Consider the following 60,948-nt stretch of genomic DNA (forward strand, 5'->3'; position numbering starts at 1 on the left):
TGCTCAACACATTCTAGTCGTGATTTTGTCATTCCTAACACAAGTCTTTTCACATTGCCAAAACAACTGACCTGAAAATTAAGGGAAATTGTCTTTAAACCATGTTGACATTGTCCTGGGTCTCTTACGTTGCTGCATCTGAAACTTCCAATGCCTAGTGCCATTTGATCTTACATCAATGTTTAGCCTTAGTGCCAAACCTATGAAAATCATTGATGGATAATCCATAGACCACAAAGTATACTTTGCATACCATACTTGAACCCTGATGACAGAACAAGGCTTTATCTGTAAGCCACCAACCCCACAGTTAAGTGATTCCTTTATAAAAAATGAAAAATGATCTATCTTAGCCCATAATTCTTACTAGAGGAATGAGAGGGGATTCGAGTATTTCACTAAGCCATTTCTTTAGCTGTTGGATCAATTATAGCTGTGCCAGGGTAGGAATATCACCTCCAGAGCAGCAAGCACTAGATCAACTCATACAATACAATTCTTTGTACACTGAATTGGGCTAAACTCAAAAATTTGAGCTTAAGTCCTTTTGCATAAAATGATTGGTCTGTTACTGTGCTTAATGCAGACTGCTGTCCAAAAAGGCTTTGGAGCTGTTCTGACACAATAATAGAAATAGTTTTTTCAGAAGACATTGATCTTTCAAAAGAAAACAAAAAGCCCCAAACCAGATGGATTTTAATAGATAAACAAGGAATGAAGATTGAGAAGACTAAAGGGAGATTTATTTAGTGAATGCTTCCAACTTATCTTTGAGATGCCATACAGTAGCAGCAATTCATGACAAATCAGTCAACTTGTATTTCCTGGGGGGGGGGGGGGGAGGGGGAGGAGGGGAGGAAGAGAAGGGGGAGTAGCCCTTAAGTAAATAATTAAGCAACTGAAGTACTAGGTTTTCAAAATCCAGGTTGTTTGAAAGGCTAGAAGTCTCTGCAGCAGTTTATTTGCTAATGTTTGCAAAACTAAAGACCAAAAATTAAAATAAAGCAAGGGTCGTGTATTTACTATGGTAGCACGCATCAGCAGGGTGTGAATTCTATTGCACACCAGCGTGTCACACCAACTGACCCATGCAGACTCTTCTGGCATGCATGAAAAGTTCCCTAGTGCATGTTAACATAGTTCTTCTTGAAAAGGTACTATGGTAAAGTGCACCATTAAACTTTTTGTGCACGTCAGCAGGGTCCACACAGGCCAGTTAGTGTGTGACACATTGGTGAGTATTAGATGTATACACGATTACACCATGTAGACAAACCCTAATATTGCTAAAAACCTTGCAGACTCTTTCAATCCTTGCAAACTGTATAGAATATATAGATACCAGTTAATTTCATACAAGCTGAATAAGTAGTAAAATGAGATTTTCCCTGAAATCCATCTATGACTAAACTCCTATGGAGGACATTGTTTCATAAACAAATGTTTATAGTACAAATCGTTGACATCATTTGTATTGTTTTGTTAAATACCAGGTTTGTTAAATATTGTCTAGAAACAAACCCACAAGTAGTGCCAGTTCAAACTGTCATTATCTTTTTACTATTATAAACAGTTTTCTTTGGTTAAAATGAAGGGGGGATTTTTTGGGCAACTTAGTTTTGTATTGGAAAATCAGGCCATGTGCTGGCATGGTTTTTATTTTAATTTTTCAAATGAATTTAATGGGTTTGAAAAATACTTCTGTGGATTAATTTAGGCTACTGAAGTCCTTTGCGCATCCATTAAACAGATACAACAGCAATGCACATTTCCCCATAGTGCTTTTGCCAATGCACCTCAAACTCTGACATATTCACAACACTTCTAAGAGTCCTTCAATACTTGGCCTCTTTGTTGATAAAGAGTAAGGCCAAAAACAACAGTAATAGAGTCAGAGTTGGTGAGATATGGAATCTAGTAATTGAAGTGGCAATTTGAAATGGGTTATTTATTTTACTATTAAAAAACCCCCACCAGAAGTAATAAGGCATGTGCCTATCATGACTCTGCCCCTTTGTGTTCTTTCTGTTTCCTCCCTTGGCCCCTCAGATTTTTTTGTGTCTGATTATTTTGTACACTCTTTGAGGCAGTGTATACTATACTCTCTTCCTATAAGTTTAATAAATAGTAACTCTCAGTGCAAACAACAATGGTGATTTTTGTGACATAGACACCTGCCTTCTAGTGCTCAGACTAATGAAACCAAGTCATTTAACATAGGCCATTGTACAGTAGGTGACAATTTTCAAATGTTCTCACTATCAACCTGGGTCAAATTTAAATCAGTGACCTACAGATGAAATGTTATTTACCATCACTGTCACCTAGCATCAGGAACATGCCAAAGCTAAGGTTGAATGTATGGCCTTACCTTCATATGCATAATATATACATTGTAATATGGTCCTCAATTACACGTGGTTTCCCATTTAATAGAATATAATATCACAGTATTTTAGAAAAATTGTATAAGGTGCATCTTTCATGGTGCACAGGGAATGAGACAAAGCATTTCATTCTCTGTAGAGTGCCCTAAGTGCTATAGAAAGCCCTAAGATCGATAATGTGTTGTCATATTCCTGTACCGTCTATTCCATTCTAAACCATTATATAAGCTTGCAAAAGCAGTATTGTACTGTATGCAATTTCTAAATATTTATATTTCTAGGGCCTGGTCTACACTGCTGCCAGTGGTCAATGGGAGTTACGTAAGCTACATAATGTAGCTTGCATATCTCCCGTTAATTTACTTACGTTGCCATACTGCTGTGTCTCCACTGCACTGCATCGATGGGAGACACCCTGCGGTCGATGAAGCTTTACTCCTTTCGGAAGGGCGGAGAAGCGGGTGTATTAATGGCGTTGACCAAAGAGCACTTCCAGGATTGATTGAACGGGTCTCCACAGCCCGCTCAATCTATCCCGCTGCATTGATCCCTGCAGGCCCAGCAGCATAGACATACCCTAAGTCTGTTTTTTGTATGAATAGAGAAAATGCAGGAAACATGTTCACATGAATCTGGGTTATCTTATGTTTTAGCCAACTCCAAATCATACTTCAAAAGCAATAGACGCCCAAAAGATATTGTTTGTCTAACTTTATGAATAATTCTCAGACATCTAAACTACACAGCGTTCAAGATTTTCTGTATATGTATCAATACAGCAAAAGAAACAAGGCTTTTTCATGCTTCCAAATCAGTTGATGTTCTCTACCCAAATGTCTACAATGTTTACATAACACTTTGAAATGTAGCGCTTTGCCAGTTCAAGAAATGGTACACTTCTACACAATGTTATTTTTACCTGACAATACATGGGTCACCACTCTGGCTCAGTTACCCATGATACTGTACATGGAATTTACAGACCAGATTAACTCCTGTCTAGAAAGTACCCACCTAAAAAAACTGGAAACTAAAGGGTTGCCAGCTTGCTGTTTTCCTTGGCATCACTCCCTGTGGAATAGTGATGTGCCCTCTCCGGTGCAGGAAACAGAGGAGGGTCTCCTTTTCCTCCTATGCTCACATTTTATAAGAGCAATAATGTCTCAGCTAAACTTTTCCCGATTACTAATGATTGGCTGGGCTAAGAACCCCATGCCCTGTCCTCAAATTCTGGGCACAGGCCTCAGCTACTGTAAATCAGTGCAGTGCTGTTGACTTCAGTTACTGATGACCCAGCCCAAGGTTTGTAACTGCCTGGAAATACTTTCCTTATCAGCTCTACTTGCTTAATTTCATTTATAGCAGAATTTCCCCAGCATAAGGGGGCTGGCCAGACTAACTCAGAGGATGGGATCAGTAAAGGTGGAGAAAGCTGCAGCACCCCAGATCCACTTGGGTATGCGCTGCAAACATGTTGCTCATCTACTGGAAAAGTTGCATGCTGCTGTAATGAGAGTTGTGGCATAAAGGTCACTCACTCCCTTTCCTTCCCTGATTTTCTTGGTGCCTAGCTCTTTAAGGGGAAAATGGACTTTAGTCCCACCTGTGACAGGATCACATCACCTCTTTAGATGGGTAGTAATGAAGTCATCATGTGCTTAATTCAGGGCAGGCCTGTGGCTATAAAGGCAGATGAGGCAGATGCCTGGAGTAGGCCCTGAGAAAAGGAGTTTTAATAGGAGCTGGTAATATGTTAGCTGGGAGTGCTAGTTATGCCAGAAGCATGGAGAGCCACAGCTAGCTGGAGTAAAGCAGCTGTCAGTGAGTGCTGCAGGGAATAAAGGGACATGTTTGAACTGAACCTAGTTCCAGGATGGAGGGCTGGGAATTTTGGTTTGAAGGAGAGAGAACTGTGGATTCAGTGGCTAGCTAGCCAAAGCTGGTGTAGAGTACTAAGGTGTGTAACAATAAATAAAGTGGACCCCAGAAGGGGAGTATTTAATTACCATTGGATTGTGATAGTGAGTTAGTTGAGGAGCCCCCAGGAGAGAAGGGAAACAGAGGCAGGGTGTTACAGAGCCATGTGAGCCTGCAAGGGACACTTAAGAGGCAACGGCCCTGTAATAGGGTCACGAGTAAGGCTGGTTACAGGAGCCACTCACATATACAAGGTGGCAGACTCCTTCTCTTTTCTGCTCCCATAGTAATTAACTCAGGCTTGGGTGGCATCAATGAATTCCTCCAATTCCCTGCCTCATGTAGTCTTCCCTTGAATGGGGAGGGGGATTACAGTAAACAGAGAGGGGAGAGATGAGTCAGCAAAATCACAGAGAAGAGCAAAAAGTTGACCAGAAGGAAAGCAACAGAAAGAACTGATAAGAAAAAAGGACATGTAACAGCAAGTGTCTGGGTTTGGAGGCCCTCATCTCACAATCCATTCCAAGGAGGGGCTCTAACAAAAATCCCACCAAAATTATTACAAATACAGTAAAGACATTTTTTTCCTAACTAATAGCTATACAAACCAGAATCTCGGGTCTGAAAGTCAAGCTGAGTTCTTTGTGGGCCAGAGATCATGATTATCATGAGTAAGAATTCTGTAATCAGAACTTAGTGAACAATTCTGCTGATGAAATGCAAGTCAGAAGAGACAATTTCATTCTTCCATAGCTGTATGGGTTCTGAAGGGTTTATGAGACTAAAAAAATTTTTAAAATGTGTTTGTCAGAAGTATAAGCAGATATTAGGAATATCTTGTTTGGGCCTCTTTGCACTAGTGAAATTCCATTAGTGAAAGATTACTCAACCCATTTGCTTCCTTTATATGTTGTTAAAGTGGTGGCATTTTTTTTTTAAACAAACTCTGTTTCCTGATACACAATGTACTATAAAGAAGCTTAATTCCATATACCCTTTCAAAAGTAACTAGAGGAATTATCCAGACAACTTCCAGTATAATTGATGGGAGCTGTGTGGCTAGCTCACCTAGTCAGCTTCTAAAACCTCAACCTCTTTCTATAGCCATGTCCTACAACCACTTGCAATGTTTTGGTCAGCAACAAAAGTAAAGTATATGGGGCTGGTATTTTGATTCTTGAGCTAGGACAAACCTACATTTCCTGTGGAGAAAAAATAAAGAGTGCTGATTTTACTGTTACTATGTAAATTAATTTTATTCAAAATGGATTAAAAAACACTAACAAGGCTTGCCTAACTACATGAGGTAGTACATGTAGCAAAACAAAGGATAGAAAATAATACTAAAATATGAAGAATATTAAGAAGTTTACAAATTAGAAAGAGAAATAATAAATTCATTAGCAGAAACAAAAATACCAAAAATAAAGTTTAACAGCTTTTCAGTCTTAAAGCACAATACACTTTTCATAGAAAGAAAAATAGTATCCCCCTTATATTTTCTTCATATACCATAATATGGTAAAATTAATGCACAAGACTATTCACCATAAATGAACTTAAAGGAAATGGTGAAGCGATAAATGAGTTAATATTCATTAGGCTCCGTACCGCTGTGCGTCCCGGCCTGCAGGAATATCCGCCAGATTGTGAGGAGTAAGAGGGACTGGCCTTGCTATCATTTTCTTAACACAATCTCTGCACTGTTGACTGTTCACTCTCAAAACTATGCATAGTATACAGATACTGTGTACAGTTTAATGTCTCAAATCTGCAATCACTTAGGCATGTGGTTAACTTTAGTCCCATGAGGAAGCCCACTGAAGGCAATGAAACTATCACATGCTTAAACTAAAGCTCATGCAAGTTTGCAGAATTGGGAATTTTATCCTTTCGCCTTACTCCACCTCTCAATGTGAAAACGAATCTTTAGTGTCTGGTTATTTGAACTGAATGAGTTAGCAACATCCAATAACAGTTTATCAAATTTAATTTAGAAAATAAAGGAATTGTAAATGGACCAGTCTTTAAAAAAAGAATGTTTCTTTTAAAAATACATTTTAATGTGCCCCAAGGACATCCATTTCAAATTTTTTTTAAAAAATTGATATTTTTCTAATTGGTATAAGTGTAAAACTCTTCAGCTCTTCTTTTGGGTTTGCCTTGTTAATGGTAGAGTAAATCAAAGTGTTACACTTCTGACTTACAGGAAAGATTTATTGTGTGAATTTATTGGGATGGCTTTTTTTAATGTAAATTGGATATAAAATCTCTGGTGTATCCATGGTAGAGTTTTACAGTTACTGTTAGTGGCATACATAAAGCACCATACAATAATGTATTCAGATAAAAATGTAGAACATTTATGAGATTTGAATTAACTGTAGAGGAAAAACTGCTAAGAAAATATAGCAATATTTAACACAGGATTCAAAAAATTGTTTTATCATTATAGTTTTTCAAATGCATTTTCTCCCATGTTTAATTTTACAGATTTTTCTCCATTAAGATTTACATGCAGCTGAAAGTCTTTCAGTGGAAAACAGTTGATATCTTCTGTACAGTAATGTTACAGCTTTATACAAACTAGGAAGTATACTAAGTGATCTTTATTATCCTCTTCCAAGTGCTCTGGTTTCATTTTATTTTGTTTTTTTACACTTTAGTATCAGGACTCAGACGACGGCAAATATTCTGAAAGCCTTGCCTCCTGGAGGATTCTGTAAACTGCAAAACAAAACAAAATCCCTAAGGCCATTTATAAGACCACTACACTCCAAAGCACTCTGACGAAAGCCCTCTGAGTCACGAGCTCTCATTGACTCGGCTCTCAGGGTCTGATCCTGCAAATTATTTTGTGCAGGAGGAATGTTGGCACCTGTGCCACTGATGCAGTAGCAGATTCAGGCCATATTTTGCTATATGACATATTGCAAGTAGGTTTTAGAGAATCCTAATTAAGTATCTACTTCTGTTCTTAGTGAAGTCAATGGCAAAATTCCTATATAGTTCTGCCATTCATTTCAAGGGGAGCATGACTGGGTTAATTTATCAGAACAGTAGAACTTTCTGCCAGAAATGAAGTAATCTATAATAATAGTCCTACCACTGGTGTTCTTAACTTCAAAAGAAATGCTTCTCAAAACAAATTCACCTAAATATAGTATTCACTGTAAGCCTTGAATGTGTATGATTTCTATTCAGTTATTACGGAACCTGAGGGTACAACTTATGAAATTAATGCTGTTTTGTAACACTAGCAAGCAATAGCAGAACTGCTTAGTTTTGCTGTTCTCTTACCCGCACAACTGAACAGTGTTACGGTTCTGTGGAACAAACTGCAGGAAACAGTCCCCTGAGTCAGATGGCACACTGAAGCTATCATCCGGTCTTCTTTCCATTTGAAACTGGGATATCTGTGTAACTACTATACATGCTTTGAAACATTTGTTTTTATAGTTTATAAATGCCTCAGCTGTGGATATGGATTAGCAACCCAGGTTCTTCTACGTTGTTAAAGATCTGCTGCATCTTTTACATGGGTCACACAACTACTATCTAATTAATTACTTTACTAATCTGTGAAAAGGCTGCAAGTGCCCACATAGTATTTTTTTTCCGCACAAACAAAGTCCAGGCAACTAATCAGATATAAGTGGGGCAAAATTTTTCAGACAGATAAAATGTAAAGTGAACTTTTGGTTGATCCAAAAATTGTCACTAATGTAACACAAATTCACAGAATAGTTTTGGGCAAGGTTATTTGGGGGAAAACTTAGGTGCATTCACAGAATGGGGAGGGTGGCAGTGCCCACCTTATAACCCTGTGGTTAGGGTACTTAGCTTGTCTATGGGAGATTTGAGTTCAATTCCCCGCTCCAGTGGGGATGAGGGATTTGAAATTGGGTCTCCCAGGAGTGCTATAACCACTGGGCTATGGAAGATTCAGGGGTGGGAAAGCTGTCTCAATCTCACCTTGTAAAGCTGTTCCACTATGTATAAATAATTAGTGCTTGAAGCACGGACACTAATTTGGACTTCCCAACCCTTAACACCAAGCTACACAATCATTCTCACTTTTTCCTCTTTTGCCCAATATGTAGTAATTCTTGTGTAAGGCATGATCTGGCACAGTGATTGCAGCTCCAGAGTTCACAGTGGGAATTAGCTTCATGATTGTGAATGGGATGTACCAAGAATATTGTAAAGTCAAAATTTTGTTCCGCTAGACCCTGGAAAAATATTTCAGAGCTTGAACTTTGCAGGCACATGTCACCACAGAAGGTACTATATAATGGTAAATGATTTTAAAAGACTCAGGTGTATAGCTGTGTGTTTTAGGACATTATTTTACATGGTAATCTGTTGCCTGTATCATTTGTAGATTATGCTCATTATACAAAGATATGCAAAAAATTAATGGCATTCATATAATCTACCCTCCTTAAAAATTAAGGTTTGTGCCATATAAACAGCAAGCAAGTACTGGGCCTTTCCAAACCCCACTTACCTAGACTGAATGAATCACTAATCTAAAAAATGCAAAAGGGAGCAAAGGCAATTTGGTCAGCAAATACTGCATTATTTGCAACAGGATCAATAAACAAGAGAGTTGTTTTGATTTATAAGAGGCTTTTTAGAGTTATGATTTATGAGCTTAGAGGAGACAAGCAGTTCTGGTACCGCAGCTTCTCCAGTCATTGTAACTCTTACACAATCCTGTAAATCACCCATGTTAGCCTATTTATTTAGCTTTCAAGCACATGCATGCACCCCCCCTTACCTCACCACACACAGAGACATAATGCAAGAATCTGAAAATGATGGCATGCATAAATATATGAAGGGTAAACAATGGTCTTTTAAACTGAGCTTTGTACCTTTCTGAAAATATTCCATTTTGAAAGGAGGCGATGTACACCTTCCTTTTGTCTACTGGCATAACATCAACATAGCCTCCTTGATTGCGAACTACTCCAGCATGTACTGCTGCCCGGCAGATGCTAGACACCTGAAAAAAAGAGTAGAAGAATCTTTGTTTGCAAGTAGAACAGTCTTTATTTGCATTAATTTCTATTATGTTTTTCATTAATTTAGATTTTAAAAATAATAATAAAGAGCATAACCAAGGCTCTAGGCACCATAACATAATTAGTCCTACAATATATGCAATTAAATTAATCCTCAGCAACATGGAAATACATTCCACAGAAACTCAGCTGGTTGGTCAGTAAGTTACCTATACTTCCATCAACTAGGAAGCAAGCCCCATTAACTTTCTCCAAAGAACAGGGTATCTTTTGCAGCATGTCTAGAAAAATCTCCAAATTCAGGATATTTAAGACCAAGGTGTGTGGGGGAGGGGAGAACAAGTTCCAGAGTCCTGCAACCCTTTCAAGGATGTCTTGTTAGCCTCCCTCTCACTTTTATAATGAGGGGGATCCAACTTAAGTGCCCATTCTGACTGCAGCTGTGGTAGCATAGCCATTCATATAGTCCCTTCCCAGTAAGAATTAATGGTTGTGCCATATAAACAGCAAGAAAAGCGGTCAGTCAGGTCAGGGCGTTAAAGTCCATACACTTCACCAAAGACCACTGGACAGCCAGTTTCCTATCAAGATGCCCCATTCAAAAAGCACCAGCTTCAGTCTCCATTGTAATAGTCTAATCTTGAGAGGTAACAAAAGCCTGAATAGCAGTGGGAAGGTCTGCATCCAAAAGAAAGGTTGCAAACTCCTAACCAGATGCTGATGGTAAAAAGCTGACTAGGTTACTGCGGATATATGATCGTCAAACAGCAACTGGGGGTATACAATCAATTACAAACACTATTAACTAACGGCAGCCATACTCCTTCCATCAAAGTGGGATGATATTTCCCTCTACCATCTTCTCTGGCTGCTTTCCCCAAACCACTATCATCACCTCAGTCCTGTCTGGGTTGAGCTTCAGTTCACTCTCATGCCTGCCCCAATCTCTGCTAGACCTTGGCTGACATGCTGAACTGGTTCATCTGACTCAGAGGAAATAGAGACACACAGCTGGGTGTCATCTGCATACTGAAAACTCTGAACCAGATGCCTCATTGCTAACCTTCCTACCAGCCCCATAAACACACTGAAATGGAGAGGAGTCAGAATGGCACTCTGCACCTGAGAACCCTTTGGGAAGAGGAGCAATTGCCATGACTACATGTTGAGAACTCTGAGACAAAAGGAACAATGCCATTGAAGAGCAACTCCATTTGCTCCCAGAAGATCAGCAGGTGAGTTAATATCACTTCATGATCAATGGTATAGAAGGCCGTTGAATGATCTGAAGACATCTGCATGGAAATCCTGGTGTTTTGCCAATAACATTTTGCAGGAGGAAGCAGCAGCCATCGCATGGGTTTCCCTTCACCAGTCTTTCATTTTGTTTTAATGTCCCACAGTGATATGAAATAAGATAAAACTGAAGGACTAGATATGTTAAACTAAGAATTAAATGTATACATTTAGACCCATGCTCCCAAAAGAAGCCAGTAAATATGCACCCACAAAATCCTGTATTTGTCTCTAAACAGCATTTGCACAGATTTATAGCAGTCTAGGAAGATTTATTTCTCCATGCCAGTTAGAGAAATATAATTGACTGGCTTGAGTATTCTTAAATTTTTACTCACCAGTTTGCTGTTACCCCTATCTTGAGCTTCTAATTCCCCATACTGCTTTATAACAGAACTTGCTCATAATATTCATCTCTGGCTGGACCTGAACTACCCGATCGATTTTATGTTTGTCCTCTCACTGCAAAGAAAGTTCTGATAGTACATTCCTAAAAACCTTGAGTCATCTGGGGCCCATCCTGCAAACCTTACATAGGCAGAGTTCTCAGTGAAGTCAGTGGAAGTTCTTTCTCAATTACACCTACAAAACTGGGCCTTAATGCGCTCTAATGAAACTGCCCTATTCTGATGATTTACATATTTATTTTAAATAAATTGAATAAAAGAGTAGTAAATTACCAATTCTCTTACTGAGTAATCTCTTTTACTTAAACTTTTAATAACTTAATACTATTTTCAGTGAACTGCAGATAGAGTGAAACTCCATTTATACTGTAGAAGATAAGTCCTTATTTGTTTCAATGCACAGCACTGTACCTGGAATTGCAAATTGCACAGGGAATCTGTAAAAAAGTTGTTTTGTGGAGAAAAAAAAAGTCTTCACTGTAAGAGGATTCCACTGAATCAACATAAAAAACTTAACCAGTATAAGTATCAATATTGGTCATGCAGACCACTATTTAAATAAGGCTTGCATTACCTTCCAGCTATAATTGGAATAACATATATCACTAACTGTAATTATTTTGTAATCTAAAGGCTATGTAAAAATACAGGAATTTAAAATAGCAATTATTTTCCAACTCCTATTCCAATCATTGAAGTTGCCACTTTCACTGTTGTATAGTCAGTCCATTAATGTCACAATATTTCTGAGAATATAACTTTGACACAGTTTATACAAAGGCCTTTTTAAGCTTTCCACCTCCGAACGATTGGCTGCAGCTCTTAAATAAGCCAGTGGGGATTCAGTTTATATAACTCAGGACCTTTCTTTCCTTCCTCCCACTGTTGCCCTTAGCAGCCTCAAGACTGCTGGATTCTTAACCTGACAGTCAGTGATCAAGATACTAATTTAAATTATTAGGACTATTATGACTTCTAAATATTAATATTATGGTAGTGCCCAAAGACCCCTGTGAGGATTGGGGTCCCATTGTGCTGAGTGCTGTACAAACACAGAAGGGAGACAATCCTTGCACTGAAGTATTTACCATCTAAAGATAGAAATGAAGGGTAGGGGATGAGAATGCAACGTACCAGCAAATGAGTAAGGTGAAGAATTAGCCCAGCTGGTTACATGTATTATAGGGGGTTTGTTTGCTTATTTATTTTTAATTGGCATTAGAAGAAGTGAGGAAGGAAGCAGGAAGAGGAAAGGCCATAGTTTGTCACCTCTCTAATCATGACCAGCAGGCTGGATTTTGTCGGCATCATGGCAGAGATGAGTGCTCCAGAAGGATTTGAAGAAAGATTATGGCTGCTTGGATTTTATCAGGGTGTTTTTCCCTAAGTCAAGGGGACAGTGTAGGAGAAAGCATGGAGGTGTTTAAGGCAGAAGCAGGCTACTGGATGGTAAAGGTTAGAAGCATTGGAGGAGCTGACATCACAACAGGTTACTAGATCAGCAAAGTGGAATGGGCATATGTTATGTGAGGTGTTTAGACAAGTATACACAAGAAGCTTATATTTGATAGAGTGGGAAGAGAAAGCCAGTGGAAGACTCAAAAGAGGGATTGATGAGGTCAGAATAATGAGCCAAGAAGATTGTTTTAGCAGCAGCATTCTGAATAGATTTGAGGGATGCAAATTTGCGATAGCCAAGGCCAGAAAATAGTAGGTTGCAGTAGTGAAGACATGGGATGAGGATTTGGAGGAGGAGATAGGTCACCATTATGTTCTGGCCCTGCTCTGTGGGCTGATGCCAGGGATGAGGGCATGGCACAAATGTATAAAGTTTTCTAAAGGAAGCATCATCTGGTTTTGGGTGTTAACTGGACCTTCAGTCTTAGTTCTTAACTAATTTTTGTATTGAAGTAATTTATTTGAAAGAGTCAAAATAGGAGGATGTTTCCTATTTTGAAGTGTTAGACCATCTAGCATCTTGTCCAACCTTTCTTGGGTAAACATCTGGGGTCAATTCCTGACCGTACTGAAGTCAATGGCAACATTCACATTGATTTCAGTGTGGCCAGAATTTCAACCCACAAGTTTATTTTCTGTTTCTAAATATTACTTAGCAAGTCATTTTATTAGCAGCCTACACAGCATACCTCTCCCTGGAAATCTCCATCAGTAGCTTTGGGCTGTTGCTTTAATTCAGGTGTTATCTCAACCCAAAATATATATATAAGGCAACCTAATACATTGTTTAAGGGTAATAAACATTTCATACAGCATTACATGACCCTGTTTTATTGGTGTGTTGTGAACCTTCTGGTATGCGTCAGTATTTAACGGGTCATAGAATCTGAATACCAAGCTGCTTAATCATTTTCCTTTTTTTGCTACTCAGCAAAATATCCGATATCTGTCACAGCGCAGCATTAATTTTCAAAGACATTTTAACCACAAGCCTCCTTTGCACAAATAGCATTTGTTCCCAATGTTGTTCATAACGGATAGAATTGATAATAGCTCTGCTTTTCTCTCTGTACTTTACCTTATTCCACAGCAGAATTCAACGGACAATTTTTTCAAAGATATTAGGAAAAGGATTTCCACGTACCTAGTTGAAGCAAAGGGATTTATAATTTTGAGCCAAATCCTCAGCTAGTGTAAACCGGCATCTCTCCATTAACTTCTGTAGTCAATGGAACTGTGCTGGTTTACATCAGCTGAAGATCTGGGCCATTTTTTAAAAAAAGCCATTGCTGAATGTATTTCTGATTTCCTGCCATCTGGATACATTTGTGATTGACTCATAAATATTACCACAGGATTCTTTATCAATAAGAGATTGTTCTCAGGGCAGTGGTAGGTGTTATTTGATGCTCTGAATCAGGGACTAATAGCAGTGGCAAAAGCCTGTCACTATACAAGTAGGTGCTGCACGAGCATCTACACAAAGCTCTGACAATTCACCTCAGTCCTGATCTGATTCAGTTTCCTGCTAATCTTACACCTTTCGCAAACACCAGGGTCACCTTTCAAAACTGTTTTTTGAAGTGTAAATACTGTTAAAAAGTTCTGTGACATAAAGCATAATACTGAAATGCCAGAAATAAGGCTTCAAGCCTTAGATAGCTGGAATAGGGGAAGCTGAAAGCATAAACTTCGCGCTTATGACAAAACATGGCCATGTGGATAGTTTGCACTGCTAGGCCAGCAGGGATCTGGAGCATTGTGGAAGTAGTGTGCGTAGGCTCCTAGTGGAGTGAGTGCTTTGTGCAGTCTGTTGTGAGAATATGTGTGGCATATACTACAGTTATATATTATTTATATCGTGATAGTGCCCAGAGTCTCTATCGCACTTCATTGTGCTAGCACTGTACATACACAGAGTAAGAATCACTCCCTGCCTCAAAGCACTCACAATCTACTTTAAGATAAGACAAAACTAGCGGGTGCAACAAACAAGTGGAGGGTACAGGCAAAAGGAGGATGAGTAACCGTTACAGAAACACGCATGTGATTACATGCATTAGCTATGTGCACAAGTACTTGGTTCTGAGTTAATCTGTTGGAAAAGTTGACAAATGCTGGAAATGGAATGAAAAGAAACTAGCAAAAATGTTGTGGGGCACCGTGAAGGGCTCAGTCATCCCTGCTTAGCTGCAGGGGGAATGGGAGCAGAACCACATTTTCTAAATCAATTTCAGAATAAAACACTTTGCTCAGCCTGCTTTGTAGCAATATTGTCAATCTTCTAGCCTAGCTAGTGGGGAGCGGGGGGAAGTCAACTACAGCTGCACGAATGCTGCAAAAATGGGTTTGCAAATATCTCTAAATAAAAAAGGCAAATTTGTTTCAATGATATTGCTAGACTTTTATTTCCTTTGCACAGTTGACATATTTTTCTAAGTAACATGGCTGCAAATATTTCTGCGAGAGACGGATGAATGATGAGAAAGTAAATTGTTTAAAAGCAGAACTCTTAGGAGGCTAATTAGAGGCTATCTGGACCTACTTCTGAGCAAAGCACGCAGTATTTGGCCTTTTGAGGTCAATGGGACTTTTTGCTTGAATAAAGTGAGTAGAAATTAGCATTTATCCTCTCACAGGAAAATCTGTTCGAACTCACCTTGACCTCAGGAAGTGACTTCAGACTGCTACCAAGGAGCTGAAAGTAATTCCTTCCCCAAAAGGCACATACTTTTCCATTTCCCCTGTCGACATACATACTAACAAACATACACATGAGTAACTCAGTGAGACTCCCTGAACTGAAGGGACTACTCACATATGTAAAGTTACTCATGTGCCCAAGTACTTGCAAGATGGAAGCCTAAGTCATTTACTAAGTATTACTTCCTTCTCATAATAATGATTAGTACTTGACACTTATAGCGCTTTTCACCCATGGATTTCAGTGCTTTAAAGTGTTTGAGTATCATCACCTCAGCCAGCTACTTGTCATCACCTACTGAGGACTGATTAAATACACAGGCTAATACTGCTTACTGGGAAAACAGTGAACTGCTCCCTCTGCAGCTGAACCTTTGCTGGTCCCTGGACAGATGATGGAAGAACACAGTCCAAAAGACTCATCCTTCCTACTGCTGCCTGCTCCAAAACTAGGTTTATCTCCTCTGTTGTAAAAATTCTACACAGGTTAAAAACAGCATGCAGTCTGTATCTGAAGTCCCCCACATATTATACAAAAATGACACAGCTCCGAGCAGCACCACTGCTCTGCTACAACAACTAGAAATTAGAGAGAAAGAGAGAGAGCCATTGTTTTTCCAACTAATAGATGGACGTTTTGGAAATGGGTTTGATTTGCTAGAAAGTCTAAAACTAGGAAAGACTGTTGCCTTATACCATAACTGGTAAAAATGAGTCTGAGTGTAATCCAAGTGAATAACTGCACATATTGGACTAGATAGATAAAAAAAAAACCTTGTCAAAGTCAATTGGCCTATAACTTGGTCTACCTTGTTGTTTTCTTTCAACTTTTCCTAATCATAGAAGTGTAGGACTGGAAGGAACCTCAACAGGTCATCTAGTCCAGTCCCCTATATCCAAGGCAGTATTAAGCAATAACTAGACCATTCCTGACAGGTGTTTGTCTAATCTGTTCTTTAAAATCGCCAATGATAGAGATTCCAAAACCTCCCTAGCTAATTTGTTTAGGTGCTTAATACTCTGACTGTTAAGAAGTTTTTCATAATATCCAACCTAACCTTCTATGTCCCTACTCAGTCTTCTCTTCTCCAGACTAAACAAACCCCATTTTTTCAATATTTCCTCATAGATCATATTTTCTAGATATTTAATAAGTTTTGTTGCTGTTCACTGGACTTTCTCCAATTTTTCCACATCTTTCCTGAAATGTGGTGCCCAGAACTGGACACAATACTCCAACTGAGGCCTTCTCAACAAAGAGTAAAATGGAAGAATTACTTCTTGTGTCTTGTTTACAACACTCTTGCTAATACATCCCAGAATGATGTTTGCTGTTTTTGCAACCATGTTACACTGTTGTCTCATATTTAGTTTGTGATCCACTATAACCCCAGATCCCTTTCCACAGTACTCCCTCCTAGGCAGTCATTTCCAATTTTGTGTGCGCGCAATTGATTGTTCCTTCCTAAGTAGCATACTTTGGATTTGTTCTTATCCTATTTACTTCAGATAATTTCTCCAGTTTGTCTAGATCATTTTGAATGTTAAGCCCATCCATCAAAGTACTTGCAACCTCTCCCAGCTTGGTATTGTCTGCAAACTTTATAAATGTACTCTCTATGCCATTATCTAATAATTTATGAAGATATTGAACAGACCCAGACTCAGGACCAACCCCTGCAGGACCCCACTCGATATGCCCTTCCAGCTTGACTGTGATCCACTGATAACTACTCTCTGGGAATGGTTTTCCAACCACTTATGCACTCACCTTATAGTAGTTCCATCTAGGCTATATTTCCCTAGTTTGTTTATGAGAAAGTCATGCAGAACAGTATAAAAAGCCTTACTAAAGTCAAGATATACTACATCTACCACTTCCCCCTACTCACAATGCTTGTTACCCTGTCAAAGAAAGCTATTAGGTTGGTTTCACATGGTTTATTCCTGCCAAATCCATGTTGACTGTTATTTATTTATCTTCTAGGTGTTTGCAAATTGATTGCTTGATTATTTGCTCCATTATCTTTCTGGGTACTGAACTTAAGTTGACTGGTCTATAATTTTTCGGGTTGTCCTTGTTCTCATTTTTATAGATTGGCACCACATTTGCCGTCTTCCAGTCCTCTGGAACCTCTTCAGTCATGAGTTTTCAAAGATAATCACTAATGGCTCAGATAACTCCTCAGTCAGTTCCTTGGGTATTCTAAACCCATCTAACTTGTCTAAGTAATTTTTAAACTTGTTCTTTCCTTATTTTAGCCTCAGATCACTGGCATTCAGTAGGGTAGACATCTAATCACTACTAAACCTTTTGGTGAAACTGAAGCACTTCGTCCATTTCTACATTTTCTGTTATTGTCTTTCCCACTTTGTTGAGTAATGGGCCTACCCTGTGCTTCTTGCTTCTAATATATTTGTAGAATGTTTTCTTTTTACCGTTTATGTCTCTAGCTAGTTTAATCTGATTTTGTGCCTTACCCTTTCTAATTTTGCATCTATATGCGTGTGTTTTTTTTATATTCATGCTTTGTAATTTGATCTAGTTTCCACTTTTTGTAGAAATTCAAATTCTTTTTAAATGACATTCACATGCTGGTGGCCCTCCATGCTTCAAAATCTCTGTCCAGTATCCTGTGCCCATATATCCCCTCATGGAAGGGGACGGTTCCATGAAGAACTCCCCATCAAGATTTCCTTGAAGAGATCACCCTGCATTGTCCAATCAGTAGAGTGGGGTTTGCCCCAATAGTAATGCCACCCCAAAACCCAGTTGATTTTGTGGATGTACCTGCACTCATACTGGCCCATTGCAGGTCTGCATGCTGCTTTCTATCAGGGCTCTTCCCTTCCCTGCACTGTTTCTCAGAACCTCTACCCTCAATTTAAAAAAAAAAAATACAATACAGGTATGTAATAAAGACTAGCCAATCTTCACCAGGTTTATTTGTTTGTATGTTGTATCCTCATACCCTATCCATTGTCTGTATCTTAGAGTGTAAGCACTTGAGAGAAAGGACAGTCTCTTTTCTATGTTTGTACAGAACCTAGCACAATGGGGTCCTGACTGGGGTCCTTGGGCTCTCCCATAATATAAATATTGAATAACCATGGCTTGAACAGAATTGCAGTACCAGGGGCTCCTATGTGCCAAGGTGATGCCAAGTGACACTGAGAAGAGACGGAAGAAAGTTCATCCAGCATGAAAACTGAGTTAACTTTTTTGACTATTTTCTGCAGGACCAGATGGAGGATGATATGCATCCCATCCACTGACTCAACCCCTAACCCATTCAGTGTGTGGACCCCAGCCCATTCAGAAATCCCATCACCAGATCCAGGAGGAAAAGTACCGCAAAGGAATCCAATCCAATCCTCACCCCAACTTTCTTATGAGACATAATCCCCAAAGGGAATATATATGAGTACAGGGGTACAGCCATATAAGCAAGCTGTGAACAGAGAAGGATGGGATCTGTGACAGTTCGATATGCTGCCATTAGGAGAGCTTTTGGGGGGGACTGGAGGAGCAGTCACCACATAGATTTTGTGACCAGGAACCTTAGAGTGGCAAGGTCTGGAATAGTATTAAAAAAAAGGGGAAATGGAGTTATCCTGGTCTCTGCCTCTGGTGGATGAATTCCACCAAGTCCAAGCATGTGTGTGTGTGCGTGATAGAGTGAGTGCATGAGTGATTGGGGAGAAGGGTCATGACTTTCACTCTATATGTTTGAAAACATAGATGCTTCAAGCATTCTTTAAAAAAGAATTAAACATGAATAACTGTCAGCATCTCCATGCTTGTCTGCCATTCTCCAACAATGTATGTGTACCATATACCCACTGGAGAAAAAGAGGTGATAGAGAAAAAAGATTTCATTTTCAGATTTCCAAGTGATATATATAAAATAGAAAGTAAAATAAAAAAATTAAAAGTTTTATGGTATTCTCTTGCTTTCCATCATAAAGTCTTATCTACAATTTAAGACTGCTGCAAATATGTGACTGTCCATAATGGAGATATGAACACAATAATGGGATTATGTGTATTTTTAGAGTAACGTGGTATTTATTTTCATTGGATTCTAGAAGATGTCATGTTTGTATCTGGAGAGGGTCATTAAGGGTCTAGCCTTTCATTCATTGCTCACGTCAAAGAAGTCAGTGGCAATTTTGGCCAAAATTTTCAAGTTTGGGTGCCTACAGTAAGACGTGTAAATCTATATTTCGGCACAAAATAACTCCTGATTTTTAGAGGAACTGAGTACCACTGAATTTTATGGGAGCTGTGTGTGCTCAAACCAGGCTAGTAACACATGCCTAATATTAGGCATCCAAGTTTGAAAACTTTGGTCTTTGAGTGCATAAGGTATATAGGATCTGGCCTGAACTGCCAAACTATATGATCCTTTCATTGTATATTCCACTGCATACCGTAACAGTTCCATAGTCCACATATATGAATATGCTTGAATAAATCATGGTACTTACATCAGAATAAATTCGTGTTCCAATTACACGAGCATAGTGTGGGTTTGCCTGCATACAGTTCCGAGGACAATACACTCTGAAAATTGAACACAAACATACATTTTAAGAATAGAACTATAATATTATGATACCATGTGATATTTCATTAAATTAGACAATCAAATCCTGAAGCCAATAATTTCAGTGATGGATAAAGATAAGGTGTCCATATTGATGACATGAGATCCATCAGCCAGCACTGATGCTATGGACTAGGAGGTGTTATTGATGTATTTCTGGTATACTTCAGTGGCTCTGGGCTTTTCTGGCAAAGACGACCCAAAGGGCAGTGCTGGGCAATTGCTATCTCTGCCCAAGGAACTGTTACAGGTTTCCTTCCTCAAAATATTGAAGCATAAGCTTCTTTTGATGAGTGAAAATGTTGGCTTCAAAGGAACAGTATACACATTTTGCTGAAAGCTATAAATTGGCTTATAAACAAGATACTCTCCATGCCCTACTTTACCAATCTATTAATATTTCTTTGCAAACAAATATTTTCCTGACCTGCTATCCTCCAATCCCCCCCACCCGCCAACCAAACAACATAGAACTGTGTCAGACCTTTTATGATATCTATTTAGAGCACCACAAGGATCTGCTTGGTACACTCTTATTATTCAATGTGTGTGCAAGATAGCTAGGAAAGTGGGTAAGAAGACATGGGCTAAATGACTTTCACTGTGCTGATGACAGCCCTCGCTACTGCATCCAATCCAGACAGTACCTTTCCCCATGCCTAGGCACCTCTCGGGCATGGGTAAGGTGAGCTGGATGAGAATACTGAGGTGATGTGAGGTTGGGAGAAGGAAGCACCAAAACTGGAAGTTATATCAGTTCCTCTAACTGAAGGTGAACATCTAACATCTGTGACCAAAGGTTATAATTGGGGGTGTGGTTAGACTCCCAGCTACTTCTAGATGATTCGATAGCAACAGTGACCAAGACTACCTTTCTCCAATCAGTGCCTGGTCATTCAGGTGCAGCCTTTCCTCATGAAGACTGACCTTGCTGTTGTGATAAATGCCTATATCACCTCTAGACTGGACTACAGCAATGCACTCTACATCTTAAATCCATTTAGAAGTGGAAGGTAGTGTAGAATGTGGCAGCTTGATTAATAATCAGTGTATATTAGTGGAAGCACATGTCACCAGAGCGGCAGGATCTACTCCAGTTGTGAGTTGGCTTCCAGGTGGCATTTGAGATGTTGGTCTGAACCACAAAACCCTACATGACTTGTGACCATCTTATCTCTCTCCCTGTGACAGATCTTAGCCGAGATCAGTGGGGGCATTCAAAGTGGATCCTATCAGTATGAAAGACAGGGGGTTGCTGGCACAGGATTCTCTGCTGGCAGATGATTCTCTGTGGGAGCCCTTTCTTATCTTTGCAATGCTCTCTGCACTCTGACCTGAAATATACTGCTCCTATTGACTCTCTGGGCATGTTACAAAGCCCATCCATTCCAATGAGCACTGGAGACAGGTTGATGCTGTTGAGGATGTGATTTCTATCTGGGGGAGGGAAGACGTGCTATGAAAGGGAAGTTTTCATCTACAGAAACCCTGATGATCATTGTCATTCCTTCTAAACCCTATGATTCTATGAATAGTATATGAGCTGTGATTGGGAGACCATGGAGGAGAAGTGCTGTTGCCACGATTTATTGCTGCTTATAACTCACTGGATTGAGTTTTTTAGATTTGTGTCCAGGGCACCCAGACAATGTTGGATGGGACTTTGCTTTGGAGTTTTTAAAACTGATCTATTGGTCACTCTGACTTTAGATTTTTATTTTTAAATGTTTTCCTAAAAGCAGCTTCTATTTTTTCCCTTCAGAATGTGTTTTACTGTGTAGAAACAAAAGAGAAGATTAAACTGGGTTTAAGGATGGGATTTGCTCCATCCATTCCTGCATTTCACTCCTTTACTTATTTCTACACCTTATTCAGCAAGAGTATGCAGCCATAGCCAAACAACACATGAGTCCAACGTCCCAAATGCTACAGTAGGGGATGTTTTCTTAGCAGTTCTGGCTTTGTGTTTGCTTCCTCTATTGGCTGTGGGACAGCTATAAAACTTCTCCTGTGGATATCTCCACTCTTGCAGTAAATCATACTATACTGTATTTACCTCTGACTCATCTATGGTTTTGAGAACTGTTACAGGATTCCTTCCTCCAAATATTGAGGCACAGTCTTCTTCTGATGAGTGAAAATGTTCTTTTCAAATACACATTTCATATACACAGTTTACACATTTTGCTGAAAGCTATAAATTGGCAAGATTCTCACCATGGCCTACTTTACCAATCTATTAATATTTCTTTTGCAAACATAAATATTTTCCTGACCCACTATTCTCCAAAAAAAACCCCAACCAAATAAATAACACCTAAAACACAGAGCCGTGTGATATCTATTTACAGAGGAGTAAACTGAGGCTCAGAAGTGCATTGCCCAAGGTACACAGCACATCAGTAGTAGAGAATGGAATATTATATATATATATATATATATATATATATATATATATATATAAAAAATAATATATATCTCTTCTTGCAGTCTGTTGGTCTAACCACTAGACCACACTTTTTGAAGTGCAGAAAGAACCATGTGCTATAGAAAGTGTAAAAGATCCCTTATTTAAAATAAATAAAAGTATACAGATCCTCCTTTCCTCAGAATGTATTTACAAGCTGACAGTATTCTTAAACTAGAAACTGAAAGATAAGAAAAACTTTGCAGCCAGATTTTTAAAGGTGTCAAATACCTGCAGCTCCCACTGACATTAACAATGTGACAGAGAGATTTCAAGATCCTTACCTTGGACAGTGTGAAGCTGGTTTTTGAAATGGGCATAGCTGTTCCACTGTTGTTTCACAGGTGATAGCTTGAACTGAAGAAAATTAAAATAGAAACTAATAAATACATGCAGATACACAAAATACAGTCCAATATATGATGATGATAATATATAAATAAATGCTAACCTGTTACTTTGGAGACTGTGAAGGAATTAGCAGACTGATATTTGCTAATAGAAAGGAGAAATAACAATAAAAAGTCAACAAACGATTTCCTTGATTGATTTCCAGACATAGGTCCTAGATGGATTTATGCTTCATCAGAATCCACTAGCTCAGACCCTAAGCACGGAGTCCCAATGACTGTGTTCACTGCAATTACTATATTTAGTTTACATTCACAATGAAACTCAGTATGAAACCAGTGCGTCACACAAACATGTGCTAAGCATTGGATTTTCCACATTGTCAATAATTTCATTGAGTAAGAGAACAAATAACTATTGCATTAATTATCATTGTATGTCTCCAAAAACCCAGTAATCAGGTTCCATGATTCTGTTTTTGTCAGAAGTGCTCATCAGCAGGAGCAGTCATTGTCCATTTCCTCACTAAGAACCCAACTACGACAGTAGCTTCATGCAGGCCCAGGGTGCTGTTCAGTCATCGCTAGTCTCAGAATCTGGAACAGGCTTTTTCAGATTCATTTTCTGCTCTTAGATCCAGTTTCTACATTAACATTGTGACTGGTATCAGCATCAGGGCAGCAAAAAGGATAACAATTTTCTTTTTCTTAATAATTACACAGTCACCAGCAATGTCAATTCCTTTTCCTGTCTCTAATAACTGGTCAATACTTTTCTTCACTATTTCATCTTAAGAGATCTAATACAGGTCCTAAATCTTGGGTTTTTACAACACCCTCAATCACGAAGTAAATAATCTTGTTTGACTTTGGTAAATTTAATTACTAAATAACTATGAAAGAGACGAAGCCTTAGTCATCTCCAGATTGGATTACTGTGGAGTGTTCTAGTTGGGCTACATCCCGTATTTGGAATGGTTTATTTATTCTTCTAGGATGCTAACTGCACACATGCTCTGAAGTCTGCATTATCTTCCAGTTTGCTTCCAGTTGCAATACAAGACGTTGGCTTTAACCTATGATATAAATTCATAAATGGTTTGGGTCCTTGCTCCCTTGGGGGTACAGCGAGGGTAAAGGTGGCAACGTAGACAGGACAAGTTGTATTGTAACATGTGTTAGCTGGTCAAGGTGAACCCTAACAGAGAAAAAAAAAATGGAAAAATGTAGTCCTGGTTTCAAGTCTAGCTTCATCTTGATCATCTAACACACTAAGGATATGTCTACATTCAAGCTGGAAGTTATCATTTTCAGCTTGAGTAGACATGCCTGTACTTTGATTGAGCTACAGAACTAAAAACAGAAGTGTAGCTGCAGTGGTGGAAGTAGCAGCCAGGGCTGGCTGCCCTGAGAACACTCCTGTCCAAAATCCTAGGTATGTACTTGGGGCAGAGAACCCCTCCTGTTGCCACAGCTACACTTCTATTTTGGCATGCTAGCTTGGTCACCACTGGGCACAGCAGAGAGGGAGCAACAAGGGGGCTGGATATAGCTCCATGATCTCTGATGGCCCCAGCATAGATTAGAGAAGCCTAGAGTCTGCTATGTTAGTGCATGCAAGAGGCCTTCTGCTAGCTGAAGATTGTCTGGGCAAAGTGCACTCCAGCCATGTCCCCCCCACCCCCCTCCCTTTGCACACCAGGGGCTGCAGGAAAGAGGGGTAACAGTCAGCTATGTTGGCTGAATGCTTGCTGGAGGTTCTTCCATACTGGGATAATCTCCACCTGGGAAGATCAAGCCAGTTTCTGTCCTCTTTCTGCTGCGTGGTTGACGCAAAGGATAGAGTATGCCAGGCAAACTGGCTTTACCTCAGGACACCTTTCCTCACATGGCATTCTGTCCAATCCCTAATTTAGCATCATAACCCTCCTCTGTATTTTTCTAGTCCCTGGATGTACTTTTTAACAATTGTGGTGATCAATACTGCACACAGTATTCTACAGACAGAACAGAAGGATGTGAATTACAGCTGCACATTATTGCATTTTCCCTTATTAAGGTAGTAAAAGTAGTATTAAATTACTTTCCCACATCCTAAAGTGAGTCAATTTTTGAAACCTGGTTTGCAAGATTTTTTTTTCAGTATCTTTTATGGTTACAAATACCAGTATTGGTGCGAGGTCAATATTATAAATATCCACCCTGCATGTAATATCGTCTGGCGAATCATGTGCTGTTTTATCTCCATTCAGATTTGCACCATTGAGAAACAAAACAGTTAGATTTGCATGTAGCAATCCATCCTGAGTAAGGAGCAGCATGTAAAAGCAGAGCGGGAACTCAGGGTCCCTGCTTCTCCTTGCAATAGGAGGGAGGTAAACTGCAATTTCTTCTGTGTGATGATTCAGCTACACTGGCCTGTGTGCACAGCCCTCACCTGTTGTAGAGTCAGAGCCCAGGCTCCATCCACTCTGCATCCCAGTCTATACAAGACAGACATGAACAACCGACAATTCAACATACTATGCTAGGGTGAAGCCTACTTTATTAATACTAACACTAACATCTGAGTATTCTAAAGAGCTAGTATGGATGCTGCATCATAGCCCTGGAAAACTACATCCTCCATTCCCACCCACCATATTTTTGTTTGTTTTCTTTTTCAAGTTGAGAAGTATTTGCACCTGCTTTCTTGTACAATAGCTACAACAAGTCTGCAGATAAGGATCCAAACTTTGCCACACATTTCTGAATCACACATTTTAAAATTATCCCAACACTAGCAAATGCAAAAGGTTGGACCAAGTACAGAATTGTAAACTTACCTGAAATTTCACATGCAGGTACTTCATCTTGTAAGGAAACTGTTAAGCATTTACTTAAATAGCTGCACTTTCATGCTTTATGTGAGCACATATTAGGAGTGATTCACTTCTAGATACAACTTCTTATGTTTATTAAAGATCCCATAGAACTCTTCAGAAGGAGCAGAGAGGGGTGTGCTCTAGGGTTCTGGAAAAATTCCAGTTTAGCTAATTATTACAAAATATTCTGCCTACAATGGTTAACCCTTAAAAACAGTTTTACACAGGATGAGTAGATCACTGTAACTCAGTATCAGTATGCACTGTTCCTTTGTATGTACATCATTACATTTGCATAGGAAATAGATGAATGCTGCAAATATTGAGGTAATCTAATCATAAATACTAATTTAGCTATCTAAGAGACAAGGAGGGTGAGGTAGTATTGGCCCAACTTCTGTTGGTGAGAGAGACAAGCTTTGAGTTTACGCAGCGCTCTTCTGGTCTGGCTATCTGACATAATTGCCAAAGGCAACCAGTATACATTTTTCCTGCCTTTTTTGTCACTTCCTATCTCACCGCTGTTCTGTCATTTTATTGTCTGCTCTTAAGAATCTGTACACTTTCAGGGTGAGTGAAATGATACCTGTATTCAAGTATGTGTCATTTTTACGGTGCTTTCAGATCCTTCAGGATGAAAGGAATTATATGGGAAAATTATTATTGCCATTTATTTCAGGTGCAAAAAAAATGCAATATATTGGAAACATCACACATTTTAGTTGTAAGCACACAGAGAATCAGTAATCTTGTACTTACCCAATTGACTGAATGCCATTTCTATAAGATTTGATGAAATAGTTTTTCCTTCCTTGCCTAGTGATATCAACCCAACCACCATCGTTGTCTAGGATACCATAATGTATAGCAGCTCTACAAATGCTGGATTGCTAAAAAATGGAGCAAGAAAATCATTTCCACGTCAGGTGAAACTATTATTTTCCATTGTATTTTAAATGTGAAAAGGCAGGTCTTCATTCTAACTGTGTGCTGTCTGTCCAATATCTAACAATTGCATTTGTAAAAGCTACTCAGCCTCATGCCTTGCTTTCCTCATTCCTGACAAGCTATTCCCAAAGACAGGAATCAGCCAGATATAGCGGCAACATTTTTCTCTGCCCACAACCCCTATTCTGGGGACTGTGAGGGCAAGTGATGTAAGAACTGCTATTCCAGGCCTTCACCACTTGGGGATTCCCGTACACGGAGGTAGCCAGTAAAACTACTTTTTGGTTGCTTGTGCCCTCAAAGCAGGGCAAAGCAGTGGGATCATGGTCCTGAATCCAGTCCTTAGTGAACTAGGCATAGGTGGTATTACTGGCCGGGGCTGGAGACTCCATAGATTTTCTTATTAAGTTTGATGTAGTTAGGACAACCACCACCCCACATGAAGAAAATGTCATTTTGCCATTACTCAGAATGAAAGCATAGGTTTTCATATAGTGTTCATTGTTTCCTTCTCTTTGTTTTAGTGCCCACAGTGATATACAACAGGATAAAGCTGAAGGACCAGCTATTTTAAACTAAGGATTAAAATATTTCCAAAAGCAGCCTATAAATATGCGCCCACAAAATCCTAAACAGCATTTGCAAAGGCGGCTTAGCATTTTGTGTGAACTCAAACTCAATTTAAAAAAATGTTTACCATTTCATAATGTACACTTCCAATAACTTTGCCTTTACTATCCAAGCAGCCAGCAGGACATTCATACCTAGAGATTTAAAATGCAAATCGGTTTGAGATCTGATGATCACAACAGGGAAAATATTTGAGTCAACATACACACAACTGTTTAGAATCATCTCAGATATGCAAACTGTAGGATGTATCATACCTATTGCAAGTTGTTCCTTTGCACTGGTCTCTTAGCCTTACTTCACAAGAAACAATCTGAGCTAAATAACAAAAAGCCAATTTCATTAAAATGTCTTTGAACTAAGTGGTACAAAAAGCATTCTATTAGTTGAGCATATACAAAAAAATGCAAACTCCTTACACATTTGCTGTGTGCTTATTACTTCATTTCTCTCACTATCATCACTCCCTGTAGAGCCCATAGGTGAATGGGTCCTTGATGTCGTATCCTGTGCTTTGGACTGCTGCCGTTCAATCTCGTTGGTTTCCTCCTCTGGCTCATGAGGGGAGTAATGCCTGTCTGAACCCTCTGTTTCAGTGAATGAATGAGACAAATAATTTCTCAGAACAGATTTTAGTCTATTTTTGTAAAAGAGCACTGACATAAATGCGGCAACTTTTGTAAATATTCATGCTTTTAATATTTTGTTTTAATGGAACGTTTTAAAGAGATGAATGAAGGCAATGAAAAATGTGATCCTTCCATTGACTCAATGGGATTCATCCACGAGATGAATAGCTGATGAATAGCTCAGTAATGTACACCATATGCCTTACTGGTGTTGGCTGAAGCTAAGTGTCTTACATGGATGTCTTGCTCACTCTGTAGCACTGACAGCACAGTTTTAAGTGTGGAAGTGCTGGCAATATTTCTCTTGTGGTAACTTCCCTGTCATCAGGGAATCCATAGACCAATAGTGGTATTTCTTTACACAAGGCTGCTTGACCAAACTTTTAACTACAGCTTGCTATGATTAAAGAAATTGGGCTTCTAAATCTATATGCACCTGCAATTAGTCCTTTTCTAGGCATCTAAAGAAGGATCATAATTTTCAAAGATGTTCACATCTGAATTTAAGTCCCTTATTTAGGTACCTAGATTAAGCACCCAACTGTAATCATTATGACTCAGATGACCAGCTGAAGAATTCATTGAGAAATCTTACTTTTTAAAGAAGTGTTAATATAGATGACTTTCTAAGTCACTTCTATTTAAAAAAGAAAAGAAATATCAGCTCCATAATATGCTACATCCTAATGTGTACAAAATTTAACTAATAACATTCTGAAAAATATAGGTAAAATATAGGTAAAAATGACACAAACTGGAATTAATATGTTCTTTTTGCTGCCACACTTTTTTTTTTTTATCTTTATAGAATCCCCTTTGGTTATTTTGCTGAGATAGCAGGAATTCCCATTTAAACAAATTATTACGTAGACTTTTCAGTGGCTCATCAATAAGTGATGTAAATGGCATAAGCCGCATCCTGCGCCTTCAACCACCACTGAAGTCAATGGGAGTTCAACATGCTTATCTCTTCACAAGAAGGGCTGAGAGAGTCACAACATCTGGCCTTCAATAGTTGCTCGAACAAAATTATACTGCAACACACTCCATTGTCAGAGTATAATCAGGAAAGAAAACAAAAATGTTACGTTTATGGTATCCAGCCACACAATCCAATTGCAGCTGCATTTGTTAAAATGGTACATACCCCTGTAGCAAAGATTTTCTCTGCAGCCTCCTCCAAAGCTAGGTGGACATGCAGAACAAGGGCGGCCATGTTTATAAGGAGCATGACCCCACCAATTGCCCCTTAAAAAGAAAAATACTAATTAGTAAATATGCATAGATGCACTCATTGTTAATATTAACATCATTTCAATATATGGCCAAACAAAATGAGGAAAAACTTATTTTGATTTACGTTGACATTTGAACTGTTATGTTCTCATAGTAAACCAAGCCCCCAAAAGAGGTGTTTGACTTACAAGTGTCTGGGTTTAGTCACTGGGAAGCTCATGAAGGGGAAATTGAGGCAGTAGCAGGGTCCAAAGTTGGATCAGGTGAGATCCTGTTACTAGTATGCAACCTAAACTAAATTCCTCCATCATAAGTGATTGGGACTCCCATTGTCCTGGACTTCAGTCACCTAAAGGTATTTTGACCCTAATGCATGGTAGGCTCGCTAAATGAGGAATCCATAGTTTATCTGGTAATGTTATACAGCTACTAAAATAATAATGGGGAGATACTTGTATTTTCCAGAAAAAATGATACATACCATCAGACCATAATAAAGCTCTCTGACCCCAGAGCACTAAAAGAAAGTCAGGCCAGAAAACAATCTGTTTGTGCTTCATTCAGTTATGGCTTCATTAAGAACAAAGCATCTTTTTGTAGCAGTGCCAAAATAGAAAATGCAGTTTGATTTTTCTCTGGGATTATCTCCTGGATTATAATCTATTTACGGATACATTTTACAGTGGGCGTTAGCCTACTCTATATACTTACTTGGGAGAATAATTGCACACTAAATAGACTGCTTTTGGCCAGATCTGTCCCCAGATGTTCATGTTATGACACAAGTTAATGGCACAACCTATCCTGCTGCTTGTGGCCCATACTACCTAGGTGACAGGAAACAAGAATACATGTGAAAATTAAATGAGTGATAAACACAAAATAAACATGTCTGAAACACTGAACTATAAAAATCAAATCACAGAAAAGCAGTAATGTTCCTCTCTCTCTCATACTCATACACACATACTTATGGACAGGGGAAACATAATTTTTGAATAGGGTCATGTAATTGGTTGCTTCAGGTCAGATCTCTGGCTAGTATGAATCTGTGCTATTCCAATGACTTCAGTGGAGTTTTGCTGATTTTCACCAGCTGATGATGTGACCATTCACTTATAAACCCTTGGTCCAAGGAAAAAATTTATGTTGATGCATGAAGGTAATCTGGGGAGTTTTACAACAAAAACTAAACTGTGAAAAGTTAGGATCTTATATACCACAGTTATGAACACAATCTAAGAATGCAAAAGAAATTCAGAATTAGGTAGGTAGGTAGATGATAGCCAGTAATTAAGGGAAGCAATTAACATGAGCAATTAAACTATTAACAAAAGGCTTTTATTCACTGAAAAAACTCAGATCTACTACAGTCCACAGATTTAAACACTTAGGGAATTCATGTCACTGCAATTGAAAGAAAAGTTGCATTCCTTCATTCAGCTGTTGAAACAACTCTCACTACTGAATTCTTAAAAGATTCTGAAAGACTAAGGCTAGGATTTTCAAAGGTGCCTAAAGGAGTTAGGTGCCCAACTCCCATTTAATTAACTGGGAGTTGTAAATCTCACTCCCTTAGGGCCCTTGCACCATCCCAGCATAAAGGCTCAGATGCAGAACCACTAGCAGAACCACTAGCACATTAAAAGTACATCTACACTGCACACAGCTTTCACAGTACATATACTACATACCCCCTAGCACAGGTATAAATAGAGGCGTAGACAGTGAGACACTGCTAAAATGAGCAAACACAAGCTTGAACCCTGTACGTATATACCTTACATGGCTTTCTACATGCCCAAGCAGTGCCTCTCCCATCTACTCTGCTATTTTTAGCAGTATGGTGTCCTGCAGTATGGTGTCCAGCAGTATGGTGCCAGAGCCTTTTCCCACTGCAGGGAAAGGCTCTGGAGGCTTCCCATTGCCAGGTAGGCTCTTATCCTCTCTGCAAGGTTTCCTCTCTGACTCCCCCACCAGAGCCTCTCTCTGACCCATGAAGCTACATACTAGTGTGGACACAGCCCACTTTTCACTGTGGTTTGTAGTACCCATACCCTGCACATTGCCGCCAGTGGTGCACTGTGTAGATGTAGCCTAAGAATACCCATGTGATGGGGTTCCTGTATATAATGGAGAAGGGTAAGCTATGGACATTTTTAAAGAAGAACTTTAGTAGGAAACATGTCTTGATATTAGGGATAAAAAGGAATTCTGCAAATTGCTTCTAGCAAGAAAATTAATGGTAAGTCTTCTGTAGAAATGTCCCTTACTGAATGGACAGAACTTCAGTTAAGAAATAATTATAAAGGCTTCTAGAAATCAGCCTAAAATGGTGTATGCACATTGGTCCAAAGTGAGGATCATGAATTTCACACTAGCTGGAAATAGGATTTGGTTGTACCCAGGAAAAAAGGTCAGAATTGGGCATTTTAGATTTTGTGGAAAGAGGGCAGAATATTTTTTCATTTTCATTGCCAAATGACAGAGAAATTCCTAAGTCTGGACTTAGAAGCATACACAACATTGGGGAAACATTCAGGCAAAGGAAACTTTGCAAACTGAAAAACATGTTTTAGATAAAAAGAGTTATTTGGGATAGTGTACTGACTAAGTATAATTTTAACAATTTTGTGTTATCCTGTTTGGCTATTTCTGTGCAATCTGGTACTTTTCAAATCTTTGTTTTTAACTGTTTCTGTGATGTAACGCCATTATGCTTCAAGTTAAATACTTTTGCTGATAATTGGCTGCACTGGTCTATGCATGAAGTTGTCTGTCAATGTTAAAGCAATATGGCAGGGAATGTGTCAGAAAGAGTTCTTCCCTGCCCTGCCCAAATGATAGTCAAGGTGCTGACAGGGCCCATACAGAAAATATAAGGTCCTATGCCATTTCAAAATGTTACTGCTATTCTAGCAATATAGGTTCATTGCTATTATAATTTATTATATAATAAGTAGTTTATTTCTTATATGATGTTTGTACCTGATTATTCATAGGACAAAGCTCTTCTCTCTTTTCTGCACTGTAAATCTCTATTGCATGTTCTGCACATGAAACTCCCCTTGCTGTCAACAGGTTAAGTGCAGAATATGCAAAGTGGACTTGAGAGGAGAATTTTGCAAATAATAGATGAAATTCACTTCCACCCCCATTATCCCTGAGATCTGAGCTTTTGTGTGGAATCCTTGAATAGATTGAGAAGGTGGAATACACACACACACACACACACACACACACACACACCCCAAGTTACAGGAAGTCCACAGAGATACAGCACAACCCTCTACCACCTATTGGGTAGATTCAGAGCCAGTGGTGAATTCAGTAGCCCTAAACCTCCTTTAGTGGAACATATTTGGCTAACCTTAAGCTTAACGTTAAGTTAAATTCCGAGGTTCTTACTCAAAGTGAATGGCTATTTACATGAGTAGAAACAATGAAAAGTTTGTAAGGGCCTTAGGCTTTGGCTCCTAAGAATGGTACAACATTTTCTAAATTTTCTTTCAAATGTTTCCCTAATGCTGTCCTCCTGAAGCAGCATGGATTACAAGTATGAAAAATAGGAATAACTTTGTAGTAAACCAAGCACACATACCTGTGTATAATGAGTGCAAACAGGACCAGAACATCTGTAAGGACAATAGGGATTGCATTCCTGAGGATAAGGGAAGGTGAAATCTCTCACTTCATCATACCATGCTTGGACATGAAATGTTGGAGGCCTATATCTATAAAAAACCCAACAATGTTTAATCACCATACAACAACCACTATACAACAACCCTGAAAAAAACATATCTTGAATCACTCTGGTTTTAAATAAGAAATAGATTTTCTTATGATTCAAAATTGTTTGAGAGATAAAATGGTATTTTAAACTACCTTCCCCAATGTGCCCCCAAATTCTGTCCAATTGATGGAAGAAGGCTTGCAGGTCCATGTTCCCACAGACAAGTTTCAGCCCAGGATTCTGCAGATCTCTCCAACTCTACATCCCACACCTATGGTTCAAGGGAAAAATAAAGATAGGCATGACCTTCTTAGGTATATTTCATGGCTATTTCATGTATTTGAAAAGAATCTCACCAAAACTATTTTTTTATTTTAAAGTTTCTTGTTTTTCAGTGAAAAAGACAGCTTTAAATAGCTCATGCCCCATTTGGATTATGTAAGAAAAACATCTTTATAAAACCAAGAAGTAATAGAAATATTTTCACAATTTTTCCCCTCCTTTAAACAAATGCAGCAGCATTGTGCACTGCGGGAAAGAGAAACTATGAAATTGACAAGCTTAGTTCAACTTTCCGGGCAGAATTAGATATTTCTTATGTAGTACTAGACACATTCTTAGCCAAAAGGGTATTATCCAACACACTTTCAGCATATGTTTTTTTCTCGTAAACCAATAATGTATCTGAAATTGAAGGGTTTTTCTCCTCCTTTTTCATGATCAGCTTTTATTGAAATAACATCCAATGCAAATACCTACTTGAGGAATTGTGTGAGCTTCCAGAATCTAAACAAAATGTCTGTCTTGGCTGTATAGTTAGGATGGTAAAAATAGGTTATGGTCAGCATGTGAAGCAATTCACTATGCCATTAAATGGAAAATATTTCTGTCCATTCCAAACTGTTTTAGAAAAGTAAAATAAACTGATATATGAATTGTGGTCTGTTTATCACAATGTCCTTTGGAAGCAATTGTCGGAGTAAACTTTTTGCTGAGAGGAAAACAGAAACTCAGAAGTTTCCTTCTCCTTCCTAACACATATGAAAACCCACCTTTTCTGTGATGCATATCATTTGTAGAGATGACACTTCACTGTGTTTGTATCGTCTGTACTGCACTAACCATGCGGTACCAGTTTTAAAAGAGGCTTTTGTCAAAGTGTAGCAGGTATCTCCTTTTTTAGTTCTAGCACCATCTTAATGCTGCCTGACTTCTCTCTCTTAACTGGTAGTTACAGAAACTGTTTCTAAATATTTGAAAGGTTATGTTTGATTGACTGGAGCTGAAATTCCTCAGGTCAGCAGACTTCAATATTTACTTCCTGGAAATATATTTGTTGATGGTAAACAAAGTTATTCCTTTGTATGTTCAGTGGAACAGTTTCTTAGAAATGAGTTTGGGTTATCCAAAATAAAATTTGTTCAGTGCTTCCTAACTCCATTTCCCATGCCAAAGCTGGAGGTGCAATCTAAAATCTATAGCGAAGCTAAAAATTGAAAACTCTAAGCTAGAGCTGAAGAAGATAGAGAAATATCTGGTTACTAAGGTTATCTGGTTACTAATATGACATGTCCAATAAAATTCAGCCAAATTTCATGGGTCATATCATATCTTCATTCAATGTCTCATGTGTCATCATATCTTCCTATAAGGTTGCAGATCTGGTTGTTTGTAACCATAGTAACCAGATATTTATAACAAGTTTAGCATACTTTTGGTTATGCAAACATTTTACCAAGAAGTTTAGAGACTTTTAACACAGTGTATCTCCCATTTCAATAAAAATTTGATTATAGCATTTCCAGTCTCTGAATACTGTTTCTCAGGGCACAAAAACTTCTTTCAAGAAGTCTAACACAATGGCTTCTATCTTGTCTTTATCATCATCATGAAACCTCAAAGTCGAGGATGATTGGATTGTCCATTTCAAATTATCTGTGGGTCCGCTGATGGCTGATATGCCCATTATGGAATAGCAGATTCTGCCATATTGCAGATGTGTGTTTCTGAGCAGGGTAGGTGAACCTAGTATACTGGTTCTGGCCATAGCAAGCTCTTTCTGTGGCTTCTGTTTTTCCGTTACATGTAGTCGCATCTGATTCTCGAAGTGCTGAGTTCCCTGCCTGAAGCAGTATGTCCATTGTTGTCCACCATGGGTTATGCATTCCTATAAGTTCATGCCAATGTTGCATTTCCTCATATTAGCCTTGATGATGTCCCTGTAGTGTTTTTCTGCCTTCCTCTGGTGCATGTTTGCCTTGGCTGAGTTGAGAGTAGACGACTTGTTTTGGCAGTCTGGAATCAGGCTTCCAGACAATGTGACCTGCCCAATGAATGGTTTTAATGACATTAAAGAATCCACACATACCATGGGTTTCAGCGAGAAGTTGAAGCTCATTCCATTTATTCAGCCACCATCTGTTCTTCAGGTCACAAATTCTTTTTTGGATCTCTGCCTTTGCTGGTTCAGGAGCTGACTTCTTTTGCACAGAGTTGATGTTGTTCTGCCAGACACAAAAGGCCTTATGTCTGTGATTGATCAAGTCTTGTATCTCCTGATCATTTTCGTCAAACGAGTCCTGATGTTTCTTGGTAGAGAACCCTTGTGTGTCTTCGCAGGCAATGAGAATGCTAGATTTGAGGGCATCCCAGGTGCTGCGGTCACATTCCGGTTGCCTTTTTTTTAAAAGATTTGTCTGTTTTTTGCTGAGGCATTGGCGGAAGAGATTGTGCTTTGTTGGATCCTTGAGTGCCTCTATGTTGATTTTCTGTCTGCATTATTTCCGTTGCAGCGGTAGTTTAGGGGCCAGTCTGATGGTCATGATCAAGCGAATGAGACGATGATCAGTCCAGCAGTCATCGCTTCCAGTCATGGCTTGAGTAATATGGACATCTTGGCAATCCTATGCCCGGATAACGACATAGTCCCTCAAATGCCAGTGCTAAGATTGTGCATGTTGCCATGATGGCTTGCATTTGTTTCGCTGGTGTAACAAGGTGTTAGTTACAAGTTCATGTTCTGCAAATTTGGTCAGGAGGAGGATGCCATTTGAATTGATCTTTCCTACACTTTCCTTCCTGATGATTCCATTCCATAGTTTCAAGTCCCATCTGACTCTAGCATTAAAGTCGCCAAGAAGGAGGACCCAACTTGTCACTGGTACACCAGAGAGGACTTGATCAATGCTGGTATAAAATTCTTCTTTGGCATAATCATCGGCATTAAGTGTCAGGGCATATGTACTAATAACAGCAGCATATTGGTTCGTGGCAAGTTTCAATCAAAGAGTCATAAAGCTTTAGTTGATTAAAATAGGGAGCTCGTTAAATTGGTTGACAAGTTCAGTTTTGATGCCAAATCCAACTCTATGAGTTGGACACTTTACTTCAGATTTTCCTTTCCAGAAGAAGGTATATCCCCCTCCTCGTTCCTTGAGCTGCCCCTCTCCTGCTTATCAGATCTTGCTCTGGGCAGCGATATTGATGTCATATTGCCTAAATTCTAGAGCCACAGTACAAAGCTCTGGATGACCAGCATCAGATTAGTCCATGACATTCCACGTCCCAAATTTGATTAAATGACTTTGCTGATTTTAATCGCTACAAGATGATTCCTCTGGATGCAGTAATCCAGATGGAAGGTGTGAGACAGGCTATGTTTGGGGTACCTTTTCTAACCCCTCCCCATGTGAGGTGAGCAGAGTGGATCCTAAAAAGGACTGCTCAGTCACAGTTACAGTTGCTGAAAACACACTCCTGCCTCATCCGAGTGCTTAATGACAATCTTGTAATTGCCACCTCTATGCCAGTTTATGACTAGGAGTCCCTAGACATCACAATCCTGCTCCCATTGCTATTAGCTGAGGTATGTGCTGGTAGGTATTTGAGGTATGTGTTGGTAGGTAGTGATTCCATGAAAGACGTCCAAACGTGGATTCTTTTAATGTGAAGAAACCGTTGTCTCACCAAGAATCTGTGGGGAAACTGGTGAGCAAGATCTTAATCCAATGGCAATGAGACCAAGATAATCAAGAGGTCTTGCTCTGCTGCAGCCTATATCCACTTTCACAGACATTGAGGATATTAGTGTCAACCTCTGCCTGATCTGTTATCTTTAACCATTACTCTTATCAATATACCAATAAGACATCTTAATGGTAAGTTTGGGCCCCCAAACTGTAATGGTTATTGTAACAGAATCAGGATACTAATGATGGAAAAGACCTTTCAAGTAATCTAGGGCAGATCCTAAAGCCCATTGAAGTCAATAGGATATTTTTCCTTACTCTGTGGGCTTTGCATCAGAGGTCCTTAGTCCATCACTTTGACAAGTCAGGGTTATAGTAAATGCATTTGGTCCTGTCTAAATTTAAGTGTCATAAACACCAAGGTTCCTTCCCTCTCTTTGGGAAAACATCTACTAGACCTTACAGTCAGGAAATTTTACCTGATGCTAAGCCTAAATCTTTCTTCTTTTTGACCTATAGATCCTAGTTACAGCTGTTTGTGCCACCATAAATATATTCTATTCCTTCTTATTGCATCTGCCTTTAAAAAATGGGTAGACTATCATGTTTTCTATACACAGTTAGCTCTTTTAATCTTGCCTTATAAATTAACAGCAGTATAACTTCTGTAGCATTCAGAGATGGTGTCATAACTGGGTAATGCTGCAGCATAAATGTCACAACTCTGTGCTTTTGCTATGTGCATTTTGACATGCTACCACATTCATGTCTGCTCAGAATTTTGCTATATTTAGATTTAGTTCAGTGAACTTGTACATAGCTGGTTCAAGCTGGTTCATATATTTTCTGAACTCTGTGCCCAGTCCAAATTTAAATCCAAACTGCACTCTAAACAATTACCCATATGGATGGTCTTATTAAATGAATCTTAGGGATGTGCTTACACATTTTAGGAATGTGATTATACAAAAACAAAGTGTAATCTTCCTTTCTGCAAATCTCTAGAATATTCTGTCTTCACAGCAAACTAACTTTCATTTTATTATTTAAAGAACCCCCAAAACTATATTTACTTTCTATTCCAAAAACCTCATTATGTATTCTCTTCTAAAAGCAGTCACACAAAGGAATTTTACCATCTTCTTTTTCAGAAGTTTCAAATACTTTATGCAGTTAATCAAATTCTGATTTACTGCCAAATCTAATCAAGTTAGGTCTGTCTGTATCTGCTGGCGAGCAAGACCTAAAGATGATGCATAAGTGACTTTTAATAGATTTTCTGGAGAGAATGACGACATGTATCCATCCATTGTTCTGCAAGAACAGTGTCTGATGAAAACATTTATTAATTGTCACCACTGAGGACAGTGGAACTGCACTCCAGGGCACTGCTGAGATTGGAGGTCTTCAAAAAGTTTCTGAAATGTTTCCATTTTTCAAAATGCTTTCTGGCCAGAAGGTATAGAGCGGTGTTCTCGTCTCCTTTGTCCGCATTACAAAATATCCTTCTTCTGTCCACCGAAGATAGGAATGCACAATTCTTCCTGCTCTGAAACTACATCCTCAGCTGCAGTTGAGAAATACTCTGCATGGCTGAGCAGAGTGAGCATAAAGAAGGCCTTTGCAGGCTCCCAGTCTTAGAACAGCTCTAGGCTGGTCCAGTTTCCTGGATTAGGTTGCTTTAACTTGAACCAGCTGTCAATGGACTCAAGGAAACATTCAAGCAGCAGGGGTTTACTGAAGTTCAGGGATGCTTTAGGCATACCCCCCCCCAGCCACTGCACATACTCCAGCAACAAGAGAATAGTGGATTAAGAGCCATTGTAGCAGCTCTATTCCAACTGAGGATCCATCTGTGCATGCAAGATCCTCTAAGGCCTGAATCTACAGAGTTAGGGCTGGTCTGTTGTGGCAGAGCAGCTCAGAACAGCCAGAGTGTGACCTAGGATTGGGACCTCAAAGGTTCATAATGGACCACATTCTGAAGACTATGAATACGTAGCAACTCTAGATTTTTGTGTTATAGGGTTAAAGCTGTGGCCTCAGGGTAAATGATCCCTGGATTCTGTTTTTTATATTAGCAACTGGTGCCTCCAACTGGAAATCTTCAGGAAAACAAACAATCCACACAATATGAAGGGAACTGCAGTAACACTGAAACCCTTTAGTCAGACTGGGATTTTGAAGTTATGAAATGGTATATGCCACAAGGTGGCACATTTATTAGATAAAGGCAGAGAGGATGAGGAATTTAGATTGGAGGTTAAAAAAAATATTCAGCAAATGAAACAGATAAATAGCAAGTGCCTTAGAAAAATCTATAGCCAATTTAGTGAGTTTAGAGTGGCCACGCACTCCATTTACAAATGGAAAAACCTCAAAGAATCACTCTACCCTGCTGCTCAAGTTGCTTTGCTGGAGTGTCTGCAGCCCCGGCAAGATTTTTATACGGGGTTTCTCCTTCAGTGGTTTGGTGGCACCAGCAGTAAGGGTGAGTAAGGCCCAGTTGTGTAGGTGCTGCGACAGTGTCGCTTCTCTCTTGGGTTTCTCCCTGCATATCCCAGTCTGGAAGCTTCTTGCTCTAAAATGGATGGTAGGGAGGTGATATCACCTCTCTTTGGCCCTTTCTTTCCTACCTACAAAGGACAGTCATAGGAGAGAAGCTCAGAGTCTTCAGTCCCTGATATATACTAGCAGCTGAGAAGAGGTGACAACCAGAGTTGAGCTGGTCAAAAATTCTTGGTCAACATTTTTTTTTTTTTTTTTTTTAAACAAAAGGCTTTTCAACTAAAAAGGAAAAATTTAATTTAAAGTGTCTTCTCTCAAAAAGTTAAAATTTTTCATAACACCAAAAACTAGAAAATTGAAATAAATCATCAGTTTTCAGCTAAAAATTTTGAACTTTCACGTTCTTGATTAATTTTTTTTTAATTAAAAAAAAATTCCAACCAGCTCTAAGTGAGAGGAAACACAAGTTAAATAAAAAATTAAATATTTTTTTCCTCAAGGAAGTTAACTGGAGTCAGGACATCAGTATTTGGCACAATAAAATAAACCTCTTTAATCTGTTTGATAACTGGATTATATAATTTATCAACTACTTTCTTATAATAGCTCTGATAACTTCTACAAAGTCCTACAAGTAACAGAAATCATTTGATGCCTAAAATTAAGTCATTTTTATTTCAATGCATTTGCAAAACATATGAGTTTCTTAATAGCTGATGGCAACTCTCAAAAATCAGATAATCCATATCAACATCAGAGAAGGTCTATGAAAAATGTGTCATGAAAATTCCAGAAATTAATACACCCATTTAGTTTTGAATAAGGTTTATAAAAAGGATAAACCTTTGTTAAGCAACCACTTAAATGATTACCTGTATCACCTTTCTTAGGGTTCTTTTAATTTCAATTGCTTAAGAAAGAAAAAGGACTTAATAGTTTAAACCAATTTTATAGAGTTTATTACATATCTGTAACAATAGCAACTATTAGCATAAGATATAAAAAGGAAAAGTGATATTGGATGATTGATATTTTAGCTAACACTATCCAGAAAATTGGTTGATATAACCTTTTGTTCAGGTTTTCAGAATCAAAATTACACAGCCACAATAGAAAATAGCACATATTCAATTACTATCTTGAGAAGGTAACTTTGTTTAGATTTTTGATTAAGAGCTGGTCTACACTACAGACTTTTGTCAACCAAAGTCAGTTTTTTGCACCAAAACAGTAGTGGTGTACACACTACAATCCCCTCCCCACCCACCAACCCAACTCCCCTGTTTTTGAAAATAAATACCACCTCAATGAGCAGCGTAGAGCTTTTTGCGCCAATCTTCTAGTGACAACACATCAGTGTAGACCACGCGCTTAGTTATGTTGTGGTAAATGGCCTCCAGGTGTTCCACAATGCCCATCATGACTGCTTTGATCATCAGTTTAAACTCCACTGCCCTGCAGCCATCCACCCCTCCTCCTTTAAAGTCCTGGGAATTTTTGAAATTCCACTTCCTGCTTGGTTGGCGTGGACTGCCTGACAATGGCAGCTCCATGCATCAAACATTTTCCCCGCCTGGACACACCAGAGCTTCTTGATCTGATCAGCATTTTAGGGAGAGGAGGTTGTGCAGTCCAAGATGTGCTCCAGCAAAAAGAACTTTGATACCTACAGTCAGATTTCTTGTGGCTTGGTGGAGAAGGGCTATGAATGGGACATGCTGCAGTGCTGTGTGAAAATTAAGGAGCTGTGGCAGAGGTACCAAAAGGCTAAGGAGTCAAACAGTTGCTCTGGTGCAGAGCCAAAGACCTGCTGCTTCTATAAGGAGCTGGAAGCCATCCTAGATGGTGACCCCAATTCCACTGCCAAGAGACCCGTGGATACCTCCATGGGCCCAGAGACAGAGGACACTGGATTCAGCTCCAATGAAGAAGTCAGACGAGGAGATCAAGTTGGAGGATGATGTGGAGCAGGGAATAGGATCATTTGAAGACGTGGGGAGTTAGGACCTCTCCTCAACCCTGAGGGGTTCGAGCCAGTTCTAGCCCTCCAGCTCTGTCATGCAGGACGCAAGAGAGGGGAGATCTGGTAAGTGATTTTTTTGGAGCTGGTGCTGCTGAGTTACATTATACAACTGGTTGAAGAGATAGAAATGCATAAAAGTAGCTGAGTTTGCATGTGCTTCCCATTCCCCTGTGCAGTAGGCAGTGCATTGGAAAAGTGTCTTAATGGGAATCTTTCAGAGAGATCTCTAGGAAACTTTCCTGGACGTACTCGCCCATCCTGTGTCAGAGATTCTTTAATTCTTTCCATGGTAGAAAACTTTCCTGTGCCAACCAACAATCACATGTGCAGGGACCAAAGTGGCACACAGGAAAGCAGCTTAGGGACCTGGTTTGAAGCTGCTCGCATGGAGGAGATGCACCCTAGCATCCCTGCTTATTGATATCAGCTTCTATGGCCCATGCCTCGAAAATGGTGGCACAATTTGAAATTTTAATCCCTATTCCCTTTCATCAATATCCCGAACAACCAACCAGAACTTTTTCCACAGCTTCAGTGTCCCCTTCCCCCCGGGCACAACTTAGGCAATCATCAAGCTGTGCACTTGTCAGAGGATAATGAGAGAGGTATTTTACAGTAATGCTATAAGTGCACTGACTATCATACTTCTGTCCATTGTTTATTGTGCATCTACAGCTTTCTACAGGGAAAACTGCTATACACCCACTGAGTGCCTGCAGCTGATAAGAAAATGACCATGGAAAGCAAAGAGGAGATGTTCCAAGAACTCTTCTAGTCCTCGGAGGCAGAAAAAGAAAAATGGGCATGGCGACACAGTGTGACCAAAAATCAAAAAAATGATAGGCAGGATAGGAAGGAAAACCAGGAGTGAGTGATAGCAGGTCACAAGCTCATGATAAAAGCCATGGAGGAGTGAACAGAGCTGCTAAAGTCTCTCATAACACTGCAGACTGAATTCATGCATGCTCGCCCCCCTTGCAGCCAATCCAGAACTGCTTTCCATGCTCTCCCCAAACTTCACCCACACATTCCTACCAAACTCCTGGCCCATCTCAGTCTCCTGTTCACTCCACCCCTTCAGACAGCTTCCAGAATGATAGCTGAACTTACACCCAGCTATCATAGCTCACACTGCCCCTCACTGTTTTCTCCCCTCCAGCCCAGCTTTGTGTGTGTGTTGTGAATAATTGTTATTTAATAAAGACTCTGTACTACTCTGTAATACTCTGTAAAGAATAAGCAGTGTTTGTCTCATGCACAGGGTGGTTGCAGCTTACATTGATGCAGTACAAGCTGGATAGCAGTCATAGCATGGCACAGTGCTGTTTACAAAGACACCTTATTGGTGCTCATTGTCAAAATGGTTTCTCAAGGACTCCCTAATTCGAATGGCCTCTTTTTGTGCCCCCCTAATAGCCCTGACATCTGGCTGTTCACAGTCAGCCACAAGGCGATCTTCTTTGTGCTCCACCCAGGGGGAAACTTTTCACCCTTAGCTTCACAAATATCATGGACCACAGCTGCGGCTATAACCATGTGAATGTTTTCCTCATTTAGATCTAACCTGTCATAAAGGCATCATCAGCGAGCTTTTAATCTACCAAATGCACATTCAACAATCATCCAGCTTTTGGCCAACCTGTTATTGAAGTGCTCCTTGTTGCTATCCAGACTGCATGTATAAGGCTTCATAAGCCATGGCAGTAAGGGGTAGGCTGGGTCTCCCAGAAGCACAATGGGCATTTCAACTGCCCCATTGGAATCTTTTTGTTTAAAAAGAAAGTCCCTGTTTGCAGCTTTCTGTACTGGCCAGTGTTCCTGAAGATGCAAACATCATGCACCTTCCCTGACTAACCCATATTGATGTCAGTGAAATGCACACATGATCCACAAGTGCCTACAGTACCACAGAGAAGTATCCTTTTCTATTGATGTACTCCGTTGCAAGATGGTACTGGGCCAAAATTAGGATATGCATGCCATCTATCACCCTGCCACAGTTAGGGAATCCCATCGCTCCGAAGCCATCTACTATTGCACACACATTTCCAAGACTCCCAGTTCTTCATAACAGAATGTGATTAATGGCCCTGCACACTTGCAGTAACAGCACCAAAGGTGGACTTCCTGACCCCAAACTGGTTAGCGACAGACTGGTAGCAGTCTGGAGTTACTAGCTTCCACACAGCAATCACCACATGCTTCTCCTCCGAGAGGGCAGTTCTCATTTTGGTGTCCTTGCACCGCAGGCCAGAGGTGAGCTCTGCACAGAGTTCCATGAAGGTGGCTTAGTGCATTAGAAAGTTCTGCAGCCACTGCTCGTCATCCCAGACTTTCATAATGATGCGATCCCACCTCTCAGTGCCTGTTTCACATTCCCAAAAGCAGCGGTGTACCATGTGCAGATGCTCCGTGAATGCAAACAGTAATCCAGCGTTGTTTGCATGGCACACAGTGGGTCAGGTGCCTCGGATTCCAGTTCCGATTGAGAGCTTGTGATTCATTGCATGAGCAACTCCACTGTGTTCAGAACACTGACAACAAGAGTGGAGAGCAGTGCAAGATCCATCCTTTCAGATAGAAATGGCGGGTGCACAGGAAACTGGGGCTGCTGAAAAATACCGTAAAATGTAGTTGGAAACCCAAGGAATGACAGGATGGAAATCACTGCATCATGGGACATTGAGCCCACACCCATGATGCATTGTGTTCCTCTCCACCTTCCCACAACTCCAAGCGGCAAAAGGTGGTGAGTTGCACAGTGGGATATCTACCCACAGTGCATTGTTCTCACTGTCAATGCTAGGGCACCAACTTTGGACGCGCTGCGGCGCCACAACGAGTACTGTGTGAACAGGCACAAGCATTGTAATTACAGAGCTTTTTGATCATTGCTGCAACTTGCATTGACAACACTTTCTAGTGTAGATAAGGCTTAAGAAGCCCTCAGAATAGGGCCTCACTTGTGCCAATTATCAACTCCAGTGTTGCTGACATAATAAAGGAAAACAATCCAAAGCTAGATCAGAAAACATTTTGGTCAATTACTTACATGGCAACTCACCAAGTTGTTCTTCCCAATAAATCTATAGTAATTAACCCTTTTAATCCATTTTCTAATGAATAAGATTAACCCCAGGATCTGAAAAATATTCTTAACTGCCTAAACTAAACTCCTACATTTATGATAGTAAATACACTCATTTTGTATAGTCTAACTTGATAGCAAAAGCATGCCTGATTGCGAACATTAGCCTTACTTCTTCACTTTGCCACTTAAACTAAAAAAGCAAAACAAAAAAATATAAATGCAACCTCTTTCTTTCCTCACAGGTTTCCCCAGGAGGTCATTAAAGTTTACAATATTTTGCCCAAAGGCGTATCACTTATAGTTGACTTCTCTTTTATACACATTTTAATTATAACATTAACTTCCATCAAGTTCCCCATTTTACTACTGTATCTGGCACATCATAGAATATCAATGTTTGATATTAATTTAATATGATTTTTAATTCATTCACTGACAGGAAAAGAGAGGAAATGAGCTGTCCTGATGAAAAACTAAAATTTAAATTAAAAATAGACAATTATTTGTCTGATTTTTGAGGGAATAGTTGCTGCTCTCTACGGGCTGAACTTACTCAATTGAACTGCAGTATCAAACCTATGACAGATTGATCTGTTTTGCAAATAATCCATTTTTTAAATTAAACCTTGTTACATTTTCTTTATAAGTGGCACTGAGCTGAGGAAAGATTTGGAGCCAACCAGAAATACACAAACACACACCAGCCATGCATGAAGTTACTCCGGAGTATTCAGGAGTCAAAGTAATTCTTCTCTGTAGTCTTTATGGGAGAAGACCTCAGCCATCTGCTTCGGAAGAGCTCTGTTATAAAATAAGTAATACAATATAACCCCCACATGATATGTTCAATCCCCACAGACAACCTAAGTACCAAAAGCACCTGACTGTACCACTTGAGCTAAAAACTGACACATACTCTTATTCTCTGTATGGACCAACCAGCAGAAGACAGTACACTTAGCTACCATAGCACATTGCCAGAAAAATATGGTGATTTTCTTTTCAGTTAATGGATTCTTTTGGAAAGGAGAAAGGGGGGGATTGTGGAAAAGGTGGGGGAGGGCGAAAAACACATTAAGACCATGTCAGCTAGGAAGGGGTAACTGTCTTCTTGACATCAGGAAGTGCTATCCATCTACAGTACAGTGAAAAAAAGTACTTTTACTTCTCCATCAAAACTGAAAGGATTAATAGGAAGATTTTTTTAAATTTCATTTATTCTTGCTCTGGGCACTTTATAACAATTTCACATAAAATTATATCTTACACAGATATATTACTACACATTCAGTGAATTTAATAAATTATCCAGAAAACACAAAAGAATTAATCTTCTTACTAACAGTATCTATTGTCAAATCTCTCTCTCATTAATCCACCTCCTCCGACATGCCAGAATATAAGGATTTGTCTCCATGGGGACATCCAGGAAAATTAATCCAAATTATTTAAAGGTGTGACTGTGAAATGGTTTAGTTAAACCACATTAAATCCCTGTGAATATGATGTTATTTGGAATTAAAGTGGTCTAAATTTGGTTTACTTTAATTCACTCTGGAATTGGATTAAACTGAACTGAATTAGGACTGCTTTAATTCTGAATGAGGGTTTTCACTCAAGGGTTCAATGCAGTTTAACTAATCCACTTCAAATTCATACCTTTAGTTCATTTCAGATTAATATTCCTGGATGTCCCCATGTAGCCAATCCCTAAGTTTTTTTTTTTCCTGGTTCACGTCAGAACTCATATGGCATTCAGGAAGAAGACCTTCACTATACTGACCCAGGCCAATTGTACACTAGGAACTTACGTCAGTACAGCTACGTCTCTCAGGGGTGTGAATAATCCACACCCCCTTAGAAACAGATATACCGACCCAACCCGCATTGCAGACAGTGCTGGGTCGATGGAAGATTTCTTCTGTCAATTTAGCTCCTGCCTCTGGGGGATGTGGATTAGCTACACAAATAGGAAAATTCCAGTATCTAAACTGAAGCGATAGAGTAGTGTAGTTGCAGCGGTGCAGCTATGCTGCTGTAGTTTAAGTTCAAAATCCCCTACAAATCCCAGTCAACAGCCTGACTGCCACATAATTTGGAGATGTGGGAAGTGAAGAAGATGCCATTTTTTTCAGCTAACAAATTGAGATTGGTGAGAGAACTTGTCAGGCGCAGTCATCCTAAACTTTAGGCATTCCGGTGTTCAGCTCCCTATTTAAACTTTGTTAAGAAAAAAGTTTTATCGCATTGTCATAAAGTTCAAAAGTTCTTCTGCAACCACCATCAGCTTCACAGTTATTTAACCAAATATGATAGATCCATATCCTGGCTTTTGATGGCACTCTCAGGAAGATGATGGCCTAAATTTGTATTCTACAGCTACAAATATGCAGAAATTTTCACTCAGTACAAGGATTTTGACCAAAACTCAGCTGCATTTTACACAAACAACTCTACTGGAAGGAATGAAACTTACAAAAGCAATTGAAGGAGATTTCAGAGGAATTTGACAGATCACAGTCTGATGATGTTATTGTTATAGTGGAATCTGCCTTGAATTATTTAAAAATCAAAGAAATGGAACCACTCAGAGAAAACCAGACAACAATTCAGAGGAGCTATGTACTCTTTCCTTTGCTTAGCCAGCATGCCTGATCCCAAATACAGAGGCTGGGCCCAGAACATGAAGCAGCAGCTGAAACATGGGTAATGGAACATTATCTTGAGTTTTTTCCTTCTCTTGGAGCCTTTAAAATTGAAGTTCCAGATGTGATCAGGTGCTGAGAGGACCAGGTGGTTCAGTAGTTAAAACATCTGACCTGCTGCACCGTTTGTAATTACTTTAAAAATGTATGTGGTGAACAAATTTGACTTTTCTGGTTACCTATAAGAGGGCAAGCCAGTTACATATCAATATATACTTGAGTAGAAGACAATGCTACCTCTGGTACAAACACACATCAGTTCATACAGTGCAGCTCTTTCACAGTGGTGAAGAACCTGCTTAGCTGTCACAGACTGTGACTATCATGACAAAAAAAAATAGCTCTCGATGATATTCTTCACACCTACATGTCTGAAATAATACAGAGTCAAATTTTCATGATGACCTTTGCTTTTTCCTGTCCTTACCATTTGTGTATGCACATGATTGTGTAGCAAAATTCCAGTAGATACAGGTACTCAACTGGGAGTCTGAAAATTTTGTCCATACTGTTTTTCCATTTTAAAATCATTCATTCTATAAATACCCAATGAAAACTTGGCCCTAATACTTTGCTCAGTGGTAATGCTCAGCACTTTTATGGTTTGATTCCTACTAATCTCAATCCTCCTGTTGAATTAACTGAGCCCAACAACAAAACTCACTAGCCTACAACTATACATCTGTGGCGTTTGATCTTGTCACGTCTTAAAAGCTGTATAAGGTTGGATCGGGTCTGTACTTGAATGGTACTTCTCCAATGGGAAAAAAAAAAAAAAAAAAAAAAAAGTAGGCTATGGAAGATGTATATCCTTTGTATGCCAGGCTGCATCAGTTATTTCATCTCTTCTAGACCTGTTTCTGCAGTTTGGGTTCCATCCCTCCTTTTTGTCATTTATTTATTTATTTTAGTATAGCAGATGCAGATATTTCATTAATGAAATAGTAAGACTGGCACTAGAGTCATAAAATTCAGACATAATGGCCTCATCGCAAACTAAAGTCTGCTCGTGTGCATATAGGTATTACACCATTGTGATTCCTCAATTCCCATGGCTGAAAGGGGCTATTTTAACTTGTGCTGACAGCACCAAGTCCCAGGGGACTGTTATACTATTGGGTGATTACTGGAACACAGCATCTTTCTGCTTCTATTGCACTGCCTATTCCAGGAAGACACAGCATACTTTAACTAAAATATGGTGGAGGCAAAGAAAGTGGTTGGTTTTTTTCTCCTCTCTCATTGTGTCAATGAAATTTCATCTAGTGGTCCAGTTACAAGGGATTATCAGATTGGTGGAACTGGGATCTCTCTGCTCTGAAACAGTCATATTCTCAGTGGAATAATTTTTCTTATCTACTTTATAGTAAAATAGATTGGATTCAGTCTAATTGTATATTTTTCCATGAAGGCCAGGACTAATGCAGCATAACAAATACACAAACACGGATAGATTTGGCAGAGATCTCTGTCTGAGCGTCAGGCTGGTTTCACTGATCATAGTTCTAGAGGTGCTGGAGGAGAGTCAGACTGACCAAACTTGGATACCTCAATACTAATAAAAGCAAGCAGTGAGGTATTGCATTCAGTGTTGGTTGAGATGGTTAATACCTCCTTCTGGCAGTGCAGATGTCAGTTTCCCTCAAATATGTAGCTATTAAATACTCAGAAAGCCTCTCAACTGGCAATGTTGCCAAATGTACATCTGTAAAAATTTTAAAAATTTAAGAACAAGAAAATCTTCAAATTTGATTTTAACTTCAAAAATCAAACTATGTTTTTTTAGATGAAGCAGATGACAATGTTCTTAGGCAATAGAAGAAAACAAACATGACACATTCCCAAGTTGACCTGTTAAGAAAATGGGTTTTTTAGCTGAGGAACATTTAGACATTTTTTTTTTTTTTTTTTTAAAAAAACAAAAATCCAAAAAATTCTGGCTAAATTTGAAAATGCCACCACAGTGTCTCATGTGAGTTGTAGTTTGGGTGCCTACGAAACCAAACCATGGAATTCTAACATTCCTAACAGAGCCCTGGCTCAATATTCAAACACTGAACTGCAAAAATTACCCTCTTCACAGCAACTATTCTGAAGTATGGCAGCAGGGTGTGCAGCCACTTGCTTTCATTTCTTCCTGTTGCTACCATGTGCTCATTTATCTGTATAGGGCATCCTTTTTGTAGGTCAATGGGTAGAACACCAGCCGAAGATGAATAACACTCACAGGTGGCAGAGTTTCAATCCCTTTCCTTAGGACTTGCTTTTATCGATTTATTAAAAAGGGTTCCAAACAAACAAACAAACAAAAAAAGACACTCACGTGATTCCTATGATGCACGATTTTCCCTCACCAAGAGAAGATTGTGGTTCAGCCACGGAGCCCAACCCTTAGAGAAAATGGAAGCATGAGGCACCCAAACTACAACACACATGAGACAGTGTGGTGGCATTTCCAAATTTAGCCAGAACTTTTTGGATTTTGATTTTTTCCACCAAAAATGTCTAAATGTTCCTCAGCAAAAACCCCCAATTTTTAAAAACAAGTCTACTTGGAATGTGTCATGTTTGTTTTCTTCTCTTGCCTGACAGCTGCCTCTTCTGCTGCCTGATTGTGTACTTCCCATTCCAAATGAGGTGTGTGGTTGACTGGTCAGTTCATAACTCAGGTTCTACTGTACCTTATCTAAATAGTCTTTAACCTGTTTTTTCCTTATTTTGGCTTGTGTTCGCCTTCCCCTTTCATTGTTAATATTAATTGAGTTGCATATAAGCATCATTAATCTTTTTAGTGACGATTGAAACAAAATAGGCATTAACCACCTCAGCCTTCAATCCACTGCATTATGCCTTTTCTTTCCTTCTATGTATAGGAGAATTTCTATCTAGCTATGTTATTTCTGTATTCTACATCATTAGAAAGTGCTTTGGGATTCTCAGTTTGAAGGTGTTACAAGAGATGGTCTAGGTTTACTTAGCCCTGCCTCAGAGCAGGGAGCTGGACATGATGACCTCAAAGTCCTTCTAGCCTTACATTTCTATGAAAGTAAAAGAGCTGAAATTTAAACTCAATAAAGATGGAAATAAATAGAGTGAGTACCACTGAAAGAGAACATGTACCATGGCATAGTATAAATACCTTACTGCAGTACACGTTCTAAATATAGGAAATAGAGTCATAAAGTAAATACCATGGTACAGTATGGTTATTTACTTACTTTTTAATAGCTTTCACTGTATTCTTTAATACTAATCACATTGAGAAGGGGAAAAAGGAAGAATGAAATATTGGCTGAAAAATACCATGGTCAAATAAGCCAAAAATAAAGATAAAAATCAGCAACCTGACATCAGTGTATAATGCTAGTAAGAAAGACAAGGTGCCCCGAGCTTCACTTTATGACGACTATATGTTCTGTGTAACAATAAGTTGAATTTCATTGCACATCCCATCCAAAGATTTCAAAGCACTTTACAGACAGTTAATTCATCCTCTTAATATCATTGTTATATAGATAAATATTTTTTTTTGTTTTATGTTTGGGCACACTGACACAATGAGTAATTAAGGTCAAATTCTCCCATGTGGATGACTGAAGTAAGCACTTCAATTCATATTTAGGCACATGAAAGAAATCAATGGGAATTGGTGATGCTCAGTACCCCTGAAAATCAAGTCACTTATTTAAATAGTTAAATATGAATCTAGATCTTAAATTTAGCCGCCAAAGTTTGACAACTTTGGACTTAGTGTCTTACTTAAGGCCACACAGATAGTCAATGACAGAAGTTGAGCTCAAATGTGCCGTTTCTGCTCCAATCATTACACAACATTCCTTCCAAATATGAAAACTACCCTAAAGACTACCAGTTCCATTATTAATCATTAAGCATATTTAGAATAGTAAAAGAGAGGAACAGATGACATTATTATACTTTCCCTTACTGAGGAATCTATGAACCTAGTTTCTGCTATAGCACTAAAAATTGACAGGAAGAAAAGTGGTAAGAACTTTGTTATATTCTGGTTTCGGTAGACTGGTGTTTATAAAGTTTTTTTTTTTTAAAAAAAGATCCCTGCACAGACTCAGAGGCTTCAGCTACTCTTTTGGAAAACAGTATAAAGCAGGAAAAATTGTGGCTTTTTCCTGGAAGCAGCAGAGTGGTCTGAAGCCAAAAAGATTGTTCCTGGACACTGAGTAATCTGCACCAATTTCTGAAGTAATCCTGTATTACAGTTTCATGTGTTTACAGTTTTGGTGTTAAGAGGAGTCAAAAAACAAAAATAGAAACACCACAAATAACTAATCACATTTCATTTTCAGTGTAATCTAAAAGTATTAAGATCTTCCTGAAATAGTGTATCTGCTCTGAAATGTCAATGTTACTATTTTAAAACTGCAAAATATATTTAAAAAACCCCACAATATTTTAAAATCATCTTACCGATTGTATATTCTAAAAGCAATAGTATTATGGAGTAGCAAAAGAACTGATAACTGATCTTAATTTCCCAACCCCTTCTATTGACAAAGAGTATGGGTTAACTGGAAAGTCCATTACAACTTATTCATATATATCCTGCTGTGAGAAGACCAGATCCTTAAATAGTCCCTTAATCACCTCCTATCACCATTACAGTATATCAGAGATGTTGCAGGAAGTAATTGCAGTGTCTCAGATATTGTGGTCCGAATGATTAATATTAGCTTTTTAATGGTGATTCCTGTGAATCTGATTTTAATACAGTAAAAATGGAATATTGGAAAGGATGACACAGTAATTAGACAGGATTTAGTACCCCTATAAAAGGTCTGCTTAAGTACGATCTATAAAAGCTGAGTAACTGTCTTAAAGTAAGAGCTCCTTACCATTTTGATTTGAGGTCCAACATGGGACCCAGGGCAAATATGGTGAGCTATTATTTGTGAAATGCTTGTCTTCCTTGTAAACATACCCCAAAATATTGGATTTCATGACTGAAATAACTGATTTTATGTTAAGAAATTTTGTTTTTCCCCCACCCACAAAATATGAAAAAATGTTCTCATTATAGACAAAAGCTGATTTAGAGTCACTTTTCCTGGCCACACAAGCCATGTTGCTTCAAGTAAAAATCAAGGGCTGGGGACATGTTTTTTTGTAGATGACAAGCCAAATTCATCCATGGTATACAGCCAAGTTGCACCAGGATTACTATTAGTCAATGTTTCTCAATAAACAAATCTTAAATTAAATAAGATTCCCAGCTGGATAACATGGAGAAGACATTAGAGTTAGTCTATGTAAATCAACAATTCTTTCTGTCTTCACTACAGATTTTACTATTTGAGCTCTATGTTCCGTTATTGCAAATTAATAATTTTACTAACAGTGGTGAATAAATTCTCTGACAGCAAAATAAAAACAGATGAATTATGCCTTGCCTACTTTTGTCATTCTTATTAATTTTGATAAAATTCTTTTAAACTTTGAAACAGTAAGTCAATCTGCTGCTTTCCCACTTCCAGCTTCTGGGCCTGAAGCCACTTAGTTGCTATTGGCATTACATCAAAGTCATAACATGGACTTACCCACTTGTTCACTTGGTCACTTTCAAACCGCAGAATCCTTGCGGAAAAATGCCAGTTAGAATTAGAGGATAAGTCGACGTCACAGTATTCTTTGATGCAGCATCAGTAGCCTGTCAGCGCGGGCAAAGAAGCTGAAGCACTTCCAACAGGCTTTGAAGTGAAGCAGGAGAGTGGAAAGCAAGAAAGGATGCAGACAAATTTGCTCTGAAAAGGGAGCTATGTTGTTTTTTTAAGTGCCCGCCAACCACTTAAAGGATTCCACAGACCACAGTTCTCAGCTCTAAAGAAATGGGAATTGTCAAGTGTCCCTCTGAAGCTTTGGAAAAGCTGACAAGAAGACAAACAAAACAGACCTGCCAGAGGTGTTTCAGAAAGACCTAGGAACTTAAATATGGGCACTGATATACAGCATAGAGAATTCACCAAAATGTGGAAGGCCAATGAAAGTCACTGTACACTTCCTAAGCCCCTTTTTAGTTCTTCACAATACACTGGATATACAGACTGGCTTCAGCACACACACCGACTCTGTGCCCTGAGTATGCAGTAAAATGGGTCTGATAAATAGCCCATTATAGATTGGGTAGCTGTGCAAGGGATTCCTCTGTCCTAAGTGCAGGACTCTACACTTGTCCTTGTTGAACCTCCTCAGATTTCTTTTGGCCCAATCCTCCAATTTGTCTAGGTCACTCTGTATTCTATCCCTACCTTCCAGGGTATCTACCATTCCCCCTAGCTTAGTGTCATCTGCAAACTTGCTGAGGGTGCAATCTACCTCATCCTCCATATCATTAATGAAGATGTTGAACAAAACCGGCCCCAGGACCAACCCTTGGGGCACTCCGCTTGTGACTGGCTGCCAGCTCGACGTGGAGCCACTGATCACTACCCATTGAGCCCGATGATCAAGCCAGTTCTCTATCCATTTTATAGTCCATTCACCCAACCCATACTTCTTTAACTTGCTGATAAGAATACTGCGGGAGACTGTATCAAAAGCTTTGCTAAAGTCAAGGTCTATCATGGCCACTGCTTTCCCCACATCCACAGAGCCAGTCACCTCTTCATAGAAGACAATCAGGTTAGTCAGGCATGACTTGCCCTTGGTGAATCCATGTTGACTGTTCCTGATCACCTTCCTCTCGTCCAAGTGGCTTGAAATGGATTCCTTGAGGACCTGCTCCATGATTTTTCCAGGGATTGAGGTTAGGCTGACTGGTCTGTAGTTCCCTGGATCCTCTTTCCTCCCTTTCTTGAAGATGGGCACTATATTTGCCTTTCTCCAATCATTAGGGACCTCCCCCAATTGCCACGAGCTTTCAAAGATAATAGCCAACAGCTCTTAAATCACATCAGCCAACTCCCTCAGCACCCTCGGATGCATTGCATCTGGCCCTATGGATTTGTGTATGGCAAATCTTTCTAAATTAAATAGTCCTGAACCTGTTCCTTCAGCACTGAGGGATGTTCACCTCCTCCCCATTCTGTGCTGCCCAGTGCAGTAGTCTGGGAGCTGATCTGGTCTGTGAAGACAGAGGAAAAAGGCATTGAGTACCTCAGCTTTTTCCACATCCTCTGTCACTAGGTTGCCTCCCCCATTCTGTAAGGGGCCCACACTTTCCCTAATCTTCCTCTTGTTGGTAACATACCTGTAGAAACCCTTCTTGTTCCCTTTCACGTCCCTTGCTAGCTGGAACTCCAATTGCGCTTTGGCTTTCTGGATTTCATTCCTGCATGTTCAAGCAGTATTTTTATAATCCTTCCTCATCATCCGACCAAGCTTCCACTTCTTGTAAGCTTCTTTTTTGTATTTAAGCTCACCAGATACTTCTTTGTTAAGCCAACCTGGGCACCAACCATATTTGCTATTCTTTTTGCACATCGGGATGGTTTGTTCCTGTGCCCTCAATAAGGTTCCTTTAAAATATAGCCAGCTCTCTTGGATTCCTTTCCCCCTCATATTAGCCTCCCAGGGGATCTTGCCCATCAGCTCCCTGAAGGAGTCAAAGTCCGCTTTTCTGAAGTCCATGGTCCGTATCCTGCTATTTTCCTTCCTTCCTTTTGTCAGGATCATGACCTCTACCATCTCATGGTCACTGCTGCCTAGGTTGCCACCCACTTCTACTTCCCCTACCAAATCTTCCCTGTTTGTGAGCAGCAGGTCAAGAGGAGCACAGCCCCTAGTTGGTTGCTCCAGCACTTGCACCAGGAAGTTGTCTGCAACACTCTCCAAAAACTTACTGGATTGTTTGTGCTCTGCTGTATTGCTCTTCCAGCAGATGTCAGGGTGATTGAAGTCCCTCATGAAAACCAGGTCCTGTGAACTGGAAGCTTTCCCTAGTGACTAAAGAAAACCTCATCTACCTCATCCTCCTGGTCTGGAGGTCTATAACAGATACCCACCCACTGAGTCAGTATACAGAATGGATGGAACTCAAATAATGAGCAGCTATTCAAGTCTTTGTCTTATATTTCTTCAATATGTGGTCCCATGGCTTACTTCATGCCTGCAGTTCAGCCCCGCTCCGGAGATGGCATTATTAATGTTCTCTCACGTTTTCTATGGTGCTCATCACTATGGTATCTAAAGGGCCGAATGTTCAAAAAGGAGTTAGAGTCCTAACTTTTACTGAAATCAGTGGAAGTGAGATGCCTAAGTAGAAATTAGGAGCCTAACTCCGTCTGAGCATTTATGGTCACAACACCCCCCCGAGAGATGAGGGGTGGTATTTTCTCCATTGTACAGATGGGGATCTGAGGCACTTAGAAACTAAGTTTAGAAGTGTCCACTCATTTTGGGTGCCCAGCCTGGAACACCCAGGCTCTGATTTTTTAGGGTACTTAAAACATTATATAGCATTTTGTATGTTCAAAGCACAGATTCCAGGGACTTCAGTTACAGTTGTTAGTACTCAGCACTTCTGCAAATCAGCCCCGTTGTCTCAAATCAGGCATCCAGAAAAGGTTTGGTTTAAATGTCTTGATCAGAATCATACAGGAACCCTGTCTAGGGGGGCAGGGATAGAATCCAGTTTACCAAGGCAATACTCAACTGACCAAGACCATCCTTTCTCTTCCTGCAATCCCCTGCCTTTCATTACACACTTTCCAAGTTTGACAACAAATAAAGCAGGGAGGCTACAGACAACAATCTCCTTCATTAAACAACCCTGATTAAGGTGTTTTTCTATAAAATATGTTCTAGTTCCAATAGGAATTAATTCAGGGAAGATCTATTGCCTCGGCATTACATAGAAGGTCAGACTAGCTGATCACAGAGGTCCTTTCTGGCCTTGTAATTTATGAATACCCAGAGCAAATCCAACCTGGGCAGTGAATAAGGCAGTGGTCCTGTAGAAAAAATTAATATGTGGTCATATAATAAAAGACTGTTTCATAATGAATACACACAAGGGAATCACATTAAGGTTGCACAGGCAACCTTTATTCTAGCATTTCAAAACTTTTGAGTGCTTGCTTGACTTTGCAACTTTAATTATGTTCTTTTAACGGTTTTTTCTTTGTAATTTCCTAGATTATGAAAAAAGCAAACTGAAAAAACAGATACCCCACTACATAGCATCATATTGACACCCAAATGCATCATCAGCAGGGTTGGAACCTGTGCACCTCTGGCACTTGAGCTAACAGACTAACTTATAGCAGTAATAAGTTGTTACCCTCTATGTGGACCAATACTAGAGGGGGATGAGAGGCTTTGCCAGTGGGTTTTACAGATATTTGCTGATGCAGAGAAAGGAATGGTGAGACTCAGGAAACCTGGTTTCCATTCCAGGCTCTAGGGGGAAGTGTGCTCTAGTGGGCACAGACTCTTCTGCCCATTTCTCCCAAGCATAATCTCTTCTGCCCCTTCTTTCTCAACCTGTCACTGACCCATTTCTATATCTTCCCCCCTCTCTGGCTCCACATCCCAGTCCCATTGTCCTTGCCTAGCCAGTCCCAGTCTCCACTCCTCAAAATTCCTCATCCCAGTCCCAACCTCCTGGTCCAGCCAGTCCTATCTCCATCCCAGTCACAGTGTCCCCCCACTCCTAGTCTCAGTCTCCTTGTCTAGCCATTCCTAAGTTTCCTCCCATTCCTAGCACTTTGTTCCCAGTCTCCCTGTTGGGTATATCTCAGTTCCCCCCCCCCATTCCTGGTTCCTCATCCAATCGGTTTCTCTGCCCCACCTTTGCCTCCAGTTGCCTCCCCTTACACCCCTCTTCTCTGTCCTCAATGCCCCCGTCTCAGTCTCCTTCCTTGGGCTCTTCATCCAGCCAGTGTCTCCTTACACCTATCCCACCACTTCATTGTTCCTGCCAAGTCTCCTCATCCAGTCTCTTCCATCACCTGTTGCTCTTCCTACCTTCCAGTCTTCTTGCCCAGTGAGTCAGTCCCTCCTCAACTCCGAGTCCCAGTCTTCTTGCCAAGTTAGTCCCAGTTCCTCCTGCCCCACCACTCACCAGCCTCTAGTTCCTGTCTCAACCCCTCTCCCAGCTCCTTGTCCCAATCTATCTCACCCCACTCTGCACCCGTCCACCTATTGTTCCCTCTGCATTCAAATAAGGCAGATTCCTCCTCCATACCTGAGCCTAGCATGGGGGTCATTGAGAGCACAGAAGAAATGGTCTTCCTGCTTTCAGTTCAGCTGTGCAAACCTAGTCTAGAGCTGCAATTGCAAGGGAAGTCCTGCTCAGCCCCACACTGGAGATTGTTCAGCACAAATGGAATCATCGGGAACTTTAGCTACTAAAATCTAAGAAGTCTCTACTAAGCATGTGCAAACAGATTTTTCAAAGTCTTATAACTTGTCTTAAACTTGGGTGCATTTCACCAGGATAACAAAAGATTTCCTTAACACAAACACTGCCTGCTTGACAAATTTAAATTTCCTGTTGCAAAGCATGGGGTGCTATTGCTTTTCAGCTGTCAGCAGAATTTTTTTTAACAAAGGAAAAACAATGTATTTTTCCTATCCTAATTTTTTTTTATATTGTCGAACCATTGTGGCTGAAATTTAAAAATAAATACATTCTGTGGCAGATACCTAGCATGGAAAATTGTAGCCTGAACAGTTCAAGTTGGCTAAATTATAAGCAATTGAAAACAGGATCTTATCATGGGAACTGTTGGTCACCCTTAATAAGGGATGCTATCAGCCCTGCCTATAATAATGCAATCTCCTTGTTATTTGTATAGGTAAACAAATAAAACATTGTATGAACATCGTGACAAAGTTTGAATTTTTCTGCAGTTGTAAGAATAATAAAATTATATCCTTGGAATGCCTCAAAAGGCCAATGCCTGACAAAAAGGGGCAATTGTTCTAATATTCCTGATGTGCTCTTATAAGTAAATAGGGTCATAATAAAACCTAAATTATCCTATAAAATAGAAGTTGAGAAAAGTGAAAGCTTTAGGTTCACAAACACCAAGCACACACTGAGACAAAAAAGGCAAAAACACAAAAAGAAATTATCACAGTACTAATCTATTAAACATAGAAATGAATTGGTTTAGGAGTTAGGGAATACCTGTGCCTTTTGCAACTCAGTGTTTCTTTCCAGTTTAGCGCCCTGTTTATCTTTTCGCTCTGGAAGAATTATTTCCTTGTTTTGAATAATGTTATTTTGGCAAGTTCTCACAAATGACTGAAATATTAAAGAAAACTACTGGAAATGAGAAGAACTCTTGGGTGTTGCTAAAATAAAGTGTTTGATTCAAAAACATAAAAACCATTGTATTGCATTTCATCCTTCTATAAAAGGCACACAGGTAACAAATGTTTTAAACAGGCAAACATCAGGAAACTAAGATGGAAAGTATGCTACTTTACACAACAACAGCATGAACATTTCTTTCTGGACACCACTATCAATTTGCCCTTACCATATACTCCATATTGGAAGCTGGTGGATACACCTGACTCCGTAATTTATTATGAAGATCCAAGATACTTTGCATATCACTGTCTGTGATAGCCCTTTTCCCTCTTTGCTTGGCGATCCACCACTCTCCATCCTCATCCATGTACTTTCCCAAAAGTTCCTCTAACAGTGTAGCATTGGGAAGAACCATTGCAGAAACTGTTTGAGCTATGAATAGCAAGGCAGTTGCTCTGAGCCATTCCTGAGCTATACACTTCATGATGAATGACCTCAAAACTCCCCAGAGTCAATTCCAAGATGAAGTTTTTCTTCCAGGTCTGTTGGCTGTAAAGGCATAAGAGAGAGTAAAGAGTTTCTGAGGTTTAAGTATTGGCCTGAATTAATTTGCTAAATAACAAAAGTCAAACTGTAGTTGGGAGTGGAGTGTGCCAGCGTGGTTTTTAGGGAGACAGACCTAAGCTGCCAGAGAAGGTAGACATCCATCCTTTACACTGTGGCTTTGAAATGATAGCTTATCTTCAAGCTCATGAATTGAAGGTCATACAGGTGGTTGTGTAAAGCACACTTGCATGCACATTTAAGTGTCTGATGGTGCCTCCTTTTAAATAATCTAAATTTCATGATTAAATTAATTAATTAGGTCCTCATAATACTGAATGTATAAACAACTGTTTTAGGCTAAAAGGGCTTGCAGCAAATCCAAAAATGAAAACTGAAAAGAACCCCGCAAAAGAACATGAAGTATGCTTTAAAATAATCAGAATTATCAAATCTGATATTGATCAAAAGCTTTTGTTTCAGGATTTAAAAACATTTTCAATCTCCAAACTAACAAGAAAACTCAGAGTATGAAAACCTGTTAGTCATACAGGAAAAATGTATGTACTATGCTTGCAGAACAAAGAAAAATTATTTTAAAAGAAGGTTTTAAATTGCACGTCTACCATCAAAAATATTCTTCTAACACCTGGGACTGCACTGTTGAACATTTACAGTTTGGAAAACTGCATGCTCTATATACCAGGGGCGGCCAAACTTACTGACCCCCAAGCTCCCCCTCCCGCTGGGCAGAATCCTCTAGCCCCACCACCCTGCAGGCAGAAGCTCAGAGCTCCCCACCTCAGTCTGGTAGGTTGAGAATGGGAGGGAGAAACGGGGCTCTGCAGTCCTGTAAAAGAGTTTGGCCACTTCTGCTATATACAGTAACTTCCTCATCCCAGTTCAAATATATTCACACTGTAACACCAATCCCCTGGCGCTCCAGTTATGGACCTAGCTGTGGATGGGGGGCAAAGGAACATGTGGCGTCTAGAAGAAAATGCACAGAGACTGCATCAGAGGATAGGTGTCCAGTACACACAGTGCTCCACTAGGGAAGATCTATCAGATTCTACTACTGGGTGGGTCAAATGGCACTTCCCACACCTCTGCTACACCCATGAAAGATACTGAAATGAGAGAGTCCGGCTTGTTGGCTTCCGTTCCTATGAGGGGGGGAAAAATTCAATCTGCATTTCCACCACACGCCCCCCGCTTCTCAAGACAAATCAACTGCTGTCCCCACGCACGCGTCCCGTGATGGAGCAACAGCCGCGGAGTCAGACCTGCCGCTCTCCCCCGCCCTGCCTCCCCAGGCCCTTTGTTACACGGCACCGAGCTAGCAAGGGAAGGCGAAGGGAATTGGACAGAAAAGCAGGCGGCAAGCTGGGTCTCCCCTGAAAGTCTCCGCCAGAGCATCGCAGCTCGGTGGGGGAATGAAGGGGGGTGAGGGGAGCGAGCCCCGCAGGGACGCAGCCGGGGGGCTCCTGGTTGTTGCGGGCGTTAGGGCTGAAAGGCGCTGAGCCATTCCCAAGCGATGCCGAGCCAAGCCCTTACCTCTCCCGGCCTCTCCCACACCAGGGTCCAGGCTGCAGCCACCCAGCCACAGCCGAGTTCGGTCCACCACCCGCCCGCGTCCCCGAGGGACCAGAGCCGTGAGGCGCCGCGCCGGATTTGCCCTGGCGGCTGAGCAGAGCAGGAGCCGGGGCGAGCGGGAGGCTGCGCTTGCAAACTCTGCGGCTAGAAGTTTGCGCGCAAGTCGCAGCCCCTAGGCGCAAGCACTTTCCCTGCCTCCCGCTCTGGACGTGGGAGCCCCCTTCCCCGCTGGCTCCGGCCTCTCGGGGGTCCCGGCCTCCCTCCTGCTCACTGCAGCTGCCAGTACCAGGACTCGGAGCTCAGCGGCGCTTCCCCTGTGCTCCCAGCCATTTATCCCGGGCCTGGAGCGCGCCCCTAGTGACGTGCCCTGGCCACCCCGCCCCAGCAGCCCGCCCGGCAGCGCCATGGGACTAGGAGAGAGGCTCGGTTTAACGCCACTCAAACCCTGCCTGGAGAGGGAAAAGCTGGCTCCATCTAGCTACCTTCCTCCTGCAGATTTTTTAGCACCAAATTGTACCATCAGAACAGAGAACAAGGGTGCTCATTGAACCAAGCAAATCCAGAGGTGGAGCAAGGGGGCATTAAAAACCCCGAGCCTGCATCTGCATCC

The 60,948-nt window shown here is 40.0% G+C and overlaps 1 protein-coding gene across 1 annotated transcript; it reads right to left on the reverse strand.

Annotated features, from left to right (window-relative positions):
• Positions 1 to 5,553: 5,553 nt before the first annotated feature.
• On the reverse strand, positions 5,554 to 60,592 carry CRISPLD1 (cysteine rich secretory protein LCCL domain containing 1). The gene is given in 16 exon segments (XM_067553591.1): positions 5,554 to 7,012; positions 7,015 to 7,031; positions 9,185 to 9,315; positions 19,690 to 19,765; positions 22,560 to 22,632; positions 22,727 to 22,770; positions 26,249 to 26,379; positions 27,135 to 27,201; positions 27,325 to 27,385; positions 27,487 to 27,654; positions 28,844 to 28,944; positions 29,644 to 29,759; positions 32,534 to 32,666; positions 32,821 to 32,939; positions 58,426 to 58,748; positions 60,300 to 60,592. Coding segments are annotated over 15 exon segments (1,548 nt in total). The 5' UTR covers positions 58,684 to 58,748; positions 60,300 to 60,592; the 3' UTR covers positions 5,554 to 6,959.
• Between the last annotated feature and the right edge of the window lie 356 nt (positions 60,593 to 60,948).

The sequence above is a fragment of the Emydura macquarii genome, unplaced genomic scaffold, assembly GCF_026122565.2.
Source record: "Emydura macquarii macquarii isolate MOO-44397 ecotype Brisbane River unplaced genomic scaffold, CSIRO-AGI_Emac_v2 contig_1477, whole genome shotgun sequence".
NCBI lineage: Eukaryota > Metazoa > Chordata > Testudines > Chelidae > Emydura > Emydura macquarii.